The following is a 70183-nucleotide window of genomic DNA, read 5'->3' as shown; positions in this document are numbered from 1 at the left end:
CTTGTGCAATTCTGCTTGACGTTTGAGGAAATGGGAGGGTGCCACGAGCTCAGAGGGCAGTCGGAGCTAAGCACTCTACACTAACCAGCAAGCCTTGTTAACCCCTGGCTCAGCACCACCCGCACCATGCAACAAGTGAGCGCTAGGGCGCAGGGCCTTCCCATCTCTGCCCACCGCGGGCGGCCGGGAAGCAAGGCCCGTGTCCTGGCCCCACCACCGGCGCTTCCTGGGGCCGCAGAGGCTACCATCGGACCCCAGGACCCCTCCCCGGGGCACCGGTACGGGAAGGCTGCCCCGTCCCACCCCCGTCCTCCGAGCCCACAGGAACGGGGCTCAAACCCTGGCCCTCGCGTGACCTTGGCAGCGTCCCGGACCCCGGGCTTCGGTTTCCTGGTCCTCGAGACCCCGAGGCGGGAGGCCTCGCAGGCGGAGCAGGAAGCAGAGCTTCCTGGGGAGCCCGTGGCCCGGGCCGGACTTCCGGGCGTCCACCCCGGCGGCTCTACGGGGCGCGAGGCCGCGGCGGGGCGCTGGGGCAGCCGACCCTCGCCCGGGGCTCCGCCGCCGCCGCGGTCCCCTCTCACGGCCGGCTCTCGGCTCCTAGCCCCCGCCCCGGCCCCGACCCGCCCCGACCCCCCACCCTAGCCTCGACGCCAGGCCCGCTCTTGGCACCCTTCCCCCCAGCCCCGGCCTCGACCCGGCCTCAACTTGACCCCAGCCCAGCCTCGACCCCCGGCCCAGTCCTCGACCCCCGCACTGCCTCGTTCCTCATCCCAGCCTCGACCTCGGACTCGACTCGAGCCCGCCCCCGTCTCCATCCCCGGCCCGGCCCAGCCCGCCGCGCCCGCCCCGCCTCGGCCCCGGCCCCCGCCCCCGGCCCCCGGCCCCCGGCCCCCGGTCCCGGCCCCGGCCTCGGGCCTCGCCACCCCGGCCTCACCCCGGCCCCCGCCCCGCCCGGCCTCACATGGCCCTCACCGCTCCGCCGCCACGGCGGTGGGCAGGGCCTCGCGGGGCCGGGACCGCCCCCGCCACCCAGCCCCGGCCTCGACCCCGGCCCCGGCCCGCCGCCTCACCCTCGGCGGCCGCGACGAGGCTACTGCTCGGAGCCAGGCGTTGGTTTCGCTCCCACAAGATGGCGGCTCTGACGGCGGCCACGTCAGTGCCTCCTGCCGCGGGGGACGCTGGGGGACGGGGCGGGCCCGCCTGCGGCTCCGCCCACTCCCCGCCGCAGCGCGCACGCGCAGACTCTGGGCAGGAGCGGGCGCGCGGGGACGAGGACTCACCGCGCGGGCGTACTTGCTTTCCCTGGCCCGGGGCGGAGTCAGCCTGCCCGCGCCCCGCTTTTTGCCGACCGCGGGTGTCTCAAACCCACCTACTGATGTAGATGAAGGGCCGAGGTGGGGAAGGGCCCTGCGGCCGCGGTGCACGAAAGGGCGCCTGTGCCCTCCCTAACCGAGCAGGTCCCGGTGGACCAGCGGCCCGGTGTGGGAATCGCGGCCGCAGTCGGTGCCCGGGCCCCGGCGCGACCCCAGAGCCCACCCGACGGAGCAGGCCGCAGACCGAATAAAGAAGCCGCGTCCAGTGGCGCAGCCAGGCTGGGGACAGCGCTGCCCCGGGGTCGCCGCGAGCCGAGGTCCCGGAACACTGGAAGGAGGAGCCCCCTCCCCCGGGAAGCCTCCTTGCGCTGGTCTGAGGGGCGCCGCTCCCCAGGCCCCAGGCTCAGGCCCCGGCTGTGATCCCACGGAGGACCTGACTCTTCCCTCCTGCCCGAAACGTGCCTCGAAGCCTCATGCAACGTGCCCTCAGGGGTCTACACCTCCAGGAGTGGCACAGAATCCCGGTAGTGCTGGCCCCCTACCCCCAGAGACCAGTCCTGCCAGATTATGCTGGTGGCCCTGTGTCTTCAGAAACTTTCTTTGAAATTTAAAAAATCCTAGAAAATCTAGTCAGGAAGGAGTGTCCAAAAGATACACGCACAGTTTAAAAACGAATGATTCCTGTGCGCGGCCTCTCGGTGAAGGCATCCGCCGTCCTCTTGATTCCGTCCTTCCTGGCTTGTCCCCTGTGGGGGGGAAGGGGCATTTTTAGGCTGTGGAGGCCGAGAAAATTAAGGCCATTCCACTTTAAGTTCAGCGTTAGCACAAGTGCAGCCATCCCAGGCCCCTGCGAAGAAGAGCTGAACTTTACCTTACTTCAGTTACAGGAAGAAAACAGCTTGCAGCTTAATGGCCTAGAAAGCCCCTATTAGAATAAGAACAGAGCTCAATGCCCTTGAAGGCCCCTTATCAAAATGTAAACAGAACTTGAGGAATTGCTTCACCCCTTCTTGGGGTCCCCTAGACCAGCCCTTAAAACTAAGCTAAAACCCTGCTCTGCTGTGTCGGGTGTACTTGGACCGAAACTCGAGCTTGTAAATAAACACTCGTGTGTTTGCATCAGTGTCAGCTCCTTGGTGGTTTCTCGGATTCTTGGTGGTTTCTCAGATTTGCAATCTTGGGCCCAACAAGGCCAGGCCACACAGGTATGGGGTTCATCAGGGGAAGGATCCCTGCCCCCGCAGGAGATCTGTCAGTGAGCGAGGAAGTGCCAGGGGGTTTCCTGGAGGAAACCGAGGCCCAGGTGCTCACCAGAGGTTCTCCAGGGAACTATGGCCCTCTGCCCCTCTTCCCTGAAGCCCACAGATAAGACACCCTGGGGACATATAGATGGCATGGGGTGCCTGCCCACCTCCTGCCAGGAGGGGGTGAGGTGAGCTGGCTGCAGGGCACTCTAGATTCTCACCTCTAGTCTGACCTCTGACCAGGGGCTTGGGTCAATCTCCTATTCCCTAGGGGGCCCAGGCCCAGGCCCAGGTCCAACACAAGGATGCTAAACAGGAAGGGTGGCTGGGAAAGCAACTCAAGGATCGGAGGACTGGCAGGAGCATAGGGGCAGAGGAGGGGATTGGTGGGGCGCTGGGGATACTCCCTCCTTTGGGGTGCCCTGGCCGGCAGGCACCTCTCACAGCTATGTGATGGGTGTTGTTTGGGGAGGCTGAGCATACTCAGAGAGGTTGCATGAGGCTGGGCCTCCTGCCTGCCCCATCAGCACCTGTGCTATTGTGCCAGCCGCACCCTGCTGCCCAGGACAGGGGCTGCTATCTTGGGTGTCTCCAGATCACTACTCAGTTAAGGCCCTCATTATCTGGCACCTAGGACAGTGTGGGGAGAGGGGCCTCTGGTTCCCTGGTCTGAACATGGACCCCTGAGCCCAGAGGGGACCCCAAGACAAATTCCTGTCCAGATGGGTGAGGGCCCCACATCTCCCTCTGCTCTGTTTCCCTCTTCCCCAGGCCTAGCCCCAAAGCCCACCTTCCTGCATGTCCCTCCTAGGCCAGGCTGCGGTACCTTCGGCCCCTACACACCACCCCTCATTCCCCACCCCAGCCCGAGGCTGCCCTGCCTCCTGTCCTGGGGCCAACCAGGCGGTGACTCTCATCCCTGTGGTCATGCCAGCATCCCATGGTGGGCAGGGTGTGGGCACCACCCAGAGTCACACATGGGGGAGGCCTGCATCGCCTTAAGGCCCTTGAACATCCCTGCTTACCTGTACCCACTCCTGCCTCCGTTTCCCCATCTCTGAACCCTTACTGTGGCCTCCTCCCCCAGCCCAGCTCGTGGGGCCCCTGATCATCCCTGGCCCAGGCTGGAAGTACTCCTGATCTGGGGCTTTGCTCCTTCTGTCCCGGGCTGGGCAGCCCCTGCATGTGTTCTTGACTCCTCCACCTGGGGCACCGTGGCCCTCCTGGGGCAGGCCAGCGGCATGGGGCAAGAGTATCTCCCGCCTGGTTCTCAGCGCCTGGGGAGACAGCGGGGGAAGCCGAATGGGGTGCCCCACGCAGCAGGCACCGTTTCTCTGCTCTGAAGCCCTCTGTCTGCCATGTAGCATTCCTCACCAAACGCAGTCGTCCTTCCCAAACAGCAGGAGGCCAGGACCTGTGGATTTGTGGGCAACACAAACCCCACTTTCCTATCACATTATAGCTGGTATGGGAGCCAGTGGCAGGTTCCTGCCCCCCTCACACCTGCAGTCAGGGAAGGTGCCAGCCCACCAGCAGCCCCGTCATCCTGTGGAGCCACTGGGAACCTCCCACCCTTGAGGTCGTGCACCCAGGGTGCTTTTCTGCTTTCAGTAACTGGATCTGTTCCTGTGGAAATGGAACCCCATTTATTTTAGACACTAATGAGACAGGGCCCCTTTCACCAGCCTGATAGGGGGTCTCTGCGGCGCACATAGCCTCCACATTCCAAATCAACAGGGACCCCCGACACCTGCTGGCCTCAGATGCTGCTCTCACTTGTGGGGCCCCGGCAGATAGTCTGTGGGCGCCTGTCTCAGCCCCGCTTCCCCACGGTGGTTGGAATGGGGTCTCTGGGGTGGCCCTGGCCCCGGCCCCCACCCCAGCCAGCAATGGCACAGCTAAGCCCACCCAGCTGACAGCATGGTTCCCACTAGCCTGAGAGGCCACCAGGACTGGCTGGGGCATTGGCTCTTGCCCAGGCAATGTGGACAGCTAGACCCCTGGAGGGCCCCTGGAGGGTGGCAGAGCCTCTGGGCCCCACGCCTGCACCTCCTCCCACCTGAGCTTGGGCCTGGCTCTGTGGTATCCAGCCTGGGGGGTGGGGTACCGCACCCGATCTCATGGTGTGTCACACCCCCAGCCTCCAGCCTCACCCAAAGACAGTGGCCAGGGCGCTCAACTGCTTGGCACCCCGACCCCCAGCCCCGCTTCCCTGTGAGCCCGGGTCCTGGGGGACAATTCTGGTGGGGACAGGACAGGCTGCCTTGGTGACCAGTGGCTTCTCTGGGACAAGCCGTGGCGAGCAGCCATGGGGGCCCTGGTGTGTCCCAATGTTTTAAATGGATACGCACGTGTATTCAGGGAGTGTTGGGACACGGATGCATCCATGCACTTGGCGGGGCCACCCCCGGTTGCTGGGTCCACGGAGGTGCGAATTGGGCTGCAGGGAGTATCGTTACGCTGGCGTGGCAGGAATACTGTCCCTTGGGTGGCACCTGGAGCGGACTTGGGGTGAGATGGCAGGGCATCTTTACCCAGGTCCGACCCACCAGCCTTTGGGAGCAGCCATGCGGCTGACACCCTCGCAGGCGGGCCTCCCCTCTGCGGCTCTGCACAGAGCCATTTTGGAGGGGAGGCCACTGGTACTCAGGGCCTGGCCAGGCTGGGCTGCCCTTCCAGGGGGTCTCAGAATGGAGCCCCCACCCTCAGACTGGGGTCTTCCCTGGCCTCCTGGCTTCACCATCCACAGGGCACCCCCCCTCTTGCCCCTGCATTACCTTGTTGGAGCAGACGACTCTGGCCCTCCCCAGTGGCACCCCTGCCCTCTTCCCTCTGCCCTCTCCCCTTTAGTAACACCCTGAGCCTGCCCCTCTTCCTAGGGACCGGGGGCAGAGAGGAGCCTTCCCTATGTTGGAGAAAATCCTCCCTGGGCCCTGTGAAGGGAGCAGTGGACCCTTAGCCAGGGCCCACCTGGGACAGCAGCAGGACCTGAGTCTGAGCTCAGAGCTCACCAACCAGCCTTGGGGTGTCCCGTCAGGGCACATGGCCGGGGTGTGTGGTGCGGCTGCATCTGTGGCGCAGGCACTAGAGTCTGCTCTAGTCACAGCTGTCAGGAATATCTGGGGGCCAGGGGTGCAGCCAGGCGGGCAGGGGCCAGCCTGGGGCAGGAGCAGCCCTGGAAGGTGGGACAGCATGCGTGAGCTACTGTCACTGGAGGCATAGAGAGGAGGTTCAGTGGTTTTCCAGCACAGGAGTTTGGCATCAGGTAAGGCTTGCTGAAAGTGAGCTGGAGCTATAGTCCATTATGTGTTGTATAGAAGAAAGTCTGACGTGGGAAAGCTGGAGTGGAAGAGCTTCCTTTTGTCCCTGGAGCACGTGTTTGAAGGGCAGTGTGGGTAAAGGGTACGAGTGATACGTGGACACAGTCAGTCGGGGTGGAAGGAGAGCCCTCTGTGGGGCCTGAGGTGTGTCTGGGGGGTGCCTGGCACCCTGTGAGGTGGTGGGTTCGGGAGGGAGGAGGTGGTTGGGACCCCATGGGTCTGGCACGGAAACATGCACTGGGAGGGCTGTAACCCCCAGCTTCACTGGGATGAAGTTGTTCTCTTGAGGTCGACCCCAAGTTCGAGGCCCAGACAGAGGGCAAAGGGGGAACCCCGCCAGGCCACGAGGCTCTGTGCATTCAGGGTTCTGAGAACCCCAGCCATGTGCCCCAAACCTGGGGCCCCTGCTCAGGGAGGCAGGAGGGACCCTCCTGAGCCTTCAAGGTGACCTGGTCTCCAGACCTGGGAAAGGACAAAGCCTGGTCTCCTGAGCCACCCGGTGGTGGTCAGTGGCCGCAGCAGCCTGCACCTTCGGGTGGGTGCTCCTCACTCACTCAGTGGGTTCGTGCCTGAAAGAGTGGGGGCTCTTTGGACACCATCTCCCTGCTCTGTCTGTGTCCACGTGGTCTCTGCACACAGGCACCGCTCTGGGGCTCGGGGTTACCATGGCTCTGGCTACTGGGGTCAGACCCATGCCCTCCTGGGCCATCCCAGGCAGGACCAGCAGCGGGCCGCCTGGCAGCAGCTTGTGAAGACACCCCGTCACCCCACTCCCTTCACTCATTGCCCCCAAAGCCTGGTGTCTGCAGGAAACTAGGTGTGGATGTCAGTCCTGCAGCCATAGGTATTGCAAGACCCCCCAGGGAAAGATGGGCTGCCATGGGGCAGAGCTCACACGCCTGCCTCAACCTCCCCACACTGGCCCCTGCCCCGTCCTGGGTGTGGACCATTCTGGGGAGCCCACGTGGGATGCACGGACTCTCCCAAGGACTCACATGTGTCTCGTGTGCCACCCTACCCGGCAAAGCCAGAGCACTTGGACACCAAGCAGAGTGGGGGGCCGCAGGGGTCAGGTACCTAGCAGGTGGCCAGGTCAGAAGCCCCCAGGGGGGCTGACAGGCTCTCCACCCCCATGTGCATGGCCCTCTGCTGCCGGACACCCCCAGCTCATTTCAGCTCACAGGCCAGGCACTCCGGCCCCCACTCTCCTCGGCCCTGCCTAGGGTCCTCACCCAGGGCCTTTGTGCTGGCTGCCCACCTCCAGGTGAGTTCCCTCCCTCTGTCCCTCCCTCCATCCCTCCATCCGTCCCTCCCTCTATCCCTCTGTCCCTCCCTCCGTGGGGCTGTGTGCTTCCCCTGCTGCCTCTCTCTGCCCCTAACTCCACTCTCTTCCACTGCATACCACACATTTGATGCATTTATTTGTTTTACTGTGTGGCCCCCGCTGACAGGCAGGGCCTTTGCAGCAGACAGGTGGTGGATGCTCGTTGAGCACTTGTCCGCTGTTCGGGCGGGTCCCAGGGCCTGCCAGGAGGCTCAAAGTGGGAGCACAGGGACCAGACCGGAGCCTGGGCAAAGGCAGGCTGGCCTCCCCACCAGGCGAGCCGGATTCGCGGCGGCGGTCAGCGGGAGGCGCTGTTGCCCAGGACACGGATGCCCGTGCGAGCTGGGAACTACACGCTTTAATTAAAACCCGCCCCTCTGCCTGACCCCACTCTGCCACCGCATTCTCCACTTAATTGGGGCTCTTCAGAGCGGCTGAGGTTAATTAAAAAGCCCACCAGAGGCATCGTGGTGTCCTGGCATCTGCCGCCAGCGCCTGCCTGCGCACCCCACCCCGAGCCCCAGAGGGCTGCCCCTCGCCTGCCCCCGCGCCTGGGCCCACCTCCTCACGGCTTGCGCCCCCCCCCCCCCCCAGGCCAAATATCCTCCAGGAACCCTGTTTCTGACTTCAGGGCGGGGGGCTGGAGCGGACATTGCCTGCAGCCCTGCGATGTGCTGGCCTGTGTGCTCCAGTCGCAGCCCCCACCTGTGGGCCCGGTGGTGCACCAGGGCCTGGGGAGCCGGTTCCTGGGAGGCCAGGGGTCTCTGGCTCTGCCCAGCGTCCTATGAGGGGGAGTACGGTCTCAGAGGAAGAGAACAGAACTTGCCCCAGGCGCTCTGCTGCCAGGTGTGTTCAGGGCAGTGAGTGCCCCATGGGAAGCCAGCAGTGCCACGCGGGGGCTCAGGCCGCCAGGGGAGAAGCCATTGACATTGGGATCTGGGACCTGAACCTTCAAGGACCTCCTATCCCCAGGCCTCGCTGCAGGGAGGGATATGGCACAGGCCAGCAGAGAAAGGCAGAGTCCCTGACAAAAGCTAGTCTTGTTTGGCCATCGATGGGAGCACAGGAGGTCAGAGCATCCCGGCCGCTGCCCCAGGATGGCCTCCTGCCCACCTGCAGCCCTGGGCCTGGGCCTGCAGGAAGTGTAGGGGCCAGACCCAGGGGCCACAGAGGGGCGGGGCAGGGGGCTAGGGGGCCAGAGCGGGCATCCGGGCTCTGTTAGCAGAGAGAGACACCCCTCGTTAACTTGGTGAGAAAAATCCAAACCCGACAGTGACGGTGCGCAGGTGTGCGAAGTTCTCGTGGGAGCAGCACAGGGGGCTCCGGGGACGTGCTGGTGGGTCTTCCTGGCCCGTAACCTGCTCAGGCCCCGGGACCCCCATTGGAGGGGACACAGGAAGTGTATGTGTCCCTTCTCTGGCTGAGGATGCAGGCACCTCACCTGGGGGCCCGGCCGGGCTCTGCTCACAGATGAGGTCCCTGCAGGGACACAGCTGGCCCTGGAGTTAGGAACGCGTGTTGGTTCCTTGCACCTGCCACGTGTGGGGCCATGTGTCAGAGAGAGGCCAAGAGCAGGTCTGAGGCCCCTTGAGTGTGTCCTGGCCCGGGGCCCTTCCTCCGGCCTCCTTCCCACATGTGTGGGACCTGTGTCACCCCACCCTCAGCGCCCCCACCATACCTGTCATCCTCACGGCGGGTGGGCTGTGGTGGGGCTGCACCCCTGCTGCTCAGAGGGGAGGTTGAGGGCCCCGGCTGTGGGCTGAGCTGTGCACCGGGGAGGCCACGGTGCCCTGCGGGTCTGAACTGATTGCTGGTGGGGCTCGTGCAGGTGGGGAGCCAGAAGCATCTGCTGGTTATGCGGGCCTGTCCTTAGTTTGCTGTGAATGCTAGGAGGCCAGGACGAGGCCTGCCGCCCCCCCCCCCCCCCCCCCCGCCCCGGTCTGCACATGGTGATGGCTGTGCTGTCATTCTGAGGCTCGCCGGCGTCAGTCCTCAGGCCACCTCCCCAGGTCCTGACGTGGAGCACAGAGCCATTCCTTGGTGGGCACATGCATAGGGAGCCCCGGCGTCACCACAGAGCCAGCTGATAGAGTGAGGCGACTCATCCAATCTGGGGCTGGGGCCAGGGCCGGCTAGGGAGGGACTGAAGGGAGCTGAGCCCTTGGATCAGGAGGGGCACCCGCCATGCTCTGGCCTGCAGCCCTAGGGACAGGCCGGGTGGGGGGCTTGGCACCAGAGCCCCCCGCACACATGTGCAAGCACACATGTGGCCGGGTACCACGTGCAGGCTCATGAGGTGTGGCTGTTGCTGGCCTTGCAGGGTCCCAGGTGACAGTGCTCTGGGAGGCACGAAGCCACCAGCCCCTGTGGCTGGAGGGTGCAGGGAGGTGGGGGTACTGCAGGTGGGACGTGCCTTGCCTGCTGTCAGCGTCTCCATTGTGGGTCGGAGCACTGGGACCAGACGGCTGCAGGTGTAGGCCGAGACAGGAGAGTTAGCCTGCGAGCACTGGGGAGCCATGGAAAGTTCTTGAGCAGGGGAGGGGCTAGAGGAAGGCGACCTGGCCCTGCGCTCAGCTCCTGCAGTTCTGGCTCAGACCAGGAATTTTTTTTTTTTTTTCAGACCAGAAATTAAGACACACGGGAAGAAGCAGGTGTCAGACAGCTGGACCCACTCCCCGCCTCGCCCCTGTGCAGGCGCTGGGCTGGCAGGTCTGTGTCCAGCAAGGACCCCGTGATTGCAGCTGGAAGGGGGGTTCTGAGATGTGCTAGAGGTGCTGCCCAGCTTGCTTGCCCCTCCGCAGCCGGCCCTCAGGCAGGGACACAGGACGGGCAGTGCTGGCTCCTGCAAGCCCAGGGTTCTGCTCTTCAGCCTCCTGCATGAGGGCCCACATGGCTGCAGGGCACAGTCCTGACACCTGCCATCAGACCTGGAGGATGCCAACAAGGTGGGGGTCCTGCCTGGGAGGCAAGCGATAGGAGCTGCGGTTGGATGCAGAGTACCCTGAGGGAGCTGGAGGGTGCATGTGAGGCTTTGGAGCTCTTCCTCAGATGACCGTCTCTGCCGTGAAAGTCTCACCTCCTCCTAGAAGCCCCCCAGGATTAGCTACAATGTGCCAAGTGTCGGCCACCTGCAAGCATGCAAGGACCCTGCTGGCATATGCAGTGCAAGCCTCCCATGTGGCTGAGCTCCTTTAGCGTGGGGGAGGAAGGCCCTCCTGGAGCTGGGCCTCCCGGGGGGTGGGTGCCGGCCCTGCCAGCCCAGTGCCTCCTTCCAGCCAGCATGTTTGGGTGGACAAGTCCTGGTCCTCACACCATAAACACCAATTTGCAGGGCCCCGAGAGCCAAATGACTATTTACTGTGTGCTCCAGAGACTCAAATAAAAAAGTGGGAGAGAGAGAGAGAGAGAGACATGGTGGAGGTGCCAGCCTCGAGCTAAACGTCAATTAGCACCTCCTGACTAGCTCCTGTCCCTGCTGCCAGGCAGGCGGTGGCAGCTCCCTGGCTGGGGCCCTCCCGGGGCCGCCCGCTGACCTGGGCACCCCTCCTGGTCCCCATGGCTGCAGGCATGGACGCCAGAGTGTCTGGCAACGCCAGAGCCAGAGGAGCAATGCCTATGCTCACCTCCTGCTGGAATCCCCTCCGGGTGGCCCGGAAAGCAGTGAAGGGGGCCACCACCCTCCACCCTCCAGGGCCAAGGTCACCAGGCAGGTGAGGGGCGGGGCAGGTGGGAATGTCATCCACAGGGTGTTCCCCATTCCCCTACTTTACAGTGGGACAGGGAGGAAGAAAACAGGGCAGCCTTGCCTTCATGAACTCACACTGGGTAGAAACCCTTGTCCAGCATGCATCAGTTTACCTGGTGGACCTATGAACACAAAGGCTGGCAGCACCCCCACCCAAGCAGGAGGGGAGGGACACCATCCTGGTCTTCCCTGGCCATGACTGTGCCCTTGGAGGCTGCATGCCACCCACACCAGCTTACCTGGGCTGGGGGGCAGCACGGGCAGGTCAGGCACCGTGTTTGTGTGAGCCGGAGGCCAAGAGGCTTCCTGGTGGAGACGGAGCAGCTGACTGCCCAGCCAAGACCTCAGGATGCCCTGTCCTTGGGGCAGCGTGAGGGTTTCCACAAAGGTAGCAGGGGTTTCAATGGGAAACAGCCTGAGAGCTGAGTGGGTCACGGAGGACCTAAGACTCTGCTGGGAGGCTGCTGGGAGGGGCAGAGGGACTGGGGCCACTCCAGGCCAACAGGACAGCCCCCGACATGGACTGTTTCCATTCCAGACCCCAGGGCAGGGCCATGTCCCCTAGGCTGGACCCTGCCCTCCAGACCAGCCCCAGGGGCAGGGACAAAGATCTCCAGGCTCCTATGCAGGGTAGGGGTCAGCACCATGCGGCACCATGTGTGTGGAGCTGGGCTTAGCCCTTGGTGCCAGGCTTGAGGACCCCGAGGTGACCCTGCACCTGCTACCCCAGAGATCCTGGCCCTGGATGTTGTTATGGCCCAGCACAGAGTAAAGAGGTGGCCAGCATGTCCTTGCAGGGAGGGCACAGGACCCAGAAACCAGGAGTCTGGGGGAGGGAGGGCTGGTGGGGGCTCAGGGGAGGGGGCAGCCACACCCCTTACAGGACTTCAAAGCTGCAGCCCTGGGAGTGTGAGATTTGCAGGGGGCTGAGCCAAGGGGGGCCTGGTGGGGTGAGGCCCCACTACCGCCCGGGCCTTTAATATGGTTATTCCTGTCCTGTCTCAACTACCTGCGAACAGGCCCACCGGGCCCATTTCCTCCCTCTCCAGGGCAGCGGGAGGGGCTGTAAACTCCCTGCAGAGGCCCAGGGGCCAGGCTGCCCTGCTCTGCCCTCGGAGTAGGGGGTATCGGCGGTGGGGGGGAGTGGGCCAGGCCGCAGAGGGGGCTTTCCATGCAGTACCCCTGTCAGTAAGCAGTGAGCAGTGAGCAGACAGGCCCCTCAGCGCATTTCCTCTTGCCCCGGAGGGAAACTGAGGCTGGCCAGCAGAGCTGAGGGTTTTGGTTCCTTGCTCCCTCAAGCTGTTTCCAGTCACCCACGCCCGCACACCAGGCCTGCTCCACGTGGCCCACTGGCCAGGGTCGTGCCCCATCTTGGCCCCGAGTTCTGTCTCCCTCCGTCCTGCAGCCACAGGGAGCGAAGACCATGTCCTCAGTGGGCTCCCAGACCTGCAGAGGGGCCTCAGGCCCAGCACCTGGGGGCCTGCCCAGGTTCCTGACATGCTGTGTGTCCTCAGGCCAGCACCTTGCCCTCTGGGCACAGAGCCTGGAGGCTGGGGGTCTGCAGTCCAGTATGTGGGCCAGGCAGGCTGCGCCCACTCTGGCTAATCCCCCAGGGCGGCCCCATTGGCTCCCTAGCTCCCCTGGCAGGCCCTGTGGCAGCGCCCTCCCCTGTGACCTGGTGGCCATGCCTGTGCATCTGGCTCCTACCCCACCCACCTCTCCAACCCTTTCATCTGTGGCAACCCCAGCACCTGGGTCCCCACAGGTGCCAATTAGGGCGGCTGCTGCCTGGGCGCTATCTCAGAGGTAGTGCGCTGTGCAGTGTTCCATGGACTGGGCCCGAGGGTGGCAGGGCAGGGCACCTGTCACCCCCTATCTCCAGGGCTGGGGCCTGGGCAGAGACTCAGCCAGGATGGCTACGGGCTGCACTCAGAGCTCCCCCAGGGGACCCACTCCCGTGGAGCACATTGCTGTCCCTGCTCCTGCCTCGGCCTTGGCTGGTGCTCTTGATCACCGGCTCCTTCTTCATAGAGTGTCTGCCCACAGCCTCACTGGTTTAGCTGACGCCTGGGCCCCAGCTGGGAGTCCCCAGTGCTCTGCTGCAGCATCAGAGCAGGGGTGACCCACCCTGAAAGGGAGGGTGGGAGAGCAACCAGCATGAGGCCCTGGCCTTGGGGTGGGATGCGGGACAGCCAGCCCAGTGAGCTGAGCCTGACTCTGGGTGTGACAGGAGGGGTCCTGGGAGTCCATGGCCCTGCATTCGTGTCCAGGTCCACTGCCCTACTGGGCCCCTCCTGCTCTGTCTCCAGCTTGGAGACTCCGGGGAAGAAGACCAGTGTGGCTGGTAAGGGATGGAGGGGAGGCCTGGGCTCCCCTTGACATCCTGTTGCAGGGACGAGGCCACAACCACCCCCTACCGCCATAGCTCTGTTTGCTTCTCCTGTACTTCAACACCTACCACCCCACACCCTCTCCTGGTTCTCCCAGTGCACAGCTCTGCTGGATTGGATACGTCTGCCCTGGGTCTGCGCCCCCTCATCCCAGTCCCCTTCCTGCCCTGGGTCTGTGCCCCCTCATCCCAGTCCCCTTCTTGCCCTGGGTCTGCGGCCCCTGGCCAAGGTCCCTGTCCAGCCAGCTGTGACTTTCTGGCTGCAGGGATGCTGTGGTGGGGATGCCATGGGCCCTGGCGCTCTAGCTGCTGAGCTGGCTGCTTTCGGCTTCTCTCCCTCTGCTCTGCTAAGCCCCCCCCACCCCCCGCCACTGCCTGCCCCCAGCCCCCTCCCTTCCAGCAAATGGCCCCAGTTGGGTGGCTGTGCTGGGCTTGACCTCCGAGAGGATAGGGGCTGGTTCTTCAGCTTCCCTGTCACCTTCCTCCCATCCCCACCGATCCCAGCCTGTCCCCCACCCTTGACTCCTCAGCTCTCTCCTTCCCTGGTGGTTAGTCTGGCTGGGTATCAGGGCAGGGCACAGATGTGGGGCATGGATGTAGGGCACGGTGAGGGACAGGAGCCCTGCCTTGCACCTAGCTTGGGCAGGGAAGGCTGCGTGCAGCCCTGTATACCCCACATGCCCCGAGTCAGGCCAGACATGGGCCATAGCCTCAGAAGGGCCGGTGATGCTCCAGCCAGCAGGACACCTGGCCTGGGAAGGCAGGGAGGAGGCTCCCGAAGGCAGGGCCACCCCATCCCCATACCAAGGGCCTGAGCATGGTGCTGGGATACAGCCCAGCTTTGAGGCTGCCCATCCCTGCCAAGCCTTGCACCCTGCAGTTATTCCGCCCTGGCACAGTGGGGAGGCCAGGCATCCTGTGGTGCTCTGGCTTCTGGCCCAAGGAGCTCTTGGCCTCTTGCAGCAGCTCTGCCAGCAAGAGATGTCCTTTGTGGCCTTCATGCTGGACTCTGGCTGCATGAGCTGTGACTGCTAAGCTGGCCTTGATTGGAGGTAGGAGGAGGTCAGGCCCAAGAACAGCACCCCGATATCCAGGCTCTGTGTGGGCTGGCTAGACTCAGGTCAAGGGGTATGTGTGCCTCCCAGGCAAGCCAGTCTCCCGGAAGACCCTGTGCTGGGCCATGCTGGGGATCCCACACAGGGGCCACGTAGTCAGCCCTGGAATGTACGCTGGGGAAGCATGCTACGGATAACCGGGAACATTTGGGGCTTACAGCGGACTTGGGGAAGACTCCGGCCCCACCGATCGGCATGAGGTCTGCCAAGGGGCTGCCCAGGTGCTCAGCACGGCCCGTCTCCTGCAGTGAGCAGGTCGTAGCCTCCATCCCCCTGGACCCCTTCGGTCTACAGTCTATCCTGTCCCACACCTCAGGAGGGCCTCTTTTCTTTGGTGGCCATTCCTCTCACCCTGGACTCCTGGTCTCTGGCGTTCACCCCTGCTGGCATGGCACACGGACATCTCCTCTCCCAGAGGGCCACCGCTGATCTGGCCCCTGTGCCTCGCCAATGCACTGCCAAAAATCCAGCACAGTCCACTCTCGTTTGGTTGTTTCTTCTTTTTGTTTGTTTTTTACTTTCCCCAAATGGTTTGAAACTCACAAGCTATGACTAAAATAATTTCTTTCATAGAAAGAAAAGGAAAACAACAACAACACATCTGTTTGTCTAGCTCCAGTGTATGGTGGATATAGCAGCATCACAAATAAAATTAAAACAAAAAACGCAAGACTCAAGGCAGAGGGACTTTGCGTCCCCACCGGTGTGCAGGTCATCCTGCAGCACCGTCTCCTCCCCCTGCCTGGCTGTGGGCCCTCAGGGCCAGGGGTGGGGGACATTTCACAGTGGCAGAGGCTGAGCAGGGAGAGGTCTCTGCATGGCAGCACTGGGTGAGAGGTCCCGTGGGCAAGGGCCAAGGGTCCAGCAGCCTCTGGCTCCCAGGCAGGGTGGATGGGGCAGATGGAGAGGCTCCGGCAGGGGGCAGGCAGGTGTGGGACGCCATAGCCACAGCAGCAGGACCTGGGGTCAATCCTAGCCTCAGGGTGCTGGACACAGACCCCCTCCCTGAGGGCTGTGGGTCCTCTGCCTGCAGCATGGGTGTGAACTTCCCCTCCTCAAACCTCCCACACGGCCCAACCCCAGCCAAGGTGAGCCTCCAAGGCAGGGTCTGGATGGTGACACCGACCAGCTGCTTGGGCAGCCTTGGGGCCTGAGCCCCCTTCCTGCCTTCCCCTTCCTAGGGGGCTGTGGGCCAGGGAGATGGGGGGGACAGGTGCTGAGGCCCAGTGGGAGTCAGGATGGGGATGGGGATGGAACTGGATGCTTTGGTCCCCTGTGGATGGGAGGTGAGGACAGAGGAGGGCTGGCCAGGCACTGAGACTTTCAGGCAGCTGCAAAGTGCAGGTCCCTGCTGACCAAGCCAAGAGCGCGGTCTGGCAGTGACGCTGGAACCGTCCCTGGGAAGGTGGCCTGGGGGGCCGAGGCCAGGGCGCGTGGCAGCCAGGGCACAGCCAGGCTTTAGAGTCCAGACTCCTCTGCTGCTGGGCTCCCCGTCCTTTCACCGGCCAGAACCGGTTCCTGGGGCTCAGCACGGCCAGAGGCGACCCAGGCCGGAGTCCTGCGTCCTGCGTGGGAACTTTGGCAGATGCCTCCAGACCCCTGAACAGCTCCAGGGTACCAGACTGGACCACGGCGCCCAGACCAGGGGTAGGAGGGCCAGATGCCATCCCTCGGGGTCTCCGCTTCTAGTTCCGCAGGAGCTACTGCTTCACACAGACGAAATGGGGTGGGGGTGGGGGAAATGGCAGCAGGGAGCTGCGCCCCAGGGATGAACTCCCTCCTACACCCACGGAACCCCGCCCATCACGGAGGAGCCCCGCTCCCACCCAGGAGGCCCGCAGCTGGGTGGAAGCCCACCCCACTCAGGAGCCTCATCCCAGCCCTGTCGCTGGGAACCCTCCCCCATCCAGGGGTCCCCGTCCTGAAGTCCCGCCCCCACGGAGAAACCGCGGCCCTTTCAAGAAAGGAACCAGAATCTGTCCGAGGATTCTCCTCGCCCCCGCCCTCCTAGGAAGGAGCCCACCCCCATTCAGGAGCCCGCCCCCAGAGAGGATCCCCGCCCCATCCAGGGAGGAAACCAGCACTCGTCAGGCGGACCCCGCCCGCCACTGGAAGCCCCAGCTGGGGACCCTGCCCTATCGGGGTGGAGCCCCGTCCCCCTTCTTCTCGGGAGGAGCCCTCCCCCGGGTAAGACCCTAGCCCCTCGTCGGGAGGAGCCCCGCCTCCATCCAGGAGCCCCATCCCCGCACCACCAGGTAGGAGCCCCCGCCCCCATCCGGGGAGGAGCCCGCCCGCATCCAAGAGCTCCGCCCCCGCCCTATCCGGGAGGAGCCCCCGCCCTCATCCAGGGAGGAGCCTGCATCCATCCGGAGCCCCGCCCCTGACCCATCAGGGAGGAGCCTCCGCCCCCCGTCCAGTGAGAAGCCCCGTCCAGTGAGGAGCCCCGCCCCCATCCAGGAACCCCGCCCCCGCCCCATCAGGGAGGAGCCCCGCCCCACCTAATCAAGGGAGGAGCCCGGCCCCCAGCCCAGCCGCCCGCCGGCGGGGTCGCGCTACTTGCAGGTGTGCACGTCGTAGACGCGCGCGCACTCCTGGCAGCTCACGTAGCAGCACCAGTGGAAGACGCAGTGGCACTTCTCTCGGCGCTGCTCGGTGCGCGCGTTGTGGCCGCGGCCACAGCACAGCAGGTCGCAGCCGTCGATGCCATGCGAGCTCACGTTGCACGTGCGGTCGCGGGTGCCGAACGAGCCGGTCTCGGGGTTGGGCTCGCAGAAGTTGGGCGAGGCCTCGTAGTACACAAGGTCGCGCTCCGTGGGCACCTTGAAGTAGCTGTAGCGGGGCCGCAGCGTCTCCACCCAGCCGCGCGACTCGCGGTGCTTCTCCACCACCATCTCGGAGGCGCTGTCGTACTTGTCCTTGAGGAAGTCTCCGATGGAGCGGAAGTCGGGCTGCGACCACCAGCAGGTCTTCACCTCGCAACTGCCCGACAGCCCGTGGCACTTGCACTTGAGATGCATGTGGCTGGCGATGGCCTGCAGGAACGCACCCCGGGGCGTCAGGGCTGGCCCTCGGCACCCCCTGCCCGGGATGGCTCGCCTGTGCGGTCCGTCTTCCCCGGGGTGAGGTCCTGGCCGGCGGCTCCCCTCCTCCTGTTGTGCTGGCTGACCCAGTAAGACCTGTCCCTTCTCACGGGGGTCACCGGCGCCGCCTCTTCCATGCACTGCAGGGGGCATCCTGGCTGACCCAAGGTCCACGGAGGGCAGGGCCTGGGAGGAGAGAGGTCTCCTCGGCTGGGGTCAGGTCTATTTCTACATCCTCTAGGACCAAGCGAAGGAAGGGAAGGGAGTGTGAGGTGATGATGCGTTTCGGGCATGCAGGAGGGAGGATGTGGGCTGGAACAGTAGCCCAGAGGATCTGTGCATGGTGGCGAGGTGATGGGGGTGGCTGCACCCCCCCCCCCCGGAAGCTGGCTTCAGAGGTATGTAAGGGAATTGGAAGAGGTGTGCAGCACCAGGCTGGGGGACTCTGGGTCCTGAGGGTCAACAGCCACAGGGCCTGACTGAGGAATGCATTTCTTCCTTTCTCTCTTTGAGGGAAGGGACAGGGTTGGGGGCTAAGGGGTGTCTGACTCAATCAGGTTAATGTTGCATTGACCGCTGGGGTGCACACCTGCCACCCATGAGCCCTAGAGATGGGGCTGGTCCAGGGGGCCATGGGCTGTCTGCTGGCTGGCGCAGACCCCCCAGACCTCACGCAAGAGGAGGACTATAACATTTCATTCGCTGTTTTACTATTGTGACTCTCATTGCAATGATAACACATTGGTTGATATATCGGCCACAATAAAATTCAACATTAAAATGAATGCCAGCTGCTTCCTTTTTAAAATGCAGTTACAAGAATATCTGCAGCTGCGTATGTGAGTCTCATTATTCCCCTACTGGTCAGTGTGAGGTGGGCTGTGCATCCAGACACAGCCCCAAGTGCATCCCCACCCTGTCCCCTCCCTGCTGTGTCTTCCACACTTCTCTCCTACTGGCTCTTTCCCAGGGCATCTGCAATGACTGCACCCCACCCCACAGTTAATTTCTGTCTTATGTCTGTGCTCTTCTCTTTTCCAGAGGAGACCTTTTCAATGTCTTTAGGTTTACTTTTATAAAAGTTATATATGCATGTACTTTAAGGAGTCCAAGAGTACCTGAGACTTGCTCCCACACCCAGGCCCACACGGCACCTCCTGACCAGCCAGAGCAACACAAGGCCCTCTTGCATCTCAATAGAATGTTTGACTTGCTGCATCTTGAGTGTTGAGGGGCCCAGCAATGTCTCCCCTGTCCCCATGGAGGGCAGGAAGTCAGCTCTTTTATCATCACCCCGCCACTCCAAATGCACACCTGCCCAGCCCCCTCCACCCTAAAAACTGAAGCATACTCCAGTTAGATCAATAGTGAGTGCTGGCAGTATTGGCATTGTGTTAGATGCCATACCCAGCTGAGCCCCATGATCACTCCTTTTCTTTTCCTACAAAACTTTGTGGTTGCTGTTTTTAATGTACCTATTATGGATTCAGGCTCATGCTTTGCCCGAATTGTCTTTGAGATGTTTAAACACACCACATATTTTAAGATTTCAGCTTCTCGGGGACATCTTTTTCAGAAGCTGTCTGGCAGATTTGGGGAAATATGCATGTCCCAAAACGCAGCTTTTCTACCTAAAAAGTTGGCAAGGTGGTTTAGCTGGGTATAAAAGTCTTGGCTTAGAAACTCATTTCCCTTTAGCACAGCTCCATTTTTCTTCCAGCTTCCATTGTTGTTCTTGGGAACCATTTGGATCCCAGATCCTCTGCATGAAACCCACAGAGTGGACGGCTTCCCTGTGTTGTAGGCTGTGAATTTCAGGGTGATGGGTCTTGACGTGGGTCTCCTCTCTCATGCGCCAGTGCATACAGTCTGTTCGGTCTGAACCTTGTGATTCTGGGTACCTTCCTGCCTTCTTAGCTGACTTCCTCTACATCATATCTGTCATTGTCTCTTGGACAGATCCTTTGTATTCTCCATTCTTTTCCTCTTTTCCATCTCTGCCTTGTCTCGGACAACCTTTGTGCTGGGAGTTTGGTTTCTTCTATTCTACCTTTATTTTCTAGCAGTTTCTCCCACCTTCCCTGAAAGTTCTTTTGATTCGACATCCTATCCCACTTTTTGGAGAGAGTATTTTCTCTCTCTGGGTATTGTGGCAGGGTTTTTTTCTTTAACTTTTTTCAATCTTTTTTTTTTTAAATTAAAAAAGTAATCTCAATGTCCAATATGGGACTCAAACTCATGACCCTGAGCTCAGGAGTCATACACTCTACCAATAGAGCCAGCCAGGTGCCTGGAAGACTGGTGGAGTTTGAAGTTTTCACCTCTCTTTACAATGTTTTATTCCTGTTTGTTTTTATCTTTACCTCTGTGGTTGTGAGAGGCCTTCCTCAGATGTCCTGTGATCCCGGGCTGTCTGCTGATACTTAAAAGGAGGACCTGACCTGTCATGTTGGAAGCTCAGCTCCTTGGTGGGGGCTAATCTGCATGGGCCCCTCATTGTAGAGTGACCTGGCTCCATTATTTCTTGGGGAACCCCAGGTCAGTATCTTTGAGTTTCCTCTTGGGTTGGTTCCATCCCCCTTCCTGGAGGGTCATCATGGTCAGTGTGGAATACCGACAATAGGAAGGTAAATGTGTGTGTAGATGGGGATTTCACTCAGGGAAACCTCGCCTTCACCCAGGCTGTGCTTGCTGTCCTTCTGTCTGGACACACAGTGCTTTGTCTTTCCTGGGGAACACACCTGCAGATTTCTGCCTTGGTAAAGGGTGGGGGCATTTGCCTGGGTACAAGCTATTGGACAAAGGCCTGGTGGGTTCTAAAGTACTCTTACTGTAAATTATCAATCTATCTTCCCATTTTTAAGCTGCACTTTTCAAGACACCTGATACTAGTACGTCCCGAGTTGGTTCTCAGAGTTCTCTACTCATTTAGGATTCTACTTGCTTCTAAGACCGGAGTATTCATGCATCTGCTTCTTAGTTTACAAAATTTTGCTGCCATGCTCAGCTCCTGGCTTCCATGTTGTCGGGAGCATCCCTGTGTTGATGTGTTGTAAGATTCATTCACTGTCATTTTAGTGGGGTTCTGAGGGGCTGCAGAGGGAAATGCTTGTATTCACTGTGATTCCTCACAGGTCTTTCCACTCTACAGTTGCTACGGGATTCTTTCCAAAGGATATTATATGATCTGTATAGTTTCCAGTTCCCCGCTGAGACATTCAGACTCGCATTTTGGCTTTGTAAACCTAAGTAAGCATATTTCTTTTCCACAGTCTGTGTCTCATAATTCCAGTATCAGAGTCCCTGTGGACTTGTTTCTGCGAGTTTTGCTGACAATCACTCATTGTGTCACCAGCTCATGTGACAGGTTATCCTTTGATTCTGTGCTGGATGCTGTGTTTGGAAAATTATTTGTAGAAACATTTTTTGACCTTGAATATGGTTATCACCCTTCAAAGGGGGATTTGCCTGCCTTTTCCAGGTATGTGGGAAAACGAGCAATTGGGATCACCATAATCTGTTCCCAGATCTTGAGATTTTTCTAGCCTGCACTTGTATACAAGGGCTGGTCTCCTTCTGGTTTTCCTTTACTCCTCAGAGCTCCGGCCTAAACCAGGGGGAGGTTTCCTGGAGATGGCGAGGCTGCCGAAAGTGTATGCACTGTGGCCCAGTTCAGGATGAAAGCTGATTCAGCTCCTGGGCTCAGGGTTCTGCCTTCTCCCGGCCCTTGGGCCACTAATTTCTCACTATTCAAGGTTACATATTTGACACCTAAAATAACTTCATAGGAGCATAATATACATACAAAAGTATATATGTCATAAATGCAAAACCTGACAAAATTTCACAAATTGCCAGCCACTGGACATCAGCTCCCCAGAAACTCCTGTCATGTTCCCTTCCAGTTGTCTCTTTGGCCTCTTATACCCTTCTATGAATCTTTTAATATGTCCACGTTATTACAGTTTTCTTTCATTGCAAGTGCTTTTATCAGTCTGTTTACAAAATCTCTGCCTACTCCAAGGTCATAGAAACATTCCATGTTTTCTGCCTAACATTTCTGTTCATTTGTTTTACCTTTTCCATTTGGGTTTGGCATTAACTGTACATATGGCGTGAGGTAGGGGTCAGCGTCTTTTCCCCACCATGTCATTGTCTGATTGACTAGGCACCATTCATTGAAGGGACCATTTCTTGTCTGTGCTGCCCTGTTGTCCTGTGGTAGGTAGGGTGACTGTACACAGGTGGGCTTCCTCTGTGTCTAATGGGGCCCTTTTCCCATTTCGTCCTGCATTTGTACTTGTCTTGGACAGGAAGATGAGTCGGTTTCTTTGTTCTCTTTTGATGGCAGCCCAACGCTTCAGGCCTCTGTGATGCCCTGGTTCCCAGGCCAGCACCATCCTGGTGTTGCTGAAACTACTAGAGCATCACCTCCCATGACTGACCGGTCCCCTGTGGGCTCTCCACGACCATCAGACCCAGTCCACTCCAACATATATAGCCCTTCACAGCATGGTCCTGATTGTCCTCTTCCTCTGCTTTCTACATGCTGTCTTCCAGACAGCCTCACTCCTGGTCACAGGCTTTGGGTGGCCCCAGGGCTCTCGTGGCTTTCCTCTACCTAGATAGCTGTTAGCTATTTTGCATGCACTGCTCCCAGTACCAGCAGAAAGCATTTGTTTTAAGATGCCAGCCCGGGGTGTGGCCCCTGCAAGGTGCCCAGGTCACCCTGTGTGTGCATTTCTTTATCACACAATGTCCCAAACTGTGCTGCAGGGGCTTCACTTTTTCCTCCCTGGACTGCAGGCAGGCCAACAAGGCAGCCCTGTATCCCACCTGCCACCCTGTGGGAATGCCCTCAGCCCTTGTGCAGTGAATGGACTGGCTGTTTCAGAGAGCCCCAGGCAGTAGGTGAGCAGATTTCTAGCCTGGCCACCAAGGATGGCCCATCCACCCAGCCACACCTCCAGGGAACTGAGGCACATGTCCTGCTCAGAAATCTTCCATGGAGGCGGGGCTGGATGGCAGAAGAGTAGGGTCCCCAAGTAACCTGTCCCCACCTAATTACCTAGATAACCTTCAAATCATCCTGAAAACCTATGAATTCAGCTTGAGATTTAAAGAGAGAACAGCTGGAATGCTACAGTGAGAAGAATTAATGCCTCTATCAAGTACGACTTGCTTTTGGCCACTCTGCACTGAGCAAAATGACTAGAAGGAAAAACCTCAAAGGAAAGAATCAGAAACTGTCCTATCTCCCACAGAGTTACAAAATTTGGATTACAATTCAATGTCAGAAAGCCAATTCAGAAGCCCATTTATAAAGCTACTGGTGGCTCTAGAAAAAAGCATGAAGGAGTCAAGAGACTTCATGACTGCAGAATTTAAATCTATCAGGCAGAAATTAAAAATCAATTAAATGAGATGCAATCCAAACTAGAGGTCCTAACGACGAGGGTTAACAAGGTAGAACCAGTGAGTGACAGAGAAGACAAGTTGATGGCAAAGAGGGAAACTGAGGAAAAAAGAGACAAACAATTAAAAGATCATGAGGATAGATTAAGGGAAATAAATGACAGCCTGAGGAAGAAAAATCTGCGTTTAATTGGGGTACCTGAGGGTGCCGAAAGGTACAGAGGTCCAGAATATGTATTTGAACAAGTCATAGCTGAAAACTTTCCTAATCTGGGAAGGGAAACAGGGATTCAGATACAGGAAATAGAGAGATTCCCCCCGCCCCTAAAATCAATAAAAACCGCTCAACACCTCGACATTTAATAGTGAAGCTTGCAAATTCCAAAGATAAAGAGAAGATCCTTAAAGCAGCAAGAGACAAGAAATCGCTAAGTTTTATGCGGAGAAATATTAGGGTAACAGCAGACCTCTCCACAGAGACCTGGCAGGCCAGAAAAGGCTGGCAGGATATATTCAGGGTCCTAAATGAGAAGAACATACAGCCAAGAATACTGTATCCAGCAAGGCTCTCATTCAGAATAGGAGAGATAAAGACTTCCAAGATAGGCAGGAACTGAAAGAATATGTGACCACCAAACTAGCTCTGCAAGAAATTTTAAGGGGGACTCTTAAAATTCCTCTTTAAGAGGAAGTCCAATGGAACAATCCACAAAAACAGGGACTGAATAGGTATCATGATGACCCTAAACTCATATCTTTCAATAGTAACTCTGAATGTGAACGGGCTTAATGACCCCATCAAAAGGCGCAGGGTTTCAGACTGGATAAAAAAGCAGGACCCATCTATTTGCTGTCTACAAGAGACTCATTTTAGACAGAAGGACACCTACAGCCTGAAAATAAAAGGTTGGAGAACCATGTACCATTCAAATGGTCCTCAAAAGAAAGCAGGGGTAGCTATCCTTATATCAGATAAATTAAAATTTACCCCGAAGACTATAGTGAGAGATGAAGAGGGACACTATCTCATACTTAAAGGATCTATCTATACTGATGATAGGACACAATCACTAATATTTATGCCCTGAATGTGGGAGCTGCCAAATATATCAATCAATTAACAACCAAAGTTAATACATACTTAGATAATAATACACTTATACTTGGTGACTTCAATCTAGCACTTTCTACACTCAATAGGTCTTCTAAGCACAACATCCCCAAAGAAAGAAGAGCTTTAAATGATACAGTGGACCAGATGGATTTCACAGATATATATATAGAACTTTACATCCAAATGCAACTGAATACACATTCTTCTCAAGTGCACATGGAACTTTCTCCAGAATAGACCACATACTGGGTCACAAATCAGGTCTTGACCAATACCAAAAGATTGGGATCATCCCCTGCGTATTCTCAGACCATAATGCTTTGAAATTAGAACTAAATCACAACAAGAAGTTTGGAAGGATTTCAAACACATGGAGATTAAGGACCATCCTGCTAAAAGATGAAAGGGTCAACAAGGAAATGAGGGAAGTATTAAAAAGATTCATGGAAACTAATGAGAATGAAGATACAACCATTCAAAATCTTTGGGATACAGCAAAAGCAGTCCTGAGGGGGAAATACATCGCAATACAAGCAGCCATCCAAATACTGGAAAGAACTCAAATACAAAAGCTAACCTTACACCTAAAGGAGCTAGAGAAAAAACAGCAAATAGATCCTACACCCAGCAGAAGAAGAGAGTCGAGCAGAACTCAATGAAATCAAGACCAGAAGAACTGCGGAACAGATCAACAAAGCCAGGAGTTGGTTCTTTGAAAGAATTAATAAGATAGATAAACCATTAGCCAGCCTTATTAAAAAGAAGAGAGAGAAGACTCAAACTAATAAAATCATGAATGAGAAAGAAGAGATCACTACCAACACCAAGGAAATACAAACGATTTTAAAAACATATTATGAACAGCTATATGCCAATAAATTAGGCAATCTAGAAGAAATGGACGCATTTCTGGAAAACTACAAACTACCAAAACTGGAACAGGAAGAAATAGAAAACCTGAACAGGCCAATAACCAGGGAGGAAATGGAAGCAGTTATCAAAAACCTCCCAAGACACAAAAGTCTAGGGCCAGATGGCTTCCCAGGGGAATTCTATCAAACGTTTAAAGAAGAAATCATACCTATTCTACTAAAGCTGTTCGGAAAGATAGAAAGAGATGGAGTACTTCCAAACTCCTTCTATGATGCCAGAATCACCTTAATTCCAAAACCAGACAAAGACCCCACAAAAAAGGAGAATTATAGACCAATATCCCTGATGAACACAGATGCAAAAATTCTCAGTAAGATACTAGCCAATAGGATCCAACAATACATTAAAAAGATTATTCATCATGACCAAGTAGGATTTATCCCCGGGATGCAAGCTTGTTCAACACTCATAAAACAATCAATGTGATTCATCATATCAGCAAGAGAAAAACCAAGAACCATAGGATCCTCTCAATAGATGCAGAGAAAGCATTGGACAAAATACAGCATCCATTCCTGATCAAAACTCTTCAGAGTATAGGGATAGAGGGAACATTCCTCAACATCTTAAAAGCCATCTACGAAAAGCCCACAGCAAATATCATTCTCAATGGGGAAGCACTGGGAGCCTTTCCCCTAAGATCAGGAACAAGACAGGGATGTCCGCTCTCACCACTGCTATTCCACATAGTACTGGTAGTCCTAGCCTCAGCAATCAGACAACAAAAAGACATTAAAGGGCATTCAAATTGGCAAAGAAGAAGTCAAACTCTCCCCCTTCGCAGATTACATGATACTCTACATAGACTCCACCCCAAGATTGCTAGAATTCATACAGCAATTTGTCAGTGTGGCAGGATACAAAATCAATGCCCAGAAGTCAGTGGCATTTCTAGACACTAACGTTGAGAATGAAGAAAGAGAAATTAAGGAGTCGATCCCATTTACCATTGCATCCAAAAGCATAAGATACCTAGGAATAAACCTAAGCAAGGAGGTAAAGGATCTATACCCTAAAAACTATAAAACACTTCTGAAAGAAATTGAGGAAGGCACAAAGAGATGGAAAAATATTCCATGCTCATGGATTGGCAGAATTAATATTGTGAAAATGTCAACGTTACCCAGGGCAATTTACACATTTAATGCAATCCCTATCAAAATACCATGGACTTTCTTCAGAGAGTTTGAACAAATTATTTTAAGATTTGTGTGGAATCAGAAAAGACCCCGAATAGCCAGGGGAATCTTAAAAAAGAAAACCATATCTGGGGGCATCACAATGCCAGATTTCAGGTTGTACTACAAAGCTGTGGTCATCAAAACAGTGTGGTACTGGCACAAAAACAGACACATAGATCAATGGAACAGGATAGAGAATCCAGAAATGGACCCTCAACTTTATGGTCAACTAATATTCAGCAAAGCAGGAAAGACTATCCACGGGATAAAAGACAGTTTCTTCAATAAATGGTGCTGCGAAAATTGGACATCTACGTGCAGAAGAATGAAACTAGTCCACTCTCTTGCACCATACACAAAGATAAAGTCAAAATGGATGAAAGATCTAAATGTGAGACAAGATTCCATCAAAATCCTAGAGGAGAACACAGGCAACAGCCTTTTTGAACTTGGCCACAGTAACTTCTTGCAAAATACATTCATGAAGACAAGAGAAACAAAAGCAAAAACGAACTATTGGGACTTCATCAAGACAAGCAGCTTTTGCATAGCAAAAGATACCATCAAGATAACTCAAAGACAACCTACAGAATGGGAGAAGATATTTGCAAATGACGTATCAGATAAAGGGCTAGTATCTGAGATCTATAAACAACTTATGAAACTCAACAGCAAAGAAACACAGTCCAATCATGAAATGGGCAAAAGACATGAAGAGAAATCTCACAGAGGAAGACATGGACATGGCCAACATGCACATGAGAAAATGCTCCACATCACTGGCCATCAGGGAAATACAAATCAAAACCACAATGAGATACCATCTCACACCAGTGAGAATGGGGAAAATTAACAAGGCAGGAAACCACAAATGTTGGAGAGGATGCGGAGAAAAGGGAACCCTCTTACACTGTTGGTGGGAATGTGAACTGGTGCAGCCACTCTGGAAAACTGTGTGGAGGTTCCTCAAAGAGTTAAAAATAGACCTGCCCTACGACCCAGCAATTGCACTGCTGGGGATTTACCCCAAAGATACAGATGCAGTGGAAGGCCGGGACACCTGCACCCCGATGTGTATAGCAGCAATGTCCACAATAGCCAAACTGTGGAAGGAGCCTCGGTGTCCATCGAAAGAGGAATGGATAAAGAAGATGGGGTTTATGTATACAATGGAATATTCCTCAGCCATTAGAAACGACAAATACCCACCATTTGCTTCAACGTGGATGGAACTGGAGGGTATTATGCTGAGTGAAGTCAATTGGAGAAGGACAAACATTATATGTTCTCATTCATTTGGGGAATATAAATAATAGTGAAAGGGAATATAAGGGAATGGAGAAGAAATGTGTGGGAAATATCAGAAAGGGAGACAGAACATAAAGACTCCTAACTCTGGGAAATGAACTAGGGGTGATGGAAAGGGAGGAGGGCGGGGGGTGGGGGTGAATGGTGACGGGCACTGAGGGGTGCACTTGACGGGATGAGCACTGGGTGTTATTCTATATGTTGGCAAATCGAACACCAATAAAAAATAAATTTATATGTAAAAAAAAAATCTTCCATGTCTCCAGGACCCTCAAGAATGTGGTCAGAGAGTGCATCCCCCAGCCCCCACAAGGCCGTACAATGGCCCCCTTCCCAACCCCCTGGGGGCACACGGCCTGGATGGACAACTCCCCGTGCACCTCCAGGACCAGCCAAGGGCCGACAACATACCTGGCGTCCGGCCTCATTGTTGTGGCGGTTCATGGCGGAGCGGGCGTCTGGCCGGTTCTCCCGTGCGTCAGCGAATTCCCGGGACACCATGCCACCAAACTCGATGTCCTCGCTGCAGCCTCCCCACTTCCAGCCCTCACCTGGTGAGCCCTGGTGGCGGCTGCTGCAGCCACAGATGGCAGCGGAGCCCTCCGCACATGAGCGTGTCACAGCGAAGGCCACGCCGGCCGAGGCGATGGCGTGCACAAAGGCAGACTCCCGGGTGGCTGCGGAGAGAGGCAACCCAGTTGGCAGGACCCAGCAGGGCTGCGGGGGTGGCACCTGGCCCCAGGGTATCTTGGCCCCTTGCTGGGCTGGGCCTGGGTCCTTGGGGTGGTTGTGGGTGCTGGACTTACAGTCTCCCCAGTGGCCAGGCAGGGCCAACGAGCCCCAGGAGGGGGACTGGGTATCAGTCTCCATGAGGAAACACAGGGACCCCTGCAATTCAAGGGTCAGATCAGAGCCAGCACTGGCCAGGACGTGCAAAACCTGAACCCCCTACACTGCTGGGGGCAAGGAAATTGGTGCTGCCCCTTGGAAAGCAGTTTGACAGCTTCTTGAAGCCAGACCCCTACCATGTGACTGGCCATTCAGCTAGGTATTCACCCCCGAGGAAGCTCAGGTGCTTCAGGGGCCAGGAAGCAGAGGGCTTGGCTAGGGGCTCCCAAATGTACATCAGCAGGTGAACGGATAAAAATCTGTGGCATGAAATCAGTCAGCTCTGCCGATGTGATGCAGAAGCTCCCACTGCGAGAAAAATTATTGTAAGCACATGGTGGGAGGGGTACTAACCCGACTTACTGTAGTGGTCATCCTGCAATATGTGCATGTATCGAATCAGTATGTGGTACACCTGAAACTGAATGTTCTGTGTCAGTTTTACCTCAGTTAAACCAGTAAAGTGGTATTCTGTCTAATTGGGGACAAAATGAGGGGCATGGATGAATCTCAAAATCATCCACTGAGAAAAGGCAGATTTAAAGACCCCTTCCTCTTGGGCCCAAACAACCCGTGGTAGAAACCCCCAACCCAGACGTCCAGGATGAAAGTGTCCAGCAGCCTGGTGGCCTGCTTGGGGGCAGCTCCTGGCCCGCACACTGCCCACTTGTGCCTCTCATTCTGCCCGCACACTTTCCCATCTTCCACCCCTAATTCCAGGGACCTGCATGGTCCAGCTGAAGGGCCACTTTTTCTGGAACCTCCTCGAGGTCAGTGCTTCCACTGGACCCTTTGCCTCATGCTAGTTCCATGCTCCTGGACTTGGAGATGCTGAGAGCTGTAGCATCCAGGCTGCTGCTGACCCTGGGGGCTGGTCTGGAGGCTGCTGGGGCCCCCAGATGCAGCCTCCTCCCTCCACATGAGGGGAAACTGAGTGTGGGGACATGGTTTTGCCGAAGGGCCATGCAGGAGGGGTGGGGCTTGGGAAGCAGGAGCTGGTGAGGCTGACCAGGAGCAGACAGAGTCCACTGGGGAGGCTGTGAGGGCTCTGCAGAGGCTACGTCTGCAGCTGGGCTTCCCCTGACTACACGAGTGCACGTGCGTCCTGGGTCTGCGTGAGCCTTCCAGCAAGGGGACCCAGCAATGACCCCCTCTGGGGGGAAGGTGAGGATGGGGCTACCCTGCGTGAGTGGATGGGCCTCCCTCACTCCTTCATATGCACATATGGAGCCTGCTCTTTGCCAAGTTCTGCAGAGGGGAACATGGAAGCCTCAGGGAGCTTACCTGCTGGTGAGCAGGAATTTAAAAATCTAGATAAAAAGCCACGGGCTCTGGAGTTCAGCAGGCCTGGGGCTGAACCTGGGCTTGGTGTCCGGTGTCCGGTGCACCTGTGGGCATCTCTGCTGCTGTCCTGATGGGGACCTGCATCCCACCTCTCCTGCGCCAGCAGGAGGGAGAAGGGAGCAGGACAGGTGTGAGGATGGGCCCCTCCAGGCCTTCCATGCTGGGCATGGGCTGGGTGGTCTGGATGGTGCTGGGCCCCCAGCGGCTCCCATTGTGGGGTGCCGCTGTGTCCCCGCCCACATCAGTGCCTGGTGGCTTTGGTCTTGGCTGGGGGATGGGCAGGTGGGCTTCATCTTGGGGAGTGAGCAGAGACTGCCAGCAGAGGCTGTGGGCTATTCCCCTGGCTTCCTCAAGCTTGCTCACCCCCGACACCAGGCAGGTAGAGGCAGAGGAATGGCGAGACAGTTCCAGCCAGCAGCACACACACTCAGACTCATCCAAGAGCCGCCATACCTGTCACTGAAAAGCGCACAAGTACTGTCCCCTCCCTCCTCCCCTCCCCTGCCCTTGAGTCCAGCCCTCAGCGTCTGTCACCTGTACCATCACAGGCTCCTGGATGTGACCTGCACACCTGCCTCCAGCTTTCCCCCATGCACATGTGTGTGTCATGCGTCTCAAACACACGGGCACAGTGCGTGCACAAGCATGCACGCACACACAAACACATGGGCACACATGCACACAACACACGTTTGCACACATGCAATGCACACATGCATACACACACGTGGGCATATGCAAACACACAGACATGCAAACACATGTAACACGTGCACACAAACATGTATATGCAGAACACATGCACAAACACGCATGCATGCAAGCACGCATGCACAGACCTATGCACACACGCAAGCACACGTGCACATACACATCATACAAGGCTGAGGGCACAGCCCTTTGCTTCATGCCCAGTGCATCTTGCCTGGTCCCTCTGAGCTCCTGGGGCTGGTCCTTGCCTGACCTACGCATAGGCCCCCCCCACCTGCTGCCCCCCCAGCTCTGGCAGCTGCTCCCTGGCCTCCAGCCACAGTCAGCCTTTGTCACTCCCCTAGGGAGACTTCCAGTTGCTCCTCTGGTCATGTGCACCTGCCGTTTCCTCCGTGTGCTCTTCAGCCGGGGTCTGGCCATGCTGTCCAAGTGTGGTCACTGACTGGCCGAGGAAGCTCTCACCTGAGCCCTCTCCTGATTCGTCCCCTCCTTGGCCTGGAAGCTCCCTGAGGTGGGGACTGTGTCTTGTTCATTCTGCGTTTCCAGGAGCCCTGGGTTGGGACAGGGAGGCCCAGCAGGATCTGAGCCTGTGGGGCTGGCTCTCCACCCCTCCCCACTCAGCAACCTTCACTGTCCCTTCCCCGAAGGCCAGCAGACAGCTGCTCCCCCAGATGTTGGATGCCCTGTCTTACTCTCCTCTGTAGCACAGCCCATCAGTTCTCAGGCCCGGAACTGCCTTCTGCAGGTCTGAGGTCTCTGTGCATAAATGCCAGCGTGGCCTGGACCCAGGCACCTTGTCCTGCTGTCCCTCCCCTCCAGCAGAGCCACACCTTTATTTTGTCTTCTTCCTTGGAGCCAGACTGGGCTCCCTGCTGGCGCTGGCCTGGGGCCTCTCCTGCAGCCGGTGTTCTAGGCACTCGGGGAGCCCAGTGCACACAGCCCAGTGCTGCTTCAAGCTGCCTGAGGCCCCTGGTTGCCAGAAACACTCCTCTTGGGGGAAGACTGCCTTGGCCTCTGCCCACCACCCTCCTGTGACGTTGGGGGAGAGCCAGCGAGCCTGGGGCCTTGCCCCTTACCCGAACAAGGGCTTGCTGCTTATCAGGCTCAGGCAGACAGGCCAGGCCGCCAGACACACTCGAGGGGAAGGGCGTGATTGCGGCGGTGGGGGAGGCCTTCAACTTGGGAGGAAGAACTCAGTCCAGCCCTGCTCACAGCTTGCCCCAGTTGGCTCCCCTGTGGGCCCCAATCTCCCCTCCTGCCCTGAGCAGAAGGGGCTCATCACACACCAGGTCCGAAGGCTGAGGACACCGTGTAGCCTTCAACTTGCTCTGAAGGAGAAGAAGCGTCTGAGGAAACGCCACAAGGCCTGTGGCCAGAAAAGTGTGAGATGGGTTGTGCGGGCAAAGAAAGTCCACGTGGAAGTGGAAGACACGGCCTCCACGCAGTTTGGGAAGCTGAGACCTGGCATAGCAGATGCCCTGCCTGGCCCACCTAGCCGGCGGGCCCCACAGCGGGCAGGCGGCAGGTGCCTCGAGCAGGTGCTCCAGGGACACCCATGGAGGCCTTCCCAGCAGAGTCAAGTTATGTCAGGCAAACCCCAAAGGCCTGACGCATCTCCTCCTGGTCTCGAGGGCACAAGGGGCAAGGGCCAGGCAGACACACCTAGAGGGGACCCTGAACAGGTGGAAAATAGGTGAAATCGGGGTGAAGTCTGGAATTAACACCCAGGGATCTCTGCTTCAATGGATGCAGCTGGATCTGTGGGTTCTTAGCCTTGCGGGAGGTCTGGGAGGGGAAACGGAGTCAGCATCACTCCTGCAGTGCCTCTGTATGTCCACGGTTCTTTCCAGAGAAAAAGTAAAAGTGCATGCTGAGGTCGTGCAGGAGGAAGACCCCCTGCATGCCCGGGTGACACCTGCAGGACTGGGGCTTTCCATCCAGGGATCTTGGGGTAGCGTCACTCCAAGCAGGAATCACAGGCCATGTCAGAAAGCTTGTGAGTGGGGGGTTGTGTTGTTTTTGGATAGAGAACCTGTTGCTTTTATCAGATTTCCACCAGTGTTGGAAAGAAGAAGGTCATTATCTGACCGGCTGGAGTAGCCTCAGGCTTTGGGGGAGGTAGGATGGGGCTCCCCTGAGGCAGTGGGCGGGGAGGGCACAGCAAGGATCAGACTGGGGTCTGGAGCCCTGGCAGCCGCCCCAGTCACAGCAAAGTTCTTAGCCACCGACAGCAGCTTTGTCAGGTTTCTGCTTCTGTTTACACAACAGAGGCAGCTAGGGAACCAGAGGGGATCCATCCCACCGTGGGAAGGGAACCGTGTCTTGGGAATGAGATTGGAAACACCTTTGTCACTGTCACTGGCCATGGGCTACAGCAGGTCAGGAGAGGAGGAGGGGACACAGGTCTGGGATGGTGGCCAAAGGGCCTGTGCTGCCAGTGTGCCAAGTCCCTGGGACACCACCTGCCTGAGCCCTTGGAGCTGCTCAGACTGCCCTGCTGGCCCCAGGACTCTCCTCCACACCCGTGAGATGGGCTTTGCCTCCCGGGGTCTCAGAGCTCTGGAACAGGACCGATCTTGTTTCCAGACTTGGATTTCATGGGCTTGTCAAGTACCAGGGATCATTTGAGGACTGAATTAGGACTGCCAGGTGTTCTCACTTTCCTGTGAGAGGATAAGGCAAATGGAAAATGTCACAGTTTCAGAACTGAGGTCGGGGCTGGGAAAAGGAAGGAGAAAGGAAATTTGGTGACAAAGTCGTTCTGTGAGTTAAGCCTTCTCCACGGGGAAAGCCATCTTTGCCAGGAACTTGACATTGTTTCATTACCAATTATTTATTGAGTTCCTGTGAAATGTCAATGATCTATCCTTCTTGCCATTCATCTACCATCTATTCATTTATTCATCTATCCATCCACCCATCCACCATCCATTTATCCATCCACCATCCATCCATCCGGGATCTAAGAGTCTGTAAAGAGCTATATACTAGGCTCAAAACTAGGAATATGAGGTGGGTAAGATGTAAGGTGCCCATTCTCAAGAACCAAGCTAATAAATCTGCAAGAAAGGGGATTGCTGCTCTATCTGATGAAATTTCTAACAACCCAGGCTTTCAAAAGGTGAAGGAACTACCCACCCAATTGTTAATTAAGGAGAACCTAGATGACCCACTCTCAGGTGGAAAGAATCCTTGCATGGAGGGATGCCTAGGTGGCTCAGTGGTTTGGCTCAGGTCATGACCCTGGGGTCCTGGGATCGAGTCCCACATCAGGCTCCCCATAGGGAGCCTGCTTCTTCCTCTGCTTATGTCTCTGTCTCTCTGTGTCTCTCATGAATAAATAAATACATCTTAAAAAAAAAAAAAAGAATTCCTGCACTGGAAAGAAAGAGGGTGAACCAGGGGAATCCTGTCTTTAGTAAGAGGCTCCGCTGTTGTGGATCAAGTTCGCGGCTTTGGGCTGTGCTAAGTCACCTGCCTTACAGTTCATGAGAGATAGAGTAGGAGAAATAGTAACATATAATGAAGCTTGGCAATGTGAACTCTGGGGCAGGATTGGGATGGATGGATGAGTAGATCAATGAGTGGGTGAGTGGCTGCTGGATGAATGAGTAGGTGGGTGGATGGGTGGGTAGATGGTTGGATGTATGGATGGGGGGATAGATGAGTGGATGGATGGATGTGTGGATAAGTGGATACATTGGATGGATGGATGGATGGATGGATGGATGGATGATAGATGAATGTGTAGGTGGATTGATGGATGAGTGGGTGGATGGGTGGGTAGGGATATATGATGGATGGATGGATGGATGGATGGATGGATGGATGGATGGACTTATGGATGGATGGATAGATGGTAGATGGGTGGATGAGTAAAGTCTGGAGCAGCTGAGGGAGTCCCGTGTGGTGAGAGCTGGGTGTATGGCAGAAGGCAGGGAGAGCACCCCACAGTGCTCCATCACAGTTAGGCTAGTGGAGCCTTAGGTGTCACCCATGAGATGGGCTTCCGCAGTAACTTTGCCTCCTTGGGTTTCAAAAACATTTGAGGGATCTTAACAAATTCTTGTTTCCAGATTTGAATTCCACAGACTTGTCAAGTAGGAGAGATCATTTGAAGACTGAATTAGGATCACCACTTGTTGTTACTTTTACTTTTTTGTGGGAGGATAAGACATTAAAAATAGCATAATTTTAGAGAAAAAACTTTTTACATGCAAAAAGAATGTTTTCTGGGTACTTTGTGTTGAAGAAAGTTCACCTTCTCACATTTCACCATGAAGTTGGCGATCAGCAACTGCTAATTGAGCACTGACCGTGTTCTTAGTGGACAAGAAGCCTGCAGCCTCTGCTCTGGAGCTGACCTTCTTGCAGGGAGGCCATCCAGGAGGCTGTTTCAGCAGAGACCGAGAGGACACACTGCCTTGAGTCTGGGGAATCCTTTTAATGCTGCTGAGAGAACCGGCCCAGAAAGGAGAAGGGCACTCCTCTCTCTCTCCCATTGCCATGGGTCCTGTAGGCCCCCTCACCCCAGCATGCACTGGCCCACAGCAGTAATGCTGAGCCCAGACAGGGCCCAGGGAGAGGCTCCTACACCCCCAGCAAAGGGTCCTGAGATTCCACCAAGCTGGTTTTGGTGGCTGCAGCCTTGAGGTGGCTGGGCCCCATCTTCTCCTGGGGGAAGACTGTGAGGGCCAACACTGAATGAGAAGGATAGGGACATTTACATAAGCTCCTGGGATGAGACTATCTGTCTAGGGGGCTGCTGCAGTGGCCTTTCCCAGAAACACAGTGACCTCTGGCAGGAGAAGTTCCTGGAAGGGGCTGTGGTTCAGATGTGAGCACTGATTGATGTGATGGAATTCCTGTCTGCCCAGGTGGGCCCCTCAGGAAGCTGTGCGGGGAAGAGGGCCTAGGGGCTGCCCCAGCAGCAGACACCCCGGGCAGCATGTCACATCAGACACATGTTGGGCCCACGGCCATAGTTCTTGGAAGGATACCTATTTCTCTAAAGGGTCTCCAGGTGATTCTGATGCAACCCTGGACTGAACCCCCAGGCTCTTCCATAGCCCAGAGCACCATGACTCACAGGCCCATCCCCCTCCTCAATAGTGGCCAGATCCAGGAGGCCTGTAGAAGGAGGCCACAAATGATACCCACTCAGGAGAGGGGGAGGGGGTTTCTGATACCACCTCTTTAAGAGGGATGTGAGGGGTGACTACGGGATCTAACACGGGGGGCTCTGACACCTGCCCAATCAGAGGAACATGGGGGGCTAACACGGGAGGTACTGACAGCCGCTTCCATCAGAAGGACATGGGGGCTAACATGGGGGCTCTGACACCTGCCCCATCAGAGAGACATGGGGGCTAACATGGGGGGCTCTGACACCCACTCCACCAGAGGGACATGGGGGCTAACATGAGGCATACTGACACCTGCTCCACCAGAGGGACATGGGGGGCTAACACAGGGCCTCTGACACCCGCTCCATCAGAGGGACATAGGGGGCTAATATGGTGGGCTCTGACACCTCCTCTGTCAGAGGAATGTAGTGGGCACAGAGGAATGGGGGGGTTTCTCACCTCTCCTCATCAGGAACATCAGGGGGCTAGTATGAGGGCTGACACCTTCCCCATCAGAAGCACGTGGGAGGGCTAATATGGGGGACTTTGACACCTCCTTCATCAGAGTACTTGGGGGAGCTAATATGGGGGGCTCAGTTTCCTCTCCCTATCAGAAGGATGTGGTGGGGGCTAACATGCCGGCTCTGATCTTTGCACATCAGAAGGCCTTTGCACATCTGATGGGGAACCATCTTGGGGGGTCTCTGACATCTCCTCCCTCCTGCCATGGGTTGTAGACCTTTCGTCTGGCCCCTATATGAAGCCTGGGCCCTGGCCACCTGCCTTTAGGACTCAGGGGCCTATCTCCTGTCAGCTGGTGGCAGGCAGGGACTTAGACCAAGACAGGGTAGGGTGTGAGCTCTCCTGGGAGCCACAGGTCCTGCCTATCGGAACCTTTCCTTGGCTGACCAGTGGCAGAGGACCCGCTCTCCCTCAGCTGAGGCATCTTGGGACCCCAGGCTGTCTGTCCTCTGGACAGTGCTGACCTTGGGGAATGATCTGGTGCTGAGGTGGGTGCGCCTACATGTCTGCAGAGGGGGTGCTGTGTGGGGGCATGCTGTCCTGCCTCTGTGGAGCCCCCCTGGCAGGGGTTCCTGGTGTGCAGCCCATCACCGCAGTACCTAGTGAGGATGCTGGCTGAGAGGGCAAGCTGCGGCTGTCAGGCATCTCTCTGCCTCCCCTGGCCCTCCTGTTCCCAGAGCATCGCTGGTGGCCCTAGGAGAGAACTGAGGTGCTCTCACCATGTGGCGCCCCCAGTACACAGCAGGCCCAGCCGACAACCACGGTGGTGCCTCCCTGTCTGGACTCCCGGGGGCTCTACCCACCTGGCAGGTGAGGGGTGGAGGGGGGGCTGTCCCTCTGCTGGAGCAGATGCACCCCTCTCCCTCTCTCTGGCCAGGAAGACCTGCAAGGCTCCTCTAGAACATTCGGGAAGGGGATGCGTCTTCGGGCCCCCCCCCACGCCCCAACACGGAGCGTGCGGCCCCACGGGGCGGAGGAGCCCGGGGCCCGCTCCGCCCCTGCGCCCAGCACATCCACCTTCCGGGCCCTGCGGCGGGCGGGCCCTGCGGCGGCATTTGTTAACCCCCGGCCGCGCCGGCACAAAGGAGGAGCCACCTGACCGCGGAATGCGGCCCGCGCCCCACGGCGGCCGCGGCCCCTGACACCGCCCGGCCGGCGGCGCGGCCGGCGTCCTGATTACCTGCTGGGGCTAATGAATCTGGCTTTGTGAGCCACTGTCACGCCGCGTTAGGCCCACAATGGGCCGTGATATTTTATATGAATTTCCCCCTGGTCGGCGATTAGGCCATAGCCAGCCAGTCATAGCAACCGGGAGGTATGCGCGGCCCGGGGCCCGAGGCGCGCGGGGAGCGCGCTATTCACACGCTGCGGCACAGCACTCCCGAGGGCGTGTGAATCGCCCGCAGCATTTCACTTTCTCTTGTGCTTAATCTTGTCCTCGTCGTGGGGACATTGTGTTCTGAGCCGGGCGCGGCGGGGAGGCGCCGGGGTCCCTCCTGGCCCCTCTACACCCCCCCCCGCCGGGCAGAGTTAATGATATACAGGGGAGGCCGTGGAGACCGGCAAGCCCCCCAGCCACGGAGAACCGAAACACTTTCCGATGGGGGTCAGGGGTCGCAACCTGGATTCGGGAGGCCACTTCCCCCTGGGGCCTGGCCGGCCTCCCCAGCCCCATGCCTGCCTGCCTGCGTGCGCTCCGGACACCCAGGGCAGCCGTCGGACCACCCCCTGGAGTCCTGGACCCTGGGGCGGGGGGAGAGGCTCTTCCAGGAGGGGGCCACCTACGTGACCCTTGCACCTCCTCTCCCGGCCCAGGCCCCCAAGGAGACGGGTAAGAAGGAGGGCAAGCTGACCAAGGAGGAGGCAGGGGACTGCGGAGGAAGGACACCGTTGGGGGGGGGGGGGCACAGTCTTGCTGAGAAACGTGACTGACACCGGTAGACCCTGCCAAGAGCTTAGGGAGTCTGACCAGGAGAACTGAGCAGGCCTGATGCTGAGAGGGTCAGTCTAGGCCCCTAGAGGGTGAGCTAGTAGATTCCCAGGCCACGCCTGCCCCCACCTCTCCCAGCAGTACGTGGGACACCTGCTCCCTGGTGTGGAGGGGCAGGCCAGCATCCCTCCAGCCCTGAGACCCCGGGGTAGCCTGGGGAATACGGCCCTGTTGCACCGGGGCTCTGACTGGACAAGGCAGGCTGGGGTGCAGGTGGAGAGGCCCCAAAGCCCTCCCTCCCCTCTTCCTGAAGTTATAGGCTGCCCCAAAGCTCCCTGGCCTGGGCCTGGGCCCCTGGAGCTCAAGCTCCTGCAGGGGCTTGTCTTGCCTGGGCCTCCTCTAGGCTGGCAGCGGGCGTCTGCTGGGGGCACTGAGCCTCAGGACCAGCTTTGCTTGCCCCACATCTTCCCCACCCCCTCACCTCCCTGAGGGTCAAGAGGAGGTGTTGGCCAGCTCTCAGGCAGGCTGGCCCTTCAGGTGCCTGGGGGCCTGGGGACCTGCCTGGAGGAACAGATGCACTCCTTGCACTCAAAATTCTTCAAATGCTTTCTGCCCTATGACGGGAGTTACATGGGGTGGTGGCCTTCCGGAGCACGGGCAGAGGGCAGCTCTTCCCAGCCCCATGCTCTGCAGGGGCAGCTTCCAGGGGTCGGGCTGGACAACCCCGCCTCTGGCACACACACGTGCTCACACACACATGCACACGCTTGCACACGTCCACACAGGGCCGGGCCCCTCTCTTCAGCTGGCCGGGCAGCATTAAGCTCTGTTCAAGAGGCCGCCTCAGCAGGGGTGGCCAGGCGCCCCGTGGACCCTGCCACAAAGCTGGGGTGACCTCTGACACGATTAGGGTCGCCCTGACCCTAATCCAATCAGATTGATTACCACAGGCGCGGCCAGGCGGGCAGGCAGGGGCCTCCACAATGGCCTCCCAGAGCTGGCTTCTCCCTGGGGCACCTGGCGGCTCCTTCCTAGAGGGCCTTTCAGCTCTCTGGCCACAATGAATTCCGCCATTTCTCAGCCCTGCGGCGGGCGAGGGGGAGAGGGGGTGAAGGGGCTTTCTTTTTCCATGAAAGCCAAGTGGTGAGGGCCTGGGGGCTGAGATGATTTTCATCTGGCAGAAATGGTAGAAGGGGACAGACAGGAGTGGACACAGGGAGCACAGGGCAGAAAAAGGATCCTGGACACGAAGAGGGGACATGGGGATCATGGAAGTTATGCGGAGTGGACGTGCGGAGGGGACATGGGGAGGGGACATGGAGGACATAGGTATATGTGCAGGAAAGGGGCCAGGACACGGATTTTCAAGGAACAAGGGGGTGCATAGGGAGGAAGGGAGCTCCCTGGGACCACAGCCCAGGAGCCAGAGGCTTGTCTACTCCTTGGGTCCCTGCTCACTGGGCTCCCCTGCTCCCCTCTTCTCATCCCAGACCCCTGTCAGGTGTTCCCAGCACAGGCCGGGGTGGACCCAGGAGTCCTGGCCTGGCCCTTGCACTGCTTCTCCATGTCCTCACTTGCAACCAGAGCAGCAGTTCATCGGAGGGGTGTTAGGTAGGATTCAAGTTCCTGTCGTGTGCAAAACACTTAGCACATCCAGAAAGCACTGTGAACATGTTCCAAAGAAAGAGAAAAACTTTTGAGATCCAGCTCAGAGGCCACCTCCCTTGGGAAGCCCTCATCTCCTCAGCACCTCCTTCTGGAGCACCAGCTATGTGCCAGGGCACTCATTGGCACTGCCCTAGCACCTGCCTTGCGTGTGTGACAGAGGACCCACAACAGATGTGAAGATGCCCTGCAGGGCCTGGTGTATGTCCTGGGACAGTGACAGTAGGGAAGGACTCAAGAATCTTGGAGCAGCCCCGGGGCCTGGCAGAGGGCTAAAGGGTAAGATGGAGCTGGAGAGAAGGAGGCTTTCAGGGACTGAGGTGGTTTCAGACTGTGGGGGGCAGTGAGGACAGGGTGCAGAGGCAGGCAGCTCTGGATGGGCAGGGAAGTCTGTGTGCCACAGCCATGTCTGAAGCAGTGGGGAGTGGCAGAGGCCCCCCGGAGAGGGCCTGGGCAGCGGGTGGTGGTAATGCAGGAGAGCAGAACAGCAGGGAGTGGGTGCAGAGGCCAAGGGCCCTCAGAGGCCACCCTGATTGAGGAACTTGCAGGCATGTCTGAGTATAACTGCAGGGCTGTGGTTTTGGCTCTCAGATGATGTAACCTGATGTATGAACTTGTGGGAAAAGGATGGAGCATGTGGCAGAGGGGGCAGTGCTGCATCCCAGTGGGAACTATGGCTCACCCTAGGGGTCTCCAAGGGAGGGGGGTGCGTAGAAATGGGCCAGGATCTTTGGACAGCATACATGGTTCCAAGGCATTCTCCCTTCCTCTCTGCCTGTACCCCTACAACCACCATATCCCACTTGTCCCAGGAGGGGATTCCTAGGCTTCCGGGCCATGTTGATAACAACGAGGCCATGGAGCTCTGTGGTGCTCTGTGCAAATTGGGTACCTCATCCAGCTCTTTGTTTTCCAGAGTGAAAGGAGGACCCAACCAGGCCACGAGCTGACATATTTTTTAAATGTTTTGTTAATAGATCACTATGTGACTTTTGTCACTTACAATTCAGAAAAAAAAAAACTCAAAGAATTGAGAGACACATTATATTAAAACTCTCCAAAATCAAAAACAAACAAACAAAAAGTCTCCCATGTGTTTCATTGATGTGAGTGAGGATCTTCATACCTGGATTTTTAAAAGTTAAGAACAGGATACCCAGTGATGAAAGATGGAAAGCCACTCCTGACATCAGGAGGAAATCAGGGGTGCCTGTTTTGCTCACTGCCACCCAATAATGTCCCAGAGGCTCTGACCAGGGCAAGGAGCAAGAAAAGAAAGGGTATCTAGATTGGAGGGAAGAAGGAAAACTGTTCCCATTAGCCAAGGATATGAAAATCCTATGGAATACACAGAACATCCATCAGAACTGCTAAACCTTCTGCAACGTTACAGACCATGAGGCCGAGATCCAAAACCAATTATGCTTTTCTATGCACCAGCAATAAACAATCCAAAAATAAGATTAAGGAAACAATTCCACTGACAACAGCATCAAAAAGAGTAAAATACTTTGGCCTAAATTTAGCAAAAGAAGGTTTTGTACACTGGAAATTGCCCACTGTCATTGAAAGAAACTGAAGAAAGCCTCACTACGTGGAAAGACATCCCGCATTCATGGATTGGGTGGCTTAATATCAAGATGGCAAAATTCCCCAAGGTGATCTGCAGATTCAACGCACTCTGTAATGATGTGAGCTTTTGTTTTGACAGAAACTGACACGCTGATCCTAAAATCCATACGGGAAGGTAAGGTGTTGTGGACAGTCATGACAGTCTTGAAAAAGTGGAGCAAAGTTGGAGGACTCACACTTCCTGATTTCCAACTGTACCGCTGACCAGGCAGAGAATAGACCATGGGGTAGAAGAGAGCTCTGAAGGAAACCCACCTTCCTTCCCTACCTCCTAGGTGGACTGCCTTCCTCACCACCCAGTTGGCAGCTGCTGCAGGTAGGTCAGCTTCCTGTCTGCTTCCTGAAATCCCTGACATTCTTTTCTATCTCAGGGAGCAGGGGTGTCCAGGGGCCTACTGGACATGCATCCTTGGGCCACAACTCCACTGGCCACAGCACAGCAGTGGGTGTGGCAACCATACCACACATATATGTTCACATGTGCACAGGCACCTACACACACATACACACACGTGTGTAGATTCACTCATGTACCTGTGTGCTCACAGATGCACATATGCATGCCCACATATGCATATACCACACATGTACACCCACCCACCACACAAATGCACACACACATGCATAGGCCCTCATACAGCTGGCATATCACAGTGTCTTGTGACCCTAACTCCTCCACACATGGCAGCCGCTGTCCCTGTGAGGACGACCATGTAATTACCTCAACCAGCAACAACTCTGTGAAGTCAGCTGAGTGGCAATTAGTCTCCCATTTTATAGACAGGGACGCTGACACTCCAGGAAGCTGGCTGACTCACCAGTCAAAGTCACATAGTGTGATCCCCCTCTCTTCCCTGCATGGCCCCTGGGCATGGCCATGACCACCTGAAGTAAGGGAGCCTCAGGACCTTGAACAAATGCAATCTGGCACCACCAACCCTCCATGCAATGCTTGGTTGCCTGCTCAGGGACCCCCTCAGCTATCCTCCCCTCCACGCACACCAGTGGTTTCTGGGCCCAGTGTAGCTTCCTCCCAGCATTGCTTGTCCTTCCTTCCTCTTCATTCCAGAGGCAACTACACCACTGCATGTTCCATCCTTCATTCTTATCTCCCTAGGGACCTCTATATGCCACTGAGGCGTGGGTCTCGGTCTCCGACCTCAGAACCCAAGTGGACCTTCATAAGTGCCTCCACTAACAGAACGTGGCACTGTATGGTCTCTGAGGCCAGTTTGGAAAAGGGGGTATGGAATGGCATCAGCAAAACATCAGAGTGAGGAGCTCCAAGGGCCCCTCCCTCCACAGAAATATGGAAAGAATGGAGCAGAAACTGTCAGAGTCCTGGAAAGGAGTTCAAGGTTTTTAGCAATCAAGCAAATGCTGAATCAAGACAAAAGTGTCTCTGACAATGTGAGATAGCTTTGAGGCACTTTCAGTTGGTCACAGCACCACCCTCCCTGGCACAGGGAACACTGGAGGCAGTAGTGTTCCCACATGGGTGGCTGGTTCCAGAAGAAGCAGAGTGGATGTTGCTCCTCAAGAATTTTGTCTATTTGGCCTGTCTGGGGGTTCCCTGAAAAACTGATGCCTACCTTAGAATTCTCTCAGGTGGAACAGTGGCCAAGCAGTACTCCTGGAAAACACTGAAAATCAGATTGATGAGCTCCTGCCATGTGGGGCAAAAAATTACAGTTGGGGTGGACAACAGACATAGTGACCACCTGGGGGGAAAGTGCTGGGGATAGCTGCCTTGGGGAAGGAAGTGTTTGAAGAGCTCCTGTGTACCAAGAGAGCTAAAGCTATGTGCACACCAAGGGTATAACATGGGGTTAAGGAGGGACCATAAACTTTCACTCACAGCTGATCTTCAGCTCAGTGCAGGCAGGCAGCGAGGGCTAAGACGGGGCTCTGAGCAGATGAGCTCATGTCGAAAGCCAGCACAACACAGCCAATCTGCAAAAACCAGAGGAGTCTTCTTCCTTTGCTTTGTTTTCTTTTCTTTTTTCCTCCAAGACATTAAGGAAAATTTTTTGCCAAACCACTAGCTGACCACAAAGTAAAGACAAGTCACTGAATAAACAAGCAACTACAATCCACAGTAAGCACACCAAACTCCAAGGAGGGGAAAGAATTTGATTCTTTGAGTAACCATCTTATAATAATCAAAAGGTGCAGATTCCAACAAAAAATTATAAGGCATGCAAAGACACAAGAAAGTGTGGGCCATTCACAGAAAAGGGAAATTAACAGCAAGTATCCCAAGGAAGCACAAATATTGGATATACCAGACAAAGACTCTGAATCAATGTCCTAAATATGCCCAAAGGGATAAAAGAAACCAGGAGAACAAAGTCTCAACAAAGAGAGAATATTGGTAAAGAGATAGAAATTACAAAAACAACCAAATAGAAATTGTGGCGCTGACAAGTATGGTTACTTGAAGCAGGATATTTGCTAGAGGTTTTCAACAGCATGGCTGAGTAGGCAGGGGAAAGAATCAGTGACCTTGAAGACAGTTCTATTGCAATTATGCAATCCGAGGAGCAGAAAGAAAAAAGGATGAAGAAAATTGAACAGACCTGTTGGACACTATCCACTGTAGCAACAAACAGTGTATTGCAGGAGTCCCAGGGGAGGATAGAGAGAAAGGGACAGAAAAAATATTTGAAGAGACAACAGCCAAGAAGTCCCAAATTTGATGAAGGACTTGAACCAGTATTTCCAGGAAGCTCAATGAACTTCAAGTTGGACCAACATAGAGAGATCCACACTGAGATATATTTTAATTGACTATCAAAATACAGAGACAAAGAGAATCTCTAAAGCAGCAAGAGAGGAGCATCTTGTCACATATGAAGGGTTCTGCATGAGATTAACCACCAATTTCTCATCAGAAACTAGAGTCAGAAGGCAGTGGGATGATATGTTTCACATACTGAAGGAAAACACTGTCAACCAAGAATTCTACCTCTGGCAAGACTATCCTTCCAAAGTGAACCATTGACTTGGATGAGATGGATACCTTCCTGGACACACATACATACCAGAACTGACTTAAGAAGAAATAGAACATCTGAGCAGACCTATAACCAGGTATGAGATTGGATCAGTAATGTAAAGCCTTCCAAGAAAGCAAAGCTTCGCTGGTGAATTCCACCAAACAATTAAAAAGAATCCACACCGACACTTCTCAAGCTCTTACAAAAAGCAGGAAAGCAGGGGACATTTCCTAACTCATTCCCTGAGGCCTGTGTTGCCCTGATCCTAGAGCCAGACAAAGATACTACTGCAGGGAAAGAGAACCGCAGACCCATGCCCCTTGTAAATATTGACACAGAAATCCCTAACAAAATACTCACACACCAAATCCTCCAGCATGTTAAAGGGATTATTGACCATGACCAATGGGGATTTATCCCAAGAATGCACGGGTGCTTCAGTGGAGGAAAATCAACCAATAACACATTAAGAGAACGAAGGAACAAAACCTCATGGGCATCTTAATTGGGGCAGAAAAAGCATTTGGTATAATCCAACACCGTTTTGTGATACAAAAACTCAACAGATGAAGACTAGAAGTGAATTTCCTCAACCTGATAAAGGGCAGTTATGGAAAACCTACAGCTGACCTCTCACTTGATGGTGAAAGACTGAAGTGTTTCTCCCTGAGACCCGGAACAAGGATGCCCACTCTCACCCCTTCTGTGCAGCATGGTGCTGGAAGGGGTAGAGCAAGTAGGCAAAAAGAAATCAAAGGTAGGCTAACTGCACAGGAAGAAGTAGAACTGTCACCATTCATAGGTTACATGGTCCTATACATGGAAAATCCTAAGAAACTTTCAAGAAACCCTCTCAGAGCTACCAAAATATTAACCAAAGTTGCAGGATTCATGATAAAAACACAGACATTAGTCATATTTTATACAGTAGCAATGGACAGTCCAAAATGGAAAATAAGATAACAGTTTCATTTATAGTAACATCAAAAAGGGTAAAAAAAAACAACAACTTAGGAACGTGTCCACGAGGGAAGTGCAAGTCTTATGCACTGAAAAAATGTAGCTGGAAGAAACCAGGGAAGACCTAAATAAAGAGAATGTTATCTCATGTTCAGAGATTAGGAGGCTTAATAGTCTTAAAATGGCAATACCCCCCCCCCCCAATAATCTACAGGCCGGAAGTAGTGCCCATGAAAGTCTCAAAGCCTTTTTCACAGACCTGGAGAAGTTGACCCCAAGGGACCCTGGGGTCAAGGGACCCCAGATGATCCTGTAAAAGAAAAACAGAATGGAGGATTTGATTTGCATTTCCTGACTTCATAACATACTACAGACCTACGTCCATCAAACCAGTGTGGAAATGGCAAGAGGACAGGCATGTAGACCAAAGGAATGAATGAAACGGAGAGTCATGAAATAAATCCACACATCCACAGCCAGCTGATTTTTGACAAGGGGGCCAGGACCATGCCAGGAGGGGGAAACTATCTGTCCAACAACAGATGGCCCTGGAATAACCGGATTTCCACATGCAAAAGAACAAAGTTGGATCCCTCCCTCACACCATACACAAGTATTTATACACCATGGACCAAGGAGTAAAGGTGAAAGGTCAAATTATAAAACTCGTAAAGGATAACATAGGTGTAAATCTTTGTAACAGATGAGACAATGCTTACTTTAAAATGACATTTCAATAGATAAATTGGACTTCACCAAAATCTAAGGCTCTTGTGCATTCCGGGACACTGTCACAATAAGGAAAAGACCACCATAAGAAAATATTTGCAGATCACGGAGCTGATAAGAACTCAGTGTCTAGAATATATAAAGAGCTTTGAGAACTCAACAACAAAAAGACAAGCATCCCAATTAGGAACTGGGCAAGAGTGCCTGCGTAGAGCAGTTGATGGGGCATCTGACTCCTGGTCTTGGCTCAGATCATGACCTCAGGGTCCTGGGATAGAGCTCAAGTCAGGCTTGGTGCTCAGTGACTCTGCTTGACATTCTCTCCAACTCTGCCTCTCCCCTGTCCCCTCCCCATATATGCTCTCTCTCTCTCTCTCTCTCTCTCTCTCTCTCATAAATAAATAAATAAATAAATAAATAAATAAATAAATAAATAAATAAGTATTTTTTAAAAAATTGGGCAAAGACCTTGAATAGACACTTCTCCAAAGAAGAAGTACGGATGACCAGCCAGCTCAGGAAAAGGCACTTGACATCACCAGCCATTGGGGACACGTGAATAAGAACCACAATGAGGTACCATTTAGTGCCCACTGGGGTGAGAAGGAAAGAGGCAGAAGTAAGGTGATGGTGAGGGTGTGGAGAGCCGGGAACCCTTGGGATTGCTGTCAGGGCATAAGATGGTGCCAGCCATGCGCGGCAGAGTGGGGTTCCCAAAATCTTATACGGAACAATTCACCATGAAGAATATACCCCAAGGATATGAAAACAGGTATTCAGGTGAGAATCGTTTGCCAAGGGCCACAGCAGCACAGCACCGCTGACCACAGCCACCAGGTGGGAATGACCCAGTGCCCACTGACACTCCATGCCAGCCGCTGGTGGTCCAAGCACACCCTGGAATATTATTCACGTGTGTGTGGAGGGGTGCGAGGTGCTGACGATGCTGCACATGCATTAATCGACCTTGAAGGCATCAGGCTGGGTGAAAGGGGCTATGCTCCCTCAGCGCCCTCGGTGGGGCCCAGCCACCAGAGTGCATAGCCCACATCCTCTCATTCTCGCTGAGCACAGCATCTGTGGCCAGACCTGTGGGGCGCGGAGCCGGCTGCCCTCTGATTTGCACACGTTGGGATACCAGCACATGGTCATTATGGTGCAAAGCACTATCTTTGGTGAAAATGTGCTCGTCACCAAAAGTGAACCGACGCCCAGCCCTGTCTTCTACTCCTTCCTAAGATAAGCCCCTGCCCCAGGGCCCTGGGTGACTTCCCCAGAGGGCTTCTGCCCTCCCCTCTCCTCCTCCCCTCCCTGTGTTTAAAAAACATTATTTTTTGTATTTCCTGTCTGAGACGCCCCGAAGGCCCAGCCCCTGTGGGTGCTCTGAGATAGTTACTCTCGTCCCTCATCCCTTGGACGGTACCATGTCCCCTCCTTGAAGGGGAAACAGGAGGAATGTGTGCATGGAGCTGTCTCGCTGGCGCCCCAGGAGACCCCAGAACAGTGGGCGTGGAGACGTCCCAAGAATGAGCTCTTTGCGCCCTGCCCACGGCTGCACAGGCCACTCCCAGGCTGAGCGCAGGGGACACGCTGAGCTGGATGGAGACAGGCAGCTCCTGCCTTAGAGTGGGGAGCCCCTGGGCTGCAGCACCTGCCCCCGCTCCCCATGTGCACTGAGGGCCGAGCAGGGTGTCTCGCGTACCTTTGTCCAGCACAGGGCCGAAGATGGCCAGGCTGTTGTTGACTGTGGTGCAGTTCCAGCGGCGCCCGCGGAACTGGTGCTGGCACTCCTGGATGCTGATCTTCATGCCGTCCGCCACGCTGGGCATGATCTCCACATAGTTCCGGCAGAAGCGCAGCTGCTTGGGTACCAGGCCTGGGATGCTGGCGCACAGGATGGGCTGAGTGCCCAGGGATGAGTACTGGGGCCCGACGGCCAGGGACCTGGGGTGGGGGGAGGCCCAGTGAGGGGGCGGCCCTGCGCCCGCCCTCCTCAGAGTGCCCGCGGCTCTTTCCTTTGCGGACGCTACCGCAATCCTGACCCCCTGGAAGGAAGCGGGTCCCTGCTTGATGCCAGGACAGCACCGAACTTGGAGATGCGCCCGGGGAAGGGGCGTGAAACCAGCCAGGGAAACGGTGGGTATAGGGTGGAGCTTCGGAAACGCAGGGAACAGAACCTGCAGGCTCGGGATGGATGGGTTAGCCAGGGGGCTGCTTGGAGGAAGATAAGGTGCCTGCCACGGGCCAGACAGGGCACAGCAGGGCTGATCCACAGGGTGAAAATCGCCCTGAGCTCTCAGCTGCCATCAGCTGTTCAAGCAACAGAGAGCCACACGCCCACCGTCTGGGTGCCCACGGACATTCCCAGCTCTGCCGTCAGGCCACAGCCACCTGAGGCTGCACCCAGGAGCACAGGTGAGGAGCTGGTGCTTGCACCTGCTGGGGAATGAGGGCACCACGCTGCTGCGGGGGGCAGGTGCACCTCAGCCTCGCGCAGTCATGGGGGGACACAGCACGGTGGGGGCTCCTCCTGAATTGTGTTGGAAGACCTGCTGTGCAAAGGCACTGAGGGAACACCCGTCCCCCCCCCCCCCCCGCAGCCATGGCTCCCACTCCCCACAAGCCTGGGACACTTCAATTAGGTGAAAAAACAAAACAAGAGAAATTTGATTTTCCGGTGTCACCTGCCAAGACGGCCGTGGCTACCGAGCCAGATGGTTAGATGTGGGACCTTCCCATCCCCGTGGGAAGTTCTCCTGGACTCCTCTGGTCTGGGGTGACCAACATGGTCCCTGATGGAGGTGGAGCTGGCCACACACACGTGTACGTGTCCACACCCACCAAACCGCATCTATTTTACTGATGTGATCACACTTTGATTTCAGAGAAAGACCTGCCAGTTCCCGTTGGGGACAGGCAGCAACGAGCTTCTACAACCAGGTAGTGACACTCTGTAACACCCGCTGGGTCCCCGGGTGACAGTGGGTCCTGCCCCCCCATGGATGCCCCCACCTGGTGCCCAGGGTGACAGTGGGTCCTGCCCCCCTCCATGGACGCCCCGCCCAGTGCACACGTGCTCAGTCTCACACATGTTCCCCCTTCCAACCCAGGAGCCCGTCTCTCTCCATCCTGGGGCTGCTGGGTGTGCTGTGTCTGGGGCCTGGGGTGCAGATCCAGAGCAGCCCACACCCACCAGGATAGTTCCTGCTCACTTGGGGGCCTTGTCTGGGAAACTTCAGGCAAGAGGGCCTGTGTCTTTTTTGTTTGGGGGGAGAAACTGAGTCCAGGTGGCTTTGTGGACACCTCAGTGGAGCCCCAGAGGCTCTTCGGCTTGCCCTGGGCGGCTGAGCACCTGGGGGAAGCCGGGACAGAGGCCTCCATGTCCCTCAGCAGCCCACACACCTGCATTAGGACAGCGACCTTAGGTAAGTCCTTCCTGGAGTCTGACCCAGTTCCGTGGGGCTGTGCTGGGACCATGGGAATGGGGAACCACTGTCAACCTCCCTTTGGAAGCGCACAGCAGATGCTCACCACCCCCCCCCCCCCCCCCCCCCCCCCCGCCAAGATCTTCCAGGCTGCCCTGCCCTGAGGCTGGAGGCCCAGCCCTTCAGCACCAGATCTGCTTCCTTGTTGCTGGGCCGAGAGCACCTGGACTGTGTGCTCTCCCCGCACATGCCACAGCCCTGAGTGGCTGCCCCAGTCCCCTGCATGCCCACACCCCCGGCTGTCTCCCCATGGACACAGCCTTCGTCGGCCTGCACCACAGCTCCATGGCCCTGGGGCCCTTCCTGGGCAGGGCACTTGTCCACCCCTCCCCTCCTGCTCTGTTTCATCGGGAACATCAATGAGCAATTAAAGCCTGTGTGTCTGCCACAGCATCAGTGCCTTACAGGCGGAAGCCCGAGCCTTGCTGCCTTGCCGTGCGCAGGCCCTGCATCCCTGACCCTGCACACCTGCACACCATGTGCCGTGCCTGGGGCTCCCACTTTCAAGCACCACCATCTGAATCCTTACTTGGTGCGCTGCCCTTAGGTAATGTCTGTTGTCACCCAGGTGCCACGATGAGCCTGGCATCACATACCGGAGGCCTCCCCAGTCCCGCGTGACCTGCGAGGGGGTGCTGGCTCACTCCTGTGGGCTCACCCCTTGTGGACCCTACTAAGTGCCAGGCGCTGGGCCAGGCCTGAGCCTCCCCACACTTCCCCACCCACCCTGTAGTCCATGAGCCCCAAAGTTTCCAGAAAGGCCACCCCCTTCCCCACCTCCCTGTGTAGTCTTGCTCTCTAGGGTGTGTTCTGTGCTCTGGGCCTAGAGCTCCTCCCCGGGCCTTCATGGACAACTCTGAGTGAAGAGCACAGGGCTGCCCCCATGGGGACCCAGGCACTGACCATGGCTTTGCAGTGGACAGAACAGGCAGGCAGGGCGGGAGGGATGCTGGGCCTGTGGGTTACATGGGCTGAGGGGTACATGCAGACCCACACCAGGGTTCTCTGGCTTTAGGGGCCGCACAGCCAGTGTGTGGAAGTGAGGCGTCCAGGCTGAGGAGATGGGCCTGGCTGGGAGGGGGCAGAGAGGACGGGGGAGGCAGTCGGGCCATGTGGGGGGACGGGCTGCATCCACCCCCTGTGCCCCCAATAGGATTCCAGCTGGAGCTTACACAGAGGACCCATGAACCCGGGCTGTCCTTCACAATGTCGTCACCTGTGCTGCCTGTGCATCCTCCTCCTGCCAGTCCAGGTGGCCTGCCCACCGACGCAGCCTGGAATTGGCAGCAGAACAGGCTGGGGTGACTCCAACACGCTAATGAGCGGAGGGACCCAGTGGCAGGGTCCCTGAGAAGCAAGTAGCCAGGGGGCCAGGTGAGAACACGGCTGGGCAGATCACAGAGCAGGAGCTGCGGCAGGGTGGATGCTGGTTCCAGATCTTTCTGCAGCTTCTGTGGCCTCCCTGTACAGGAGTTTGCCCCTGCTTCCCTCTGGGTGGCCTGGCTGGTCATTCACTAGGCCCCTTTCTGCCTCCCGAGAAAGGGCTGATGTGGCCAGTCCTGGAGGCCACACTAGGTCAGCGAGGCAACTGTGGGGACCAGGCTGGTTGGGGTCTGTGCACCTCCCAGCACCCAGGAGCCCCAGGAGAGGTGCCTTGGAGGCCGTGGGTGGGGCGAGGCTGGGGACCCGCAGTTAGCAGGTCACCACAGGTGTGGCTGCATGGGGCTCGGGCTCCTCCACCCCAGGAGCCAGGACACCCACTGATGCTTGGACCACGGGAGACGTGCTTTCAAGCAAGCATGGGGCTCTGGTTCCTGACGCACCAGCCCCGGGGCTCAGTGCAGTGACACCTGAGATGAGATGAGAGGATGAGGTGGGCGCTGCTGGGCCGTGGGACAGCCATGCACGGTGGATAAACTGAGGGCAAACAATGTTCCCGCCAGGGGGCTTGCATCCATGCCAATGGCGAGACTCCCTCTGGGGGAAACACGGGGTGGGGGTCCCATCAGGGCCCTGGGGGTGAGCACTGCTGGGGGTTCCCGGCTCCTGGGGGTGGGCAGCAGGGGTGAGGGTTGGGGGCTCCCTTCAAGGCGCTTCCCAGGGGCCTGCCTCCTGGTGACCCAGGGGTGGAAGAGTCCCTCCAGTGCCCTCCAGTGCCCCTGGTGTCACAGCCCTGCTCTAGCACGGGGGGGGGGGGCGGGGGGGGCTGTTTATCACAAGGGCCTTGACCCCTTCTTCCTGGTTCATTATGCTTGTTCCCTTGGAGACTCGGGTTGAGCAGAAAAGAAAGGCAGCACTTGATTCAGACACAGGTCGGGCAACCTGAGGGACTCACTGCGGGGGCGGATGGGGGAGGGCAAAGGAGGACAAGGGGCCCCCTAGAGCCCCTGCACTGCCCCGGAGGCCCACCCCCCTCCTCCTTCACAGGTCAGAGGGGGAACAGCAGCTGCCCCCCAGGCCGCGCTTGGCTGTGGGGAAGCAGAGCGGGGACTTCCACACTCACCGATTCTGGCAGCCCCTGGTTCCGGGGAGCTGAGTCAGCTCCTGCCCGCCCGCCCCAGCCCTCCACCTGGGCAAGCCCTGGCGCGCTGTACCCTGGGGCCAGGGAGCCAGCCCAGATGCCGGTCCAGCTGTTCTGGCCTCCACCAACCCTGGCTGGGTTCCCCTAACCCTGTCCCGACCCCACGCCCATGCCCACGCCCATGCCCATGCCCCCGGAGCTGCTTCCACAGACCTGTGTCCCAGAGCCGAGGGTGCTGCAGACCCTGTTTGAGGATGGTGGCCCACCAGGGCTTCCCATCCCACAGGGCAGGGGCCAGCATGACGCGTGAGGACAGGGTGAGGGGGCTTGTGGGGACACGGGGTGGGGCTTGGCCGCAAAGGTAAGAAGGGCTCGTGAAAAAAGTAATCGCACGAAGTAGTTCAGTGGGCGCTTACTAAGCAGATTGCGGCATTGTGTGGTGGTATGTCGGTGTATGGAATCGCTGCGGTATAACCTCACGCTGGGGGAACCCTAATGGGCCGTGCATGACTCCCCCACACGCCCAGGACTCAAATTCCTAAAGAGAAGGTAGACATCCCAATCTATCAGCACTCAGGAAACACAGCCTTCTGGGAGGAAGTGGGGGCGCAGGGTGAGGCCAGGGCCACATCCAGGGTGGGAGGAGCTGCAGGCCGAGCAGTGGCTGCAAAAGGCCTGTGGCTGCCTCCAGGGACTGGGGAATGAGGTTGCCCTGGCCTGTCCCAGGGTCTCCCTGGGAACTGGAGGCAGTGCCCAGGGGGGGACGGCACCATCGTCTCCATGCCCTGCGTCGCCCCAAGCACTCCAAACACATAAAAAGCAAGAGCATGTAGTACAGGGCGGGCTCCTGGTCCTCCGGGAAGATGGCGACATCAGGCTGCTTGTGGTGCGAGGTCAGCGTGGTCTGCACGTAGGACGTGAGTGTGACAGGTGGGTGCTGTGGCGCGGAGGGCGTTAGTAGGTATGTCCTCACCAGCAAAGAAGGATGGCAGTGGGTGCAGAGTGCAAACCAGGAGCCGCAGCGGTGGTGATGGGTGCCTGGCTGCCATCTGACAAGAGGGCACCCTCCCTGGGACATGGACTCAGAAACCTGACTGCTGCCATGCCCCAGGTGCCTGGCTCCACTGCTGTCCACGGTCGGTACAAATGATGGGGTGGGGGGTGCCCGGTGCATCCAGGCTGCTCAGAAGCTTCCAAAGGGGACATGTGCCTCTGTGCCTGGGGAAGGCAGCATCCCTGCCAGGCCCTGATGGTGACCGCCCCAGGAGGCCCGATGACAGGCCCTGTGTGCATCAGGGTCACCGATGCCTGCCAACTGCCCGTCCAACTGCCCGTTCACCTTCGAAGCATGGTCTCCGCCTGGGAGCAAACATGGGACACGTGGGGCGTCCGGAGCTGCTGCTGGTCCTGTGCGGGGATGCTGTGCTCCCCCAGGAGCAGAGCACCACCCTGCCGGCCACCGTCGGCACAGCATGAATGAGAGGACTGGGTCCCCCATGGGCAAGGACCCAGACCTGACCGTGGAAGAGGACGAACTCTGTACCCCAGGCTGGCAATTGCAGACCTGAGGGGCCCTGGTGAGCCACCCAGACCTGCAGCCTGCTGGGCCTGAGCTAACAGGTTGGAGCCGTCTGAGGCAGTGCAGTCAGGCCACGTGGGAAGCAGGAAAGACAGATATGTTGTCTGTGCTGGCCGGCCAGGCCTCTGGGTCTCAGGGACAGAGCCTTGCCCAGCAGTGGTGGGTCGAGCAGGGTGCCCCCATCATCCAACCACCTGGGCATTTGTTCCCTCCTGTCTCTCTCTGTGCCCCATGCCAGTTGTCCCCTGATCCCAGGCTGGCCGCTTCTCCTGCCCAGGCCCAGTCACCTGGGCGGCCCCGGGCTCAACTGGCCCTACAGGACTCCTGCAGACTCGCACAACCTTGGGGATGGTGCCCTGAACGCCTGGAACAGGACCCCCGCTCTGATGAAGACACCTGGCTGGTGTCCATGTGTTCTTATGTCAGAAGGGCCTCTGGCTTGCCCCCTCCTATACTCTCCTGCTCTTTACACGTAGGGAGTAGTGTGCGTACAACATAGCATGGGAACAGGCGTCTCAGCCAGCGTGCACCGCCCCAGCAGGCCCCATGGCACAGGTGCCGCGGGTGGTCTGCACAGCACATCGTTGTTTCTCACTGGTCTGGAGGCTGGACGCCCCATGATCGAGGTGCTGGTGAATGTGCGGTCCAGTGAGTCCCCTGGCAGGCAGGCAGCCACCGCCTCGAGACCCTCACGGATTAGGGACACAGAGAGGGCACTGGCCTCCTGTTTTTCCTACGGGGACCCCATGTCCACCATGGGACCACCTTCCCACCCTGTCCCCATGCAGGTCAGGACTCCCACACGAATTGGGGGCTCCAACGCCTGTCTGTGAGGGTCACATGGCCCACACTCGGGATCCTGAGTGCCAAAGGTGTCCCGGGCCCCATACAGCTCCATGTCCATTGCTGGACAGTCATCGAGGGACGACAGGGAGCGGGGTGGTCTGCATCTGCCCCTGGCCAGCTGCACTAAGGCCCTTGCACCACACATTCTCCCTGCAGACACCCCAAGGGGGAGGGAAGAGTGATGCTGCATGGGGCCGCCCACTCCCTAACCTGTGAGAGGGTGCCTGGAGGGACCACGTGGACCAGGCCTCATGGACACTCAGAAGCCCATGCCGTGTGGTGGCCACGGGGCTTGCGCTGGGGTTGACTTCCGGTTGTCCCCTCAGCCTCACAGGTGACAGGTGTGCACACAGGGACAAGTGGGCTGCTTCCTCCCGCAGTGCTGGGGCCGTGGTGCCCATCTGTCTGGGTCAGGGTGAGGCTGTGACCCTGCTGGCTCCAGGGAAGGCTGATGGGCCTGCGGGTCTGGGGGGGCACAGGCCGCCGCACTCCTGCTGCACCCACTTCCGTTACCTTGCACCTGGCGCTGTGATTCGCCCCTCGAGGAATTCACTGTATTTCCGCAGGCAGGGTGCCATCCCAGAGGGCGCCCACACCCTGCTGCCCGGCTGGATGTCATGCCCGCGACCTGAAGGGCCCTCAAAGCTAGGGCGTCCCTCATGAATGCACCCTGACCCAGCACCCTGTCTCGCTCTGAGCCTGTACCCAGACCCAGCTCCAAGACCCCTGCTGGCTGACCACACGGCAGAGGGGCCAACGTCCCGGAGCAGGTGATGGTGGTCTCCCCGGGTCTGAGAGACAGCCCCCAACTTCTAGAAGACGTGCTGTGGAGGTAAAGTGCAAGCACAACATGACACCTCTGTATGGCACCTCTGTGACCCCTGGGAAGGTGGGTGACATGATCCATGGGGAGGGGATCGTGCTGTGTGGACAGTGGCCCTGGACTCTGGTCCCAGCCTGTGGCTGAGGCCAGTGAGCCCTGCCCATCGCCCGCCAGCGCTAATGGTTTTCCCCTCCCAGGGAGTGCATGGTGTCAGTGGGCGGGCACCTGGCCAGGCCATTCTGCTCAGGGTGGAGCGGGCGCTGGCTGGGACACGCAGGGAGGAAGGCCCAGGCCCCAGCCTGGGCTGGCGGCCGTCATCCGCTGGGGCTTCACCATGATGGCACGATGGGGCAGGGGGCAGAACAAATCTCAGGATATGTGGGGCGCCCGCCCATGGGCTGTGGGCACCATACTGCCTTCACTGGGGCCCCTGTGTCGGGGGCAGGTGTCAGAGAGAGGGGTTCTTGGGGGGTTTGGCTGGGCCTGGGAGACTCCATGCTTTACCTCCTTGCTGGCCTCCACCTCCCCAGCCTCCAGCCACCCTGTACCGAGGCTCCCGGGGCTGGGGGAGCTGAGTGCTGGCTGAGTGGGTCCACGTGTACCTGGCCTTCACCTGCAGCCACCACTCTGCTAGCCGCCTCCTCTGGGCCATGCAGAAGCCTGGCTCTACTCCTGCTTGTCCTTTCACATCTAGACCACTGGTGAGGGCGAGGCCGAGGGGCAAGGCCACCTCCTGTCATCTGAGGGCACAGAGTGAGCATAGCACTCAGCTGGGTGTCTGCAGAGGAGGGCTTGCTGGGCCCCTGGCTCTCCCCCTGGGGACCATGTGCCGGGTGTCACTGAGACACCCAGTTCCATCCACAGGCCGGATCCATGGTTATGTGGCTGGTCGGTGGTCCTGGGAGCTGAGGGCTGCCCAGCAGACGGGGGCTCTGTCCTCCCTGGGGGCCCACCTGCCGGGGCCTCCGGGGCTGCTTTTCTCTCTGCTTTCTCTCTCTCCATGGGGTGGGGTCCGGGGAGGGCCCGGGGCCCCCTGGCCCCTGCCCCTGCTGGGCCATCCCTCCCTGCCCGCAGCACACCCCCCTGCACCCCTGCTGCCCCGCCGGCTGAGCCAGGATTACTGACACATACTTTGAGCAAGTCCTGGCAGGCGGGCAGAGGCTCCTATGCCCGCGGCCATGCATTTGCCCGCTTCCCTGGGCGGCAGCAGCACGTTTTGTCAGGGAAGGAATGTGGAAGCACCAAAGTGCGAGACACCTTCAGGGTGTCACCTGGGGAGGCCGGGAGGGAGACCGAGGCAGCGCTGCCCAGTATGTCCTGGGGACTGGGGCCCAGAGCTGGGAGCTCAGCTAGCGGGTACGGGAACGCCCGGCAGTGTCCTCTTGTCCCCTGGGGGGTTTCTGTTTCTCACGGGAAAGATTCCATCACTCACTCACTCATTCATTCGTTCATTCGCTGGGTCCAGGATGGGAATCTTCCTGGGCAGCTGAGGGCTGAAGGGTGGAGCAGGGGAAGGACAGAGCCCAGAGACTGTGTGGGGCTTCACAGCGGGTATGTGGGCACCGCCCTTCTGCTGGCTCTGCAAACAGGGGCTCAGGGCCCTGGGGCCTCTGCATCCTGTGCCTTCTGGGGCCTGCGCACCTGCTTCCCGTGACGGGCAGCTCATCCCCTCTCGGCATCATGTGGGCACTACTGTCATCTCTGGGAAGCTGGCCCAGGACCCACCCTGCCTCCTGAGGCTTCTAGATCCTTTGACCAGGCTTGGGGGTCAGCTGGGGGGGGGCAGCTGCAGAGTGTATACCTGCCGGTGTGGGCAGTCACTCGCGGAGGGGTGCCAGTCCAGGGAGATGTCCCTCACTTGGGCTTCCTGGGTGATGAAGGTGCAGCTTGACCTAACAACTTGGGTTTTGGGGTTTTTTAAATTTTCCTATCCCTTATTACAGAGTACATAAAATCCTGCATAAAAAGTAGAGCGAAAGAAAGCACAACTGGCATGTTGTCCCCAAGTGGCCTTTCAACTTCTGTCATTTCCTCACGGACAACCATCCGGATGGCTCTGGCCTGGAGGCCACTGTGACTGGTCCTGGGTTGCACCCGCAGGATGGTGGCAGCGCCCCCAGGGACCCCTGCAGCCAGCAGCGGGAGGCCTGCACACAGGACCCACCTCAGGAAATGTGGCTTTACAGCTCTAAGACCATTTCCGCCCCCATTGTGTTGCTGCCCAGTCCTCCAGCCCGCCACAAGGGATGCTAGCAGGTTTATGCAAATACGACAGAAAATCATCTAATAAGAGCCCAGTGAGGTGTGGAGACACAGCCTGGGAGAGCCGGTCCTGAGTGGGGGGCAGCCAGGTTGGGGGTGCTGGAGGCTGGGGAGACACATGTGTGGTGCCCTGCAGGGGCAGGAGGTGAAGTGTGCCCACACAGTGGCTCTCTAGAACAGGTGCTCTGACCATGTATCTTTGACCCATGGCCCTGGATACGAGGATGCCACTGGTGGCCGTGTGGGGGGACACTGCCCCCAGCACCCTGAGATCCTACAACACCAGAGGGGTCAACCTGCTGTCTGGAGTCCTCTGGTCTTAGGGCCTTGCTACTGTCCTTAGCAGCCTTGGGGCAGCAGATGGAGACCGAGAGGCAGGCAGAAGGAGCAGGGAGACTGGAGCAGTGATGGGCAGGGCCGCCCTGGGGAGGGGGTGCAGGGGTGCAGATTCACCAGAGACAGGGCAGCTCAGGAGGGGCGTCTTTTCCATGGGCCCTGCTGCATGCAAAGTTCAGCCCTCAGGTCCCACTCACCTGACACAGGTAACCCCTCACCCCTCCTCTTTGCCCCGTTGAGGCTGGTGCCTCAGGGGCACCCCCAGAATGCCCCTGGCCAGCCACCTACTCTGAACTTGAGGTGAACCTGCACCCCACAAACAGCGGGCACAAGGAGACCCAGGTGGGGGCCAGAGGGGCGGTATGGGGGGAGGGCCAGGCAGAGAGAAGGCTCTGGAAGGTGGAGGCATTGGCTGCTGAGCAGGCCCTCCTGGGGCCAGAGCTCCTTCCAGTTGGGAGTCTGCATGGGGGATGTTGGTAGGTGGAGCGAGAAGGCCCTCTGAGGGAGAACCTGGGGGGGCCTCACTGGGGTACATTTTGGGCCAGTCCCCGTGTTGTCTGCTCCAGGGCCCAGCCTCTGTGCTGGAGAGCTTGCTGTGCTGGGGAGAACTAGGCGGTCGCTGGCCACTGGGGCTATAACTCCAGGGCAGAGAGGGTGTGGGGTTAGCAGCAAGGGCAGGCTGGGCCCAGGGGGTTACAAGATACCCTCTGCCCAGACTCGGGGACACAGGCTGAGGGAGCCCAGAGTGCACCATGGGGCACTGGCACCTACTGAGTAGCAGAGCTCTGCGCGTCCCCTCGACCCTGAAGCCTTCCAGCATCTGCAGGGCCCTCCTGCAGTTCTAACTCTGAGCATCCTGGTGTCCCAGGGAAGGGGGAGCCTGCAGTGTACAGCTCTGTCAAGGCTCTGCTCCCTTCTCTGCAGTCCCCCTGGTCCCGCCCAGAGGAGCCCAGAGACACACTCTCAGCATCAGGTGTTGGGACTGTGTCTGCATGTCCCTGAGGCTGGGCTGGGACCTGCCCCGGCACCGCGGGTGAGGGATGTTTCCGCGAGTGCTGGGGAGCGGGTGGCCCTTGGGATTCCTGCAGGGCAGCTGCCAGGAGCGCTGGCTCCTCCTCCCCCTCCACCCTCCCACCAGGAGCCACACCAACTTCAAAAGCCTAATTACTCCCGATTTGGGCTGTTTCCTCATCCTTCCCGCAGGTGAGAAAGCCCCCGTTACTTTCACTTTTATATGCAAGGTGTGTGGAGGGGGGGCATAGCTTCGTGGGGGAGAGAGGATGAAACCACAACCAATTAGGGAGGCTGGGCGTGAAGGTGAGAAGTTATAAAGATGAGACCCTCAGCGCCACGGGGAGGAGGGCAGAGAAAGGAGGAGCCTCCAGGGTAAGCTCCGCCAGGTAGGATGTGAACACAGGAAGGCTTTCCCTTGCTGGATGCTGTTGAAGTGGAGCCTTTCCATGTGTGCCCTCCTCACCATTCTGCCTGCAGTTGGTGCAGAGATGGCTCCCTCCTGTCCAGCTGGTCTGCGGCCAGACAGGAGGCCAAACCAGCCGCCCCCAGGGCACCCTGAGCTGGTGTGTGCCACAGGGGCCTCTCCTTAGGAAGCAGAATCACTGAGGGGGGTTTCCATGGCACCCCTTCTCTCTGGGGCCAAACAGGAATTGGGTGAATTGCTGAGTGCAAGGGCTCCTCCCCACCTGCCTGGAAAATGCGGGGCTGCACCCGGTCCACTGGAGCATGTGCCGGCCCATTCAGATGGAACACACCTAGCCCAGGTGCGAAGAGGAGCACACCTGTGTGTGTATGCGTGTGGGGGGTGTCAAGGCCAGGAGCCTCAGGGCCAACAGGACACAGATCCCAAGGTGTGGGGAAGGTCGCCAGCAGGCTGGTGGCAGGGCTCTTCCCTTTGGGAGCAGCGGCAGGGGCGAAGGGAGCTTCCTCCTGCGCCCAGGAATGCGGCGGCGGCAGAGTCTAATTAGAAGCCTGCGCTGGAGCGCGGCCGGGGGCTCTCTCGGACTGTACCCCCCCCCTCAGCCGCAGGCTCCGCCGCCCCAGCCCACGCTCCGAGCGACGGGGCGCTGCAGGTGCGGTGTGCGCCGTGAGGCCGCCGGGGTCCCCGAAGGGCCTCGCCCAGGTCCCTGGGCCGGCCTGTGCCGCCCCTCCCGCCCCGCCCCGCCCAGCTGCGTCGGGACCCGCGGCGCCCCTGCTCCCGAACCATCTCGGAGAGAAAAATTATTATCGGATTAGATGTACTTCAGCTGGCTCGGTTCCCCCCTTCCCCTCGGTGTAATTATTATAATACCAGGCAAGCCGTCGGAGCCGGTTCCTGTGTGTGTGTGTGTGTGTGTGTGTGTGTGTGTGTGTGTGCACATGTGTGCGCGCACTCCCCAGCAGGCATGTGTGGGGGAACCTTCTCTCCAGCTCCAGGCATCCCCTCAGCCACCACCGTCCGGTCTCCGGACTCTCCCAGCGCAACCCAGCACCCCGCTGCTGCCTGACCTTCGCTGGCCGGCCTCTGCCTAATCAGATACCTGGGGGGAGGGTGGCCCTGACTCCCCCTCGCCCCACTCCCACCCCGTCTGTGTGCAGCAGACCCTGCGGACCTGCCCTTGGTTGGTCTGCACCTTCACCTCGGTTTTGCCAGGGTCTCCCTGCAGTGTGCGAGCTCTGGGCGGAGGGCGCGGCCCCCAGCCTCCTCGATTGCCTGGCCTCACTTCGGAGCCTCCTCGCCCTCCCTCCGGGTCCAAGCCCGCGAGCAGAGGCCCCTCGGGACACCCCCCCTGCGCGCACACACAGAGCCGGGAGGCGGCAGGGCTGGCGCTGGCCCCAGTGGCCGCCACTCCCGGCGGGTCCTGCTGTCTTTACGTAACCGCGCCGCCGCCAGCGGCTCGGGCTGGTCTCACCCACTTTGTCTCGAGGTGTGCGCGTGTGTGCGTGCGACACGGTCCTTGGGGAGGTGCACCCGCTCGCCCTCCTGGCTTCTGGCCTCAGGCTGCCTGGCTGTTGATGCCGTCTCTGCGGACAGCGTTCCCGCCTCTGCCCAGGCGCTGCGCCCCTTCCGACGCCGGCGGGCCCCACCAAGCCCGGGACGCCAAAGTCCCCGGAAGCTCCGACACCCGCGTCCCAGCCCCGGCCCCAACAGGTCGAAGTGGCCGCCAAGAAAACAAGCCGCCCGCGCCCGCGGAGCCGGAGGGGCAGGGCGCGGGCTCCGGGCCACCGCGGGGCCCTGCCCGAGGGGACCTCCGAGACCCAGGCGGACGCACAGGAGACTCACTCACCACCAGATCGGGTAGCTGCCCAGCGCCTGCTTCAGGCCGTAGAGGAATAAGAAGTACCCGAGCAGGGCCATCGCCGGGCGGGAGAACGCGAGGTCCGGGAGTCCACCCCGAGAGCACCGGCGCCGGACCCGGCCAGGCCCTGGGAGCTGGCGGGCGGCGGCGCTGGGCCCTCCTGCGGCCGCGAGGTGCGCGGGGTGCGCGGGTGTGCGCCGGTGCGCGGACTCCGAGGGCGGCGCTGCGCCAGGTGGGCCGGCGGCCGGGCGGCGGGCCGGGGCCCGGGGCGGCGCGGGACGGCGGGGGCGGGGCAGCGCCGCGGGGGGCGCCCGCCGGGGCTGGGGCTGGGGCCAGGGCCGGGGCGGGGCGGGCAGGGGGCGGGCAGGGGGCGGGCGGGGCCCTGGAGCTGGGGCGGGGGCGGCGGCTGCGGCCCTTCCCGTGGCTGCGGGGAGCGCGGGGTGCGCGTGGTGCGCCAGCTCCCAGGGCCGCGCTGTGCCAGATGGGCGGCCGGCGGAGGCCGGGGCCGGGGTGGTCCGCAGGCGTCCCCTCCGAGCTCCAGGACCGCGCCGTGGCGGGGAACCCCGCGCGCCCCGCGCTCGCCGCCGGACGCGCTGTCTGGCTCCGGCTCGCGCTCCCACTGCGGCTCTGCCGTGCGCGCCCTCCTGCTCTCAGAGTGGCGGGGCTGCGCTCCCTTTCTTCCGTCTCCTTGGCACGGGGACCCGTTCCTCCGAGGCCAGGTCGGCGCGAGCTGCTCTCGGCTGGTCCACCGGGAACCGAGCTGCCCGCGCCGCTCGCTGCGGACCGCGGCGGTGCTGAAGGCGGCCTGCCCTGGGGACGGTGGCTGGGTGGGCGGCCAGGGTGCAGCCCCTTATCTGAAGGCTGGGATGGGGACCTGGGCTGTCTGGAGCGCAGGTGTTGACGCCTCCAACTTTTCCCCCACACCCCACCAGGAGAGAGGACGCCCAGTGCGTGGCGCCTCCGGGGAGGGCAGCGCAGCCACGGGTCCCCGCTCTGAGACCTCCAATCCCGGGGTCTACCCAGCTCTGCTAGTCTCCCCAGCCAGAGGGATTTCGGACAATTTAGGTAAGCCTTACGCTTTAGTGTGGGGGAAGGGCGAACCAGAGAAGGAACGTGACTTACCCAAAGTCTCAAAGAGTGGTAGCAGTAGCCAACCCCCTCCCCGCCCCCCACCGGCAGTCCCGGGAGCCCTGCTTGCACATTCTGGGGTAGGTCGAGGGACCCCAGGGGGGCTTTCATTGGGGAAGGGAAGACCCAAATCCTGAACTCTCCCAGCTTCCCCTGGGCACAGGTGAGAGGGTCTGAGCCCGCCCTGCCTGTGGTGGGAGGCGACCCGTCAGTCTCCACGAAGCACAGAAGGAATTCATGTCACCACGATGGGGTAAAGGAAACAGAACTGCAGCTTGAAATCCCAACTCCAGACTCTTCTCTGGTGTCTCTTGTCCTGTGGACCCCCTGCCCCCCATGAGTCCCCTCAAGCCGGGCCTTATTGCCTGGTCCACCGTGGGAGCCCCATGGAGAGGCCATGGTTTGGGCATGTGGCCGCTTCTCCAGGCAGGGGTGGCTTAGCGAGCTTCCAGGTTTGGCGCTGAGAACCAGGGGCAGGTCACACCCACTGCATGCTGCCCCCACTCACTGTGGTTTCCCCATCTGCCTAGAGAGGCAGTCCCAGGGTCGGTCACCTGGGTGACAGTGTCAGGAGTCCCTTCCCAGATACAGAGCTAGAGCCCTTCTCTTTCTTTCTTTCTTTCTTTTTTTTTAATAAATTTATTTTTATTGGAGTTCAATTTGCCAACATACAGAATAACACCCAGTGCTCATCCCGTCAAGTGCCCTCCTCAGTGCCCGTCACCCATTCACCCCCACCCCCCGCCCTCCTCCCCTTCCACCACCCCTAGTTCATTTCCCAGAGTTAGAGTCCTTCTCTTTCAAGGAAACCTTCCTCCACACCGCCTTTGGGATCCAGTTAAGTCTATGCATGCCCGGACCCTCTACCTGCCCCCCCTTTTCTCCGTCACTGCAAGCCCCCCACCTGCAGCGTGAAGGAGAGAAGATTCTGGAATGAAACAAGGTGGGCGGGAGGGGAGCTGGCTCACCCTCCTCTGGACTTTCCCTCTCTCTCAGCGAAAATCCCACCCAATTATCGCATTACCGGAGACCTGGGCTGTGTGAGTGGAGTGGGGGCTGCGCTGAGGCGGCAGGCTCCCACACCCGCCCTGGCTCTGGGGCCAGGGAATTAGAGCCATTATGGGGAGCCCCCAGTGGCTGCTGACTCTGCACACACAACGGGGAAGCTATCCAAGCCCAGGGGGGCTTTACTCAGAATGGAGCTGATGGGCAGTTGCCCCACCTGCCAGGTCCCTTGGGGCTCGGTGTGCTGCTGGCTTCTCCCTCCTTCGTCCCTGCCTTGCTGTGCAGGTGACAGGGAGGGGAGCATGAGCTGAGCAGCCCCTGTGGTGCAGGGGGAGACAGTGGAGTTCCCTGAGGATGTGCATCTTGCATGTCTTTGGTGGTGGCCTTGGGCTGGGGGCTCCCAGAGCCCTTCATTCCCCTGCTGCGGTCTCAGTCAGAGCCTCCGCCCCTGCCTTTGAGCACAGCGATAAGGGGATCAGGACCCTGGAGGGCAGGTTGGCCTGGTGGGGGCTCACATGGAGGGGGGGTGGAGGGGGTTCTGCTTTATTGTCTGGGTGTCCTCAAGGCTCCGGAGTCTGTTTCCTGAGACCCCAGAAGCATGGGGTTGGGATGGTGTTCCTTCCAGCTTCCTGACTTCCAGCTGGGAATTCTTCAGGAGGGTAAAGGGCAGCTGGGTAAGTGTTTGCTGGGCGCCCTGCTCCAGAGGTGCCTGCCTCGGCCTTGGCACCCTTCCTCCTGCAGTGCCCCCTGCTGTCTCACAGAGGACAGATTGGCCTGAGGACTCCCCGTGAATGGGTGACCTGGGTGGAAGAGTCCCAGAGGCCCCCAGGGGAAGAAGTCACGTCCCAGGAGCTCTGGAAGCCCAGATGGGGGGCACTTTGCTTTGTGAGAGAGGCAGCCCCATCTGTGGCCGAGTGTCCGGGGTCAGTTCTTACTGTTTACTCACTTGCTTCCTGGCAGGGAGGATCTGGGCAGCCAGGGGAAGGGTCACGGGCAGGGTGAGAGGAGGGCCTGGGATCCTGGGGATCACCCAGGGACAGCCACTCGTCAGGGCGGGTGCTCACACCCAGAGCTGGACTTGCTTTCCTGCCTCACCTCTCGTGGAACCCAGTCCCAGAGACCCTGCCCAACTCAGCAGCCACTTGGTCCAACACTGAACATAGGACTCAGGAGGTCTCTGAAAGAAATACAATGTGTAACCCGTTCTCCTGTGTCTGCCGCAGCGCCTCATGTCACTGCTGCTGGCTTTTCATCGTGGAAGCAGCCAGGGCCCAGCAGAGACCGTAGGCATCTCTTCCATGGATAATGCCCCAGCTCTGGGTCTGCAGTGCCCTGGGGACTTGCTGGGGTGCCCTGGTGTGCCTTGGCACACCATTTGGGAACCATGGTTCTGATAAGCAGGACCAGCAGGGGCTGGGGGAGGGGAGGTCTGCTGTCACACTGGCCCACGTTCCCTCTCATCTTGTGCTCTAAGAGCCTCCTCTCCAGCCCAGATTTGGGTCAATTTTTACTTGCTCTTGATTTCCAGAACATTCTCCTTGTAGTTGCAGGCTATCCCATCAGACAACTTCTCTGAGACCCTCTGAGCACAGTGATGATGCCATGTGCCCTGGGGTCCTAGCCCTGCCTGGCATCCTGGGAAGCCACGTTCAAGGAAGTTCAGAGCAGCTCACTGCCAACTTTCCTCACACCCCAGACAGACTCCAGGCAGGATGAGGGTGGTGGTGGTGGTGTCTCTGGATTACGTTAGCCTCAGAAGTAAGTCCCTCCAGGTCTGAATGCCAGTGATGGGGCTCTGGGCCTCAATGTGGGGCAGAGAGGGTGTGTGTGGAGCATGTTCCCACAGGGAGCACGTATGATCCATGTGGTTTCTCCCCATGCACTGGAGTTCCCCAGGACTGGGAGCTTGCCGAAGTGTGGGGCAGTCCTTCTGGGAACCAACCTGTCCATCTCAAGTTATCCTCCACAACGGGCGCTCCCCCAGCCTGGGACAAGACCAAACCCCGGATCGGCCTCTCCTTGCACAGGGGAACTGCATTTGGGGGTGTCTGGAACCTCCTCCAGCGCCCACCATGCCTTCGTGCTGGGGAATCAGCAGCCACCCAGCCTGCCCCTTTGGGTGTCCCATGGGGGACTGCCCTCAGAGGCTTGGTGAGTTAATGTCGCCCGAAGCTGGACTCCTGTGTGCATTCTGGGCTGTACAACCCTGGCTCCTGTGTCTTACTGCCCAGCCTCCTGCCCCTGGCTCTGGTTAGGACAGGGCTACCTTGCAGGTCCCTGGCAGACCCTGTGCCCCTTGCAGTTTGCATTGTACTTGAGCCTGCTGTCCCTGGTCACTCGGATGGACGGAAGTGGCCTGGTCATGTGGGAATCCCAGTGTCATGGAAGAGGGGCAGCAGGCTGTAGCTCCCCAAGTAGCCACACAGTGCATTGTCCCTGAAGGAGCGTTTGCTCTGGACATGCTGGCATCACCCAGCCACAGGGGCAGGAGACCCAGAGCAGTTGGAAAGTAGAACCACTGGATCTCGGCATCAACTGCTTCCCAAAGCAGGGAGCCACAGGGAAAGTCTTAGGATAGTGAAGAAACAGAGAATGGGGTAAAAATCAGAGTGGTCTTGCAGTCCTGCCAGCAGCACAGTGTAAGTCAGCTGTCCTGGAGGCCAGGAAGGTGCGGGCGGGGGGGGGGGGGGCGGCCCTTGAATGCTGGCACCAGGGCCTCGCTCACCCACTTGCAAGAGGAGAACGTGAGTCAGCTGGACTGACCACGACAGCTGCTTCTGGGCCGACAGCACCACCATGTGGAGATGCTGAGGGAGGTGTGGTGGCGGCGCTGCCAGAGTCACAAAGGGCCTGCAGGCCTGGGGCTCAGCTGTAGATGGAGCAGGCTCAGCACCCTTCTGCCCCCTGGTGGCACACTCTCCTCCTGGCAACAGTGGTGCCCACATTAGGTGTGGCTTGCGAACTACTTGATGCTGAAATGGCTCTAGACGTGGTGTCACTACCTCCAGGGCAGGAGTCACAGCTCAGGCCACCCCGCGGTCAAGATTGAGGTTCGTGAGGTGAGTATTCAGAGCATCCAATGAGGACACGGCCTGGGCGGTGGTGTCCTCCCTGTGCTGCCCATGACTTGCCCACAATGTCTGACTCCCCCTACCCAAGACTCTCTTGTGTGCACCCCTAGTGCCACCTTGGCGCTCCCTGGGCTGAGGAAGCAGGATCACCTCCCCACACCTCAACTTTGGGCTCAGTGGGTCAGGAGGGGTGGGCAGGTCAGGGCCCAGGGCTGGGACTGACAGTGTCTCCATGGGCCACTCCCTCAACCTTGCTCTTCTCCAGCTGAAATGGGATCTGGTGACATGTGTCCTGAAAAGCTCTATCCCCCGCCCCCCCCACACACACACACCTGCTCTGCAGGTCCTCTTGCCCAGCTTCCCCATCAGCTCCTTCTCTGCCCAAGAAGACAGTGTTTCCAGCTACCAGGCTGGTCCAAGAGAGTCAGGAAAGCATGTGTTCCTGCCTCCCACTCAGCAACCACCCCCTGTCTCTAATTTTCCACCTGTTCGCAGCTCCCCACTCTCAATCTAGAGGCTAGGTGCTACTTTAAGTGGTATCATTTCTTCCCATTTCCAGTTCCATTATTTGTTGCTACTATGTAGAAATACCACTGATTTTAGGACATTGAACATGTGTCCTTCTTAAACTCACTTGTTAGTTCTACTGTTTTTTTTTTTTCATAAGTTCTGGAGGATTTTCTACACAGACATGGTGTCATCTGTGAATAGAGACACTTCTATCTCACTTTCAATTTGGGATACCTTTTATTTCTTTTTCTTGCCTTATTACATTAGCTGGAAATGCCAGGATAGGGTCAATAACCAGACCCTCTTCTTGATTTAGGGGCAGATTCTGAACAGGCATGCACTGTTTCATTTAGATATGATGCCAGTGGAAGATTTTGTATAGATGCTCTTTATCAGGTTGAGGAAGTTCCCTTGTATTCCTCATGAGCTGAGTTTTTATCCAAATGTCAGAATTTGCCCACTGACTTTCTTCATCTATTGAGACAATTGATGGTTTTTATTTTTTAGTCTGTTAATATACATAATGGTATTAACTGGTGTTTAAATATCAAGCCAACCTTGCATTCCTGGGATAAATCCTGTTTGGTCATGATGTACTGTCCTCTTTATATACTGTTCAATTGGAAATGCTAAAGCTTAGTTAAGAATTTTTGCATCTATGTTCATGAGGGATATTGGTCTGGTATCTTCTTTCCTTATAATATCTGTCTGATTGGGGCATCAGGATAATCCTGGTCCACACGGACTCCTTAGGAATATCACAACCTCTTTAATGTCCTAGGAGAGTTTGTGGAGAATTGTTAGTATTTTTCTTGTATGATTAGTAGAACATGTGCTGGTCAGCACCCAGGGATGACTTGAGGAGCACTCTGCAGGTCCTGGGAGTGCTGTCCATGTGGTCTTGTCCTCTCTGGTGCTCTGTTTTATGAGCTCCAGCCAATCTGGATTCATAGACCCCCAACTCTCTCCTTATCCAGGAGGGCTGGGTCCTCCTCCCTGTGGCAGGGGGGACTTTCCCCCATTGGTCTGGCAATTCCTACCTTGCTTTTTACCCGTCTTTTAAGGATGACTGTCCTACAATGGCTGACACTCATTCCCTGTGGTTTCGTGTATTTTCCCCATTACTTTTTCTGTTGTTCGTTGTTGTTGTTTTATATAAGAAGGTAAATCCATTCCCCATTACTCTGCCTGGGATGGAAGCAGAAGTCTTGATGTCAGTCACATTGATTTTAGTTCTGCTATTGGGTGCAAAGTGGTGGCTCACTGCAGTTTTGATTTGCACTTTTTCTCATAACATCTGTGTATCTTCTTACTTTGAAGTATCTGTTTGAGTGTTTTACTCATTGTTTTATTGAGATTTTTGCCTATATTTTTATTTGTAGGAGTTCCTTATACATCCTGGATGCAAGTCCTGTGAGTGTGGTTTCATGAAAATTCACCACATGTGTAGAACCACTACCCCGATCTTGTGAACCTCCTCCGTCACCTCAAAAGCCTCCCTATGTGGCTCCTTTCATCCACCACTGGTGTGTCCTCCATTCTCAGTAATGTCCTTTTGAGAATGTCATATCAAGGAATCATGTGTTAGGCGACACTTTGAGACTGTCTTTCACTTGGCAGAATGCCTTTGAGCTTCATTGAATCACTGTGTTTATCAATAGTTCATTCCTTCTTGTTGCCCTCACTGCAGGGGGGCACTATGTTTGTTACTCATTTGCCCTTTCTCCTGTTGAAGGCCATGTGAGTCTTTACCAGTGTTTGGCAATTGTGAGTAGAGCTGCTCTAAACTTCAGTGTGCATGTTTTTTTGTCTGAACCAAAGTTTTATTTTTCTCAGGAGTAAATACCTAGGAGTAGGATGAAAGGTCACATGGCAAACATGTGTTTGACTTTATAAGAAGCTACCAAACTGTTTTCCAGACTGGCTGCACCGTTTTGCATTCCCACTAGCAACATATACATTCCAGTTGTTTTTGCTTCCTGGTTAATACTTTGCATTTCATCGTCAGGGCTGTTTTTTTCTTTTTTAAATCTTAGCTGTTTTAATAGATATGTAGTCATTGCTCATCATGGTCTTCACATACATTTCCCAATGGCTAATGTGGGTAAGCACCCTTTCATGGACCACTTTGCCTTCTGGGTATCCTCTTTGGTGACATATCTTTTCAAATATCTTATGCATTAAAAAACCTTTTTTATTTAAAAATAACCATAGATCTGGGGTGCCCAGTGTCTCAGCCAGTTAAAATGTCCAACACATTGGTTTCAGCTCAAGTGCTGATCTCAGGGTCATGGGATCGAGCCCCAAGGCAGGCTTTGCATTCAATGGGGAGTCTGCTTCTGTTCACTCTCTCCTTCTGCTTTTCCCCCAGTCTCTCTCTCTCTCTCACACACACACACATTACCTCTCTCAGATAAATAAATAAATAAATAAATAAATAAATAAATAAATAAATAAATATTTTTTTATAAATTTGTTTTTTATTGGTGTTCAATTTGCCAACATACAGAATAACACCCAGTGCTCATCCCGTCAAGTGTCCCCCTCAGTGCCCCTCACCCATTCACCCCCACCCCCTGCCCTCTTCCCCTTCCACCACCCCTAGTTCGTTTCCCAGAGTTAGGAGTCTCTCATGTTCTGTCTCCCTTTCTGATATTTCCCACTCATTTTTTCTCCTTTCCCCTTTATTCCCTTTCACTATTTTTTATATTCCCCAAATGAATGAGACCATATAATGTTTGTCCTTCTCCGATTGACTTATTTCACTCAGCATAATACCCTCCAGTTCCATCCACGTCAAAGCAAATGGTGGGTAATAAATAAATCTTTAAAACTAACTAACTAAATAAAAATAACCATAGATCCACAAACAGTAGTACATAGAGTTTCCATAGGCTCTTCATTTACTTTCCCTCCAGGGCTACATTTTATGTCATTATAGTACAGTTGTCAAAAGTGGGGAACTGGCATTGGTATAATGTCTGTTAGCATTTCTCATTTCATCTGCAATTTGTCACCACCATCACAATCAAGGTAGGGACCTCTTGCACCACCACACTGCTCCCCTTCAGGTTACCCATTTACAGACCCACTCACTACTCCCCCCAAATCCCTACCCTGGCACCACAAATCTGCTTGTCATCTCTATAATTCACATATATAATTTCACAAAGGCTGTACACATGGAATCACACAGCATGTGACCAGATTGTCTTCTTCATTAGCACAATGTCCTTGAGATCCATTTAGGTTGTTGTGTGGATCAATAGTTATTTTTTTATATTGGTAAATATGACATTGAATGGATATCCTAGAGTTTGATGAGCCATTCACCTAC

The 70183-nt window shown here is 57.1% G+C and overlaps 2 protein-coding genes across 3 annotated transcripts in view; both read right to left on the bottom strand.

Annotated features, from left to right (window-relative positions):
- ARF1 (ADP ribosylation factor 1) overlaps positions 1-1182 on the bottom strand; it is a 15764-nt gene extending 14582 nt beyond the window's left edge. Inside the window, exon 1 of one of the 2 annotated variants that reach the window (XM_041727689.1) lies at positions 1071-1182. The gene's annotated coding sequence lies outside the window, so the exon portion shown is untranslated. Of the gene's footprint in view, positions 1-972; positions 991-1070 lie in introns of those variants that run through there. The other variant, XM_041727688.1, reaches the window with a different exon arrangement.
- Positions 1183-17002: 15820 nt separating this feature from the next.
- Positions 17003-61191, bottom strand: WNT3A (Wnt family member 3A). Its single transcript, XM_041727325.1, has 4 exons — positions 61121-61191; positions 47690-47931; positions 27893-28158; positions 17003-17482 (listed from the first exon to the last, which is right to left on the bottom strand). Exons 1-4 carry the CDS (start codon positions 61189-61191, stop codon positions 17003-17005), a joined length of 1059 nt encoding a protein of 352 aa, XP_041583259.1.
- Between the last annotated feature and the right edge of the window lie 8992 nt (positions 61192-70183).

The sequence above is a fragment of the Vulpes lagopus genome, chromosome 13, assembly GCF_018345385.1.
Source record: "Vulpes lagopus strain Blue_001 chromosome 13, ASM1834538v1, whole genome shotgun sequence".
NCBI lineage: Eukaryota > Metazoa > Chordata > Mammalia > Carnivora > Canidae > Vulpes > Vulpes lagopus.
This window is presented reverse-complemented; position numbering and strand designations above follow the sequence as displayed.

Coding starts and splice junctions, on each gene's coding strand:
- WNT3A (XM_041727325.1), bottom strand. CDS start 61,191: ATGGCCCTGCTCGGGTACTTCTTATTCCTCTACGGCCTGAAGCAGGCG. Junction 47,932..61,120: donor GGCAGCTACCCGATCTGGTG/GTGAGTGAGTCT, acceptor CCCCCACCCCAG/GTCCCTGGCCGTCGGGCCCC. Junction 17,483..27,892: donor ACAATGAGGCCGGACGCCAG/GTATGTTGTCGG, acceptor GCGTTCCTGCAG/GCCATCGCCAGCCACATGCA.